Source organism: Miniopterus schreibersii, assembly GCF_964146895.1.
Source record: "Miniopterus schreibersii genome assembly, chromosome: 4".
In the NCBI taxonomy this organism is placed as follows: domain Eukaryota; kingdom Metazoa; phylum Chordata; class Mammalia; order Chiroptera; family Miniopteridae; genus Miniopterus; species Miniopterus schreibersii.
In genome coordinates, this window is record NC_138105.1 from 82602647 (window position 1) to 82666666 (window position 64020).

A 64020-nucleotide genomic window follows, 5' to 3' on the forward strand; every position below is an offset into this window, starting at 1 on the left:
TGCTTTCTCTTTCCTTTTAGTATTAATTTAGTCCCCAGTTCTCTCCCTTGAACTCTGGCCACAGAAGCGATATCTGGTACATTACCAGTTGATATAGGTGCTTTGGAGGGAGCTGGGTAGGACACTCAAATGGAAGCTCTTAAAGATTAGGACCAATTGGGTCTAACTTTTTACATCTTTAGCATCGAGTACATAGCTTGGCACATAGGAGGCATTCAGTAAGTATAAGTTGCCTGAATGAATGAATGAATGAATGAATGAACGAACGAATGAGGTACCTTGGATTCAGAATAGTGCCACAGCTTCAAGAAAAAACTGTGGATTGTTCTGCAGGCACCTGGGTCTTAGTGGGATTGTTATAATAGACTCCCAACTGGCCACCCTCCCTTCATGTTTTTCTTTTTTTAAACTGATTTCTAGAGAGAGGAAGAGAGAAAGAGAAACATCAATTGGCTGCCTCCTGCACACCCCTACTGGGGAGCAAGCCTGCACCCTGGCATGTGCCCTGACCAGGAATCAAACTGGCAACCTTTCAGCGCACGAGATGATGCCCAACCAACTGAACCACACCGGCCAGGGCCCTTCATGTTTTTCTGAAATGCATGGCTCCATGCACACCTTCCCTACCCAAGAAAGGCTCCCCTTGGGTTATGAGATAAAATCTGGACATATAAGGTCCTCTGTAATTGAACATGAACTCCTATTTCTAATCTGATCTGCCTTACTCCACAAACCCTGAGGTCCCCCTCCTACTACTGACCAATCCCAGAATACAACCCACCCAACTGAATGAAAACTAAGTGGAAAGTGTGTGTTGGGAAGTTAGAACAGTATCTCGTCCAGCAAGAGGGCTGTTAGCTATCCTCAATCCTGGTGTCTAGGACTTCTAGAATTCCTAGTTTCTCCCCTCATGGGGCCTCCCGACTTCTATTCCCTCGGATACCATGGCTCTTTCCTTTCCACTCCCAGCCTGTTTTCCCTTCAGTACGTATTTTTAAGGAAATTTCACATTTGCCTTTGGATGCCTCTGTGATCTGCAGCTGACTTCTTGAGAACAAAGCTCAGAAAACATCTTGGGATCCACCTCTCAGCTCCTACAGTGGAGACTGCTCAGGGCAGGTGGTGCCAGCGGGTGACTCCAAGCCAGGTAGGACCCTACCCTGCACTTCTTCTTTCCCCCCTGCACAGGCTACAGGACAAGCAGAACTGGGGCGTTTTATAGATAAGGAAACTGAGGCTCAGAGATGACATGCTCAGTCAGTTAATGGCAAAGGTCTGACTCCACAGCTCTTAACCATTTTATTAGTTTATCTTTTGGTAACAGTTAAATTAAGTTGGGCAAATACCGAAAAAAGCTCAGCTGACTCTCATGGGGTTTAGCTCACCATGGGGTGGAAGGCAGGAAGTGGAGAAGACACAAGGTAAGTTGTCTTACTTTCAGACTCATTTTGTCAGAGATGAAGAGAGGGCTCTTTAAAACTGTCGGGTACAACCCCTCCTTGTACAAATGAAGAAACTGAGGCCTAGAGCGGGCACAGGCGAGCCCAAGGTCACACGCTGAGGACAGGACAAGACCAGACCCAGCAGGTCTCCCAGCTACAAACAGTCCCTGCACAGCAACTGCAGTAAACACACAGTGAACTTCCAGGACAGGTCAGGACGGCCCGGACGCCGGGACGCGGAGCAGGCCCTCCAGCCCGCAGGCACCGTCACGCCACATCACTGGACGTTAGAGCCGGGTCTTGGAGTAGAAGCAGAGCTGGGGGAAGGGAGACAGAGAAACTGCAGTTGATTCTACCGCTTATCAGTGATCTTCACAAAGTGGAAACTTTCCACGGGCCTCCCCAGATCACGATCACATCTGGTGCCCTTGAAGAGTTGAAAAGAGGAAGTTTGGGTTTGGTTGTAATGGATGAAGAGCACACAGACAAACATCCAAGCGGCGGGGGGCGGGGGGGGCACACAACCCACAGCTGACTCTCCTTTGGGATCCCCGGGAGAGTATGAAGATAGAACTCACTCCTGGGCAGGCTCCAATGCGGATAATGTAGGCTGCAGGTTCTAGGTCAAATACACAGATCCTTGCTAGAAATGTGTTTATGTGTGTCTTTTTATTTAAAGAGAGAAATGTAAAGCCAATGATCTGAAAGAATATCCTAGAATGTCAATATTAGAAGAAAAGCCAAGATCTTTCAGCCCAACCTTCTCATTTTCTAGATGAGAAAACACAGACTGGGGAAGGGAAAGAGACGGGCCCAAGGTCTGAAGGCGAGCGTGTGGCCGATGCAAATCTGAACCCAGGTACCCGGACTTCTGGTTCAGTGCTCCAGCACAACCACCCGCAGGGAGGTGGGAGCTGAAGTGGTGGCAGGGCTGTCCATTGGCCAGAAGACAATCACTCCTCCCGCCGCGCCCCCTCCCAAGAACACTCAATTGTCGCGGCTGACACCACGCCCACCATTCAAACAACACACAGTACACATTTCATAGACAGAGGCTCAGTACATTTTTGGATTTGACAGCGGCCAAACCAGGGCAGGGGCTGCGGCAGGGACGGGGGTGGGGGTGGGGGTGGGGGGGTGGAGGTGGACAGACTCTGTGGCGATGGGTCTTCAGCTGCTCAGGTGTGAGGAGTGACCATGCTGGGCCTTCAGTGGCCCCTGGGAGTGGGAGCCTTTCCTAAACCCCAGTTGATGAAAAGAGCCCACCCCTGCCCCTTCCTTAGTCTCTGAAGCTGGAGAGATCAGGCTTGGTCACGGTGGCTGGTGTTGATGACCATCTCTTGGCCGAGGTGCCCGCCAGAGCCGGCGGCCCTAGTCCTCGCCACCACAGATAGCCAGCAGGGCCTTCATGAAGTCTCCGGACGTGTCGCCCTGGAGAGGAAGAGGGAGAGCTGAGTAAGTGAAAACAATCCTGATGGCCTCCATGCCCCCTCCTCCCAGCTGCCCACGTTCCTAGAATAGTGTGTGCATACACAAATACGTGTATGGATAGAACATCCCTTTCCTACACAAAAATGAACGTATGACAGTCACACTATTCTGAATCATACTTTTTTGAATTAAGAGAAGATCCCAAACCAGCACACAGAGCCTCCTCATGCTTTTTCATGGCTGTATCGTATTCTACCACAGGGATATACACCATTTATTTAACCAGTCCTGTGAGGAGGGCTTCCACTCTTGCTACTAAAAACAATGCTAGCATAAGCATTCCCATATGTGACTTTGGGAACAGGTATGGCTATGTCTGTAGAATAAATTCCTACACATAGAAATACCAAGTCCAAAACGTACACATCTTAAATTTTAAAATCTCCAAACTCCCCTTTAAAGATGTGCTACCAAGTTACCTCCCCACCAAGTATGCATGAAACTGCCTGTGAGATTTGCCACAGTCTTGTCAACCAAGTACAACATCAAACTAAGATCCTGGCCAGTCTCAAATATAAGAAAATGGGCTCCATAGTGAAAAAAGTCAGACACAAAAGGATCATATACTACATGATTCCATTTATATGAAATACCCAGAAAAGGCAAATCTACAGAGACAGGAAGTCACCTGATGGTTGCCCAGGGCTGGGGGTGGAAATAGGTAAACAGGAACAAGGATCCGTAGCTGGGTGATAGAAATGCTTTAAACTGGATTGTGGCAATAGTTGCACAACTCATATCTACTAACATTTTTAAAATTATACCCTCAAACACGTACATTTTATGGTATGTAAATTATACTTCAATAAAAAAATTTTAAAAAGCAAAAAGAACGGCTCTTGTTTTATTTGGAAATCTTTAATTATAAACCTTTGATCCATCTGGAATTTATTTTGGTATAAACAATGAGGCAGGTCTTTCATTTAGCAACATCCTGGCTGTCCTAAGAGGTATATCATTGAGAAAAAGGCTGTGGGAATAAAAAAGGACTTCGAATCTTCTGTTCAGGGATCTGCCTCTCAGCCCCTTCCCCACTGACCTCTAGCCCCACCCCTCACCTCAATGACTTGGTGGAGAGACTTGTCGTATTTCTCAATGAACTCCCGCCGGACATTGAGCAGGTCGATCTCGCTCCGGGACACCATGATCCTGGTGAGGGTCTTCTCATCCGTGCCGGCTCCCTGGTGGAGCCGGGTGTGAGGGAGACACAGGGCAGAAGAAACAAGGCCAAGTCAGACGACGACTAGCAGGTATCCATCCCTCCCTTTTCCGTCCAAAACTAGGTGGGATATTCTGCCTCTGTCTGCCACAGATAGTCCTGACCCAAACTCCCCCGGGCCTAGGACTGGCTGGACAGGCAAAAATGGCCTGTATGAGGTGGAAGAGTGGCCCCCCAAATTCATGTCCACCTGGAACCTTACAATGAGACCTAATTTGGAAACAGGGTCTTTGTACATATAATTAGTTGAGGTCCTACTGGATTAGGGTTGGCCCTAGATCCAACAACTGGTGTACTTATAAGAAGACGACGCGTGGACATGTATACAGAGAAGGCAGAGACTGTAGGGATTCATCCACCAGCCAAGAAACACCAGGATTCCTGGCAACCATCAGAAGCTAGAGAGAGACATGAGTGAGTTTCTCCCTCGGAGCCTCCAGGAGGAAGCAATCCTACCAATACCTTCACTTTGCACTTCTGGCCCTAGAACCATGACAGAATAAATTCTGTGGCCACTCAATGGGTGGTCATTTGTTACAGCAGCCCTGGAAAACTAACACAGGGCACAAGGAGCAGGCACAGGACAGGGAGCGTGTGGACAGCCAGGGCCCACCTCTGCCCCCAGGGAGCTCGATCAGCACCTTAGGAATCAGAGCTGGCACATGGTAAGTGCTCAATAAACGGTTGTCGTGTTTGGGGACTGCAGGCTATGAGGGGTCTCAGGCTCGCTCCCACCATGCAGCCTCCCCAGGCTGTCAGCAGCTGAGACTCCATTTGCTGGGCTGAGAGGGTGGCCAGCGTGGCCTGGGTTTTCAGGAAGCCAGGGCCAGGCCCAGAGCTGAGCACTTGCTACCTTTTGTGATCATTTGTCATACGAGGCACTGTGTCACCTGCTAGAATGTGAGCTCTGAGAGGGCAGAGACTGTGTCCCTCTCACTCAGCCCTGTGTCCCAGAGCAAGTTTCTGAACCTTGGCCTTGGGGCCGGATCATTCTTTGTTGTGGGGACCTTTCCTGTGCGCTGTAGGCTGTTAGCAGAATCCCTGCCCTCTACCCAGCAGGTGCAAGCAGCTGTCACGCCCCAAACTGTGACAACCAGAATGTGTCAGAACATTGCCAAGTGTTCCCTGGGGGGCAAGGTCACCCCTCCCCCCACCGGCTGAAGACTAACTACAATCCTAGAGCCAGGCACAGGGCAGATGCTGCTAAATACCAATGGGGGACACAGCTGTCACAGTCCTGATCTGGGGGATAGCAGAAGTGCTGGAAGGGAAAGGAACAAATGAGTAAGTTTTCTTACCTTCATGGACTTGTAAAGTTTGTCGGCAAAGAAGAGAGGCTTGTTCTTGACACTTTGAACTGGCAGGAAGAGAGGGATGCAGGGAACTTGGTCAGAGGAACTGTACCCAGACTCTGGGCGGGGCTTTCGTCTCCCACCTCCTCTCCCCATAACCTGGGCCTGCAGGTCACTGACAACCCCAGGGTCATACTCAGGGCCTGATAACACTCACTCCCCCTTCCTGATGTCGCCCCCTCGGCTCATTCCTGGGACTGGCTCTCATTGGGTTGCAACTCACTTCCTGCAGAGGTGCGGAGGTGGAGGTGCATGTAGCTAACCAAAGGTGAGCAGAGGACTCAAAGGGAAGGAACCCTCATGAACCCAGGCCCCAGGTCTCAAACATCTAAGTGCATTGGAATCAAAGGAGAACTTGTTTAAAACTCAGGTGTTGGGCTCCAGCCTAGGGGGGCTCAGATTCAAGGAGTCTTTAAAGTACCAGCTCTCAGAATTGTTCCTGGATGGCTGCATCAGTGAGCATCACCTGGGGCTGTGGCAGAAATGCAAAGTCTCCTTCCCTGCCCCCGGTGTGCTGACGCTGCAACTCTGAGGGTAGGTGGCCAACTCGCCCTACTTTGCCTGGGACAGTCCTGGTGCTAGCGCAAATCAGGATGGTTGGCAGCCCCTGGTCCCCACCCATCCCCACCCCAGAAAATGCTGGAGAACTTGAGATCCAGACGGAAAAGACATGGTCAAAGTCAAGAACTCTAACCAGGGACTGGGTAACAGAGGTGAGGGGATTGAGAAATACAGATTGGCAGTTACAGAACAGTCACAGGGACGTAGAGTACAGCGTGGGGGATACAGTCTATAATATCGTAATAACTATGTGTGGTGCCAGGTGGGCACTGGAAATACCGGGGGGAACGCTTTGTAAAGTATGTGATCGTCTAACCACTATGCTGTACACCTGAAACCAATACAAAATAATACTGAAAGTAAACTGCAATTGAATAATAAAATTTTTTTAAAAAGACTCAAATTATCAAGAAGAGAGGAACCAAAGAGGTCCAGGTGCTGGGAGGAAGAAAAGGGGTGTGTGTGTGTGTGTGCTGTGAGCACAAGTGTGCGTGCGTGTGTGTGCCCCAGTCCCACAGGACACTGCGCCCCCACCCAGCCCTGCTACCGCCCTCCTGGTTTCTTCCCCAGGGAGAGCCGTTTCCTCTTCCTGCCCTGCAGTCCCGAACGGGTCCCCAGGTTGGCAGGACCCCTGGAGCCCGGACGTGGCAGTGTTGACCTTCTAGTACTAGTCGTTTAGGAAGCTGCCACAGCCACTTGTTCAGGAAATCTGGCCATGTTCCCAGGGCCCCCAGTCCTTGCTCTTGACCTCTACCCCCTTCCTTTGGTCCCAGCATTACCAATGGCCACAAACGCGTCCTTGACATCCCCAGACATCTCCTTCTTGATGACGTGCTCCACGTCATAGTTGGTCATCTTGATGAACTCCTGGAAGACTGGCCCCAAGAGAAGCCCCAGAGGTGGGGGTGAGCTTCAGCTCAGAGAGAGAAGGGAGACCACCCAGCCATCTCCCCCCAAAGGCTGTGCCTGGGAAAGAGGAGAGGGGCGGCAGGTATGGGCTGTGCCCAGGTGCACATTGGTTGTGGGAGGCAAGTTCTGACCTCAGGCTGCCTTAGGCTCAGAGCCAAACTGCATCAAGTCAGGCACTGCCCCAGGGCCCTGGACAAGTCCTAGTCACGGCTCTGCCTCGAATTCACTGAATGACCTCGGAGGACCCCTTCCCCATTTCTAGGCCTCCCCTCCTCCTGTGTCAGGTTGGGACAGAGATTACTCTAAGTAATCATAATGACAACATGGCAGAAGTTAACATGTGCAGGGTGTTGTGGTAAGTGCTTCTCATGAATTACATTTCTTATATCCTCACAACAATCATGTGTGGTAGAACTAAATTCCCAGTTTATAGCTAAGGGAATTAAGACACAGATATTCACTAACTTGCCTAAGGCCCCAGGGCTGGTAAGTGGGACATCTGAATCACGACAGCCCAGCTCCTTGGTTTGTCCTTTTAGCCACTCTGCTAAAGCACTTTACATGTCTTACTGACAAGTGCCAGGTGAATGCATATTAAAATGTAAAAGTCTTAGTGAAAAGGACACTTCATGATCACCTCATGTCAGGGCTACTGCATACAGGTGTGCCCGGTGCATGTGGCAGCCTGTGGCTCAAAGACGGGTATGGGGTCCTTACGTCATCACCACCCCGCACTGCCTTGCTCCGGGCTGACATCACCAATGGATCAGGGCACAGAACCTCGGAATCCTTCTCAACACAGAATAACAGGCAGCCACTGCCAATCCATCGGGCTGGCTGCCTTGAGGCGGAAGTCACTTGCTTTCCCTTATCCCAGGCGTCCTGCCTGCCCCCTAAGGAGGTGGAGGGAGTGGGCGCAAGGCTGAATGGCACCAGGACTAGACCCCAGGGCTCCCAAGTCCCCATCAGCCATCATAGCTACTGCTGGGTAAGGAGTGGGTGGGCGGGCGACTGGCTCCTCTTGGCACAGAGAGCTGAGATTCGCAGCAGACCTGAGGGTCTTCCTGCTGACCTGAAAAGGGGAGGGGTGAGGCTCACCTCTCCGGAGGTGCGGATAGCTGCGCGTGCACAGGATCATCATGAAACGCGTCTCCAGGGAAGTTTTGTCTCCACTGCTGGACGTGTCTGCTATTTCCTGCGGAGCCCAGGTGGGGGCAGGATTTGGGAGGAAGACACAGGAAAGCCTTGGTTATGCCTCACTTTCATGTCTCTGCCTAGGCCAAGGGCAGTTAGCAGTTCGGCTAAGCCAGCCACCCAAGGACGCTGACATTAGCCCCTTTTTCCTTCCTCGACCTCCTCAACAGACACCAGTTCCCGGGAACCCTGGGGACTGACACACAGGGGCTGAGCCTCAGGGCCACAGCACTGCGACCCAGGGAAGGGACAAACAGGCACTCGGCATAGAGACGCAGGCAAGTGTGACTGTGCACACAGGCAAGGAAAAATGGCCGAGCCAGTGTTTCCCCGAGTGTCACAATGTCACACATACTTTAACACGCCACATCTACGTTTCCACAATGATCTTCTGGCCAGCTACTAGTTCTATTTACATTGATTTTTAACTTCCCTTTAAAACAACTGATTTCAGGTTATAAAAAAACGAGTCCAAAGAAAAATATTCACAGCTCATGGTACATGGCACAGAGCATGCGGGAAGTGAGTGGCTAAAGTTTGGGAAACACTTGCCTGGCCCATTTTTTTTTACCCAGCGGGGTTCTTAGAGGAGAGAGAGAAGCTGAGATGCAAACCCCAAATCACTGCCTGACTCTGCCCCGCTCAGCCCCGCCCAGAGCCACAGCCAGAATCAGGCTTCACTCAGAGAGGCCCGAAAACCCACGGGGAGACCACGACACTCACCAAGATCTCAGCAGCCACCTGAGAGCAGGGAGGAGAGAGAGGGGGAGGCAAGAGTCAGAGAGGGCCCGGAGAGGGTGGCTCTGGGGGCCCTGGGGTGCAGGGGGAGGGGGCGTGGTTCAGGGTGGCAGAGGTCCCAAGAAGCCCCAAGGGGACTCGGGAGCAGGGAGGAGAGAAAATACCTTTGGGCTGGAGCTCATAAAGGGGACAGGCCTGGGAGTTAATTATAAAAATGTCCACCACCCGAGGGGTAGGGGAGAACACAGGACAGGGCACTCTACCCGACGTCACCCGGCCAACCTAGGGTGACTCCAGACCTAGTGTGATCACCTCCAAAGCCACCGAGAAGTCAGAACGTGAGAAGTGCTGCATTCTCTACACCCTGCACCACATTCAGAGTCGGAAGGGCCTGGGGAGACCGGTCATTTATGCCCTCAAGTGACAGACAGGATAGGAGAGCTGAGGCCTGGAGGGGAGGGGACTTGCAGGGGGCACACAGCCAATCAGGTGGGAAATGCCAGCTGTCCAGTCATTTTACAGGGGTCAGCTTTATTTGCTGCCTTATGCCGAGCACAAAATTCTGGTGTTAGGACACGGTTTTGTAAGGCGAGTACTGTGACTCGGAGAGCCCGGGGACGAAATACAGCCAGCCCCGTGCACCCCAGGCTGAGTGCTGCCTTTGTCTATGTTCCCAAAGCTCTGCTGATCCTTTAAGCTATGGACCAAAAGCATCCTCTTCATAAATTTCCCAACAGCTTTACGCTTTTGAAAACTTTTCATTTTAGAAGCTGGGGATGTCCATCAAAATTTAAAACGCACATGCTGTTTGATGAAGCGATTGTGTGCCTAGGAATCTGCCTTACAGATAGACTGGCAAAGTCGGGGAGACATAGCCCAAGGGCGCTCATTATGCACCAGCCGTGGGAATAGAGAACACCCCACACCAGTCACAGATGCGGAAAATGAAATCCACGCAGCTCTTAGAAACAATGAGTGGTCTGCAGAGCTAAGGGTTTCCATTTAAATTAAGCAAAAAAGTAAAGTGTAGCCTAAGAGTGTGTAACTGTGGGTAAGTGTTCCTCTTCTCTAGATAAGAAGAGATGAACACACACTCGCTCCTACCTATTTAGCGGGAAGTCACACTAGAGGGATGGTCAAGATACTGCTGACAGTGGGTACCGTTGAGAAAGACCACAGAGGAGAGGGGAGCTTTTGCATTTTATTTCATTTTCCCTGAAATTTTATATTGACATTTTCTCAAGATACAAATATGTTGTTTGTATTTTTTATTTTAATGCCAAATCGGAATTATCAGGGTTACTAGGATTATGGGATGCTTCTGGGTTTTATTTATACTTTTCTACGTTAAAAACAACCTAGCTGAATCTTGAGGACATCATGCTAAGTGAAACGAGCGAGTCACAAAATGACAAATACTGTATGACAGCGATTATATGAGGAACCCAGGGCCATCGGATTCAGAGACAGGAAGTAGGATGGTGGTTGCCAGGGGCTGGGAGAGGGAAATGGGCAGCTGTTATTTAATGGGCACAGAGTTTCGGTTATACAAGATGAAGAGAGGTCAGCGGGTGGATGGGGGTAATGGTTGCACAAAAATGTGAATGTACTTAACGTCACCGAATTAAACACTTAAAAATGGTTAAGATGGTAAAGTTTACGTTATATGTATTTTTATTATGGGTTATGTACGTTTTACTACAATTTTTTAAAAAGTTATGCTAAAAAATGCCTAGTATTTTTTTAAAAAGAGGAATACGTTTAAAAAAGTTAAACAAGAAAGAATTAAGGTGTCAAACATTCTTCATTTATTTGGGTCAGAGATCTCCAGACACACTTTTCCGAAGCACCTTTAAAATAATATTTGTAATATGAAAAGTGCAGTGGGTTACTAAAATAATTTCCCAGAGAGTCAACACAAAAGCTTTTCCTTGTTAGCCTATTTCATGTGAAAGTTAATCTGGGATGTCCCTCCAACAGTTAAAGATAGTTATCCATTCCTAGATATATACCCAAAAGAAATGAAAACAAGCGTGCATACAAAGACTCGTACGCAAACGTTCATAGCAGGCAGTATTAGCGATAGCCCCAAAGTGGAAACAACTCAAATGTCTATTAGCTGATAAATGGATTTTTAAAAAGTTATATAGTCATACAGTGAAATATTATTTGGCAATGGAAAGGAATGAATATATATAATATGAACTTTAAAAATATATTGTGAAAGAAACCAGTCACAAAAGACCACATATTACATGGTTTCATTTGTATGAAATGCCCAGAACAGGCAACTCTATAGACAGAAAGTAGATAAGTGGTTGCCTAGAGCTGGGGGGCTGGGAGGAAATGCGGAGTAACTGTAATAGGTACAGGGTTTCTTTGGGGGATGATGAAATGTTCTAAAGTCAACTGTGGTGATGGTTGCACAAGGCTGTGAGGACACCAAAAACCACTGAAGTGTACATTTTAAAAGGGTCAATGTACGGTATATGAATTATATTTCAGTAAAGCTGTTATATTAAAAAATACAATCCGGGGATTGAATTATCTAAAACTAGCCACGATTCTTCATTTCACTCTGGTTCTACAATTAGATTATCTATATTATTTATTGCTCAGACTGGGACCCTGAGAGTGAAAGGGAAGCTACTGGCAATGACTGTGGGAACACAGGACATATGTCACCTTGTTCATAACAGACTCAGACTTCCAAGGGCGTCAGGATGTTCTAGGTGCCCAGGGTGAGAGTGTGGAGGGGAGGTGAAAACAAGCAGACAAGCACTGCCAAGTACTAATGTGCATTATCTAGAATTTTTAGGGGGAACTTGGCCCTGTACATCAAATGCCTTCAGCTTTTAGATGTATTTTCTGCCAGCGTTCCCATTTCACCTCTAGAAACTGAGTCTAAGGAAAAAGTTATGCACATGATAAAAGAGCTGGTTACTAGGAAGAGGGCTGGTTAAATAAAGTTTGGTAGATCCTTAAATGGAATAGCATATAGCCAATAAATGATGTTGACTTTTAACCTGGCCAGGAGTGGCTCAGCGGTTGAGAGTCCACCTAGGATCCAGGTGATCGGCATTCGATTCCCGGTCAGGGCACATGCACGGGTTGTGGGCTCGATTAATGACTCTCTCATCATTGATGTTTCTATCTCTCTCTCCCTCTCCTTTCCTCTCTCCGAAATCAATAAAGGTATATTTTTAAAAAATAAATAAATGTTGATTTTTAAAAATAATATGTAACAGTTTTAACAGAATACTAATTAAAATTTTTTAACTATTATACATCAGGAATGTGTATGTGTGTGTGTGTGTGTGTGTAAAAGACAACTAGAATGATATATTCCAAATTTTAATAATGGTTATTACTAACAGGTTCTGGATTTCTTTGGCTTGTCTCTATTTTCTAAAGTTTCTACAAAAGAATACATTATTACTTTTCTAGTTATAAGAAAATGAGCCCACACTAAGATCAGGGTCTAGCATCTGTGAATCTGGAAAGGCAGCGGAGTTAGGCAGGGCTCTGGCTCCTTTGGTTGTTTCCACCCAGGTTCTCTCTCACCCCTTCTCTTCCGCAAGGGCTGCCAGCAAGGCTCACCGCTGCCCCCTGTTGGTAGCAACTGGAAGCGTAGCCTCATAGGTAGGCACCAGGCTTCCAACAAGCATTGGAATGGAAGATGGATTTGGGGTGAGCTTTAAGGAGTAAGCCAGGTTCAAAGACCCTCAACAGCACAATGGGGCCACATTATTAAAAGAGTGAATGAAATTCATCCTCAGAAAGCTACTCTAGGGGGCTGGTTCCCAGACTAGTACCCAAAGCATACCCATAATACAGCTGGAATACCCATGAATGGAACCCTGCAGCTTCTGACGGCTGAATTCCAAACCAGGGCTAGACAACTGGAAAACTGGTTTGGAAGCTGCAAGGAAATAATTATTCTGGGTCCTGGAGGATATTAGATGGTATTAAGTATAGGCTTTGGAGTCAGGCAGGCCTGGGTTCAAATTATACATGGGTACTCAGAAATTATGCCGTTGGATATGGAAGGAGCTTCATTTTCCTCCGGTAAAAAAGGGGAGGGCATAAAAACGTATAAAACAGTTTTAGCATCATGCTTAGTACTAAGCATTCTAATAGTTTTATAATTGTCAGGTTACAGCTAAGGATCCTTCCAGCTCAGCTGCTGCTGTAACATTCCACACCTCTGTGGGTGGAACTGAGAATAGAGCTGGTGCGCTGACTCCTGATCCATCACAGCTCTTTTCAACCCACCAACTATAAAAGGGGGCTGGATCTGTGGGCTGTGGTATCTATGCCCAATCTCTGGACCTAGAGTTTTGTGGGGCCGGGGATGGGTCAAGCAAAAGAGAGAGAGACCTGGACCTGCACCAGGCCACAAGGTGCTTGGAGCAAGGCACGGGTGAGTGGGGACAATGCGGATAGCTTCAGCAGGGACTGCCTAGCCATAGGGATGCTTAGGGACAAAGGATTTGGGGTTGTCCAGCCTCCATGAGAAGTCATCTCCAGACCTCAAGCTCCCCAAGCCTCAGGAGCAAGGCAGAAGCAGAGAAGCCAAGAGACCCAAGAGAACCCCTACCCCCTTATTAAGTCAACAACAAATGTATATTGAGTTCTGATCACGTGCCACTTGAGACACGTCAGTGAGCAAAACAAAGACCCCAGCCCTTGATAAACTCACTTTCTAGGCTCTCCCAGGATATAACCTTCAACCTTGGTCCCATTTCATATATAATAATCTAGGAGCTAAGTACTCAGGCCTCCTTCCCAGCAAACTCCCAGACCTGCTCCCTCTTGGTTCATTTCACCTGGGCTACTGATTTGCTGTGTGACTTTCAGCAGTCATTCGCCCTCTCTGGGCCTGTTTCCCACTGTAACACAAGGAGTTTGACCTGAATAATCTGTATGTAATTCCCTTCCAGCTCTGAAGGTCTGGGGCTCTAAGGCTAACTCTTCATACAAGAAATACCAGTAAGACCAGTACCACACTCCTGAACATCGCTCTGAAAGCTCTGAGAGCCCTCAAAGTCTCACTTCTAAGGCTGGAGAGGTGCAAGGGGCCCAGCGTCTAAGTGTCTGCACATCAAACCAGCCCGGCCCCTGCCAGGAGCCTTTACACTCCCAGAGAGCCGGGGCCTAGCATGGCCTGATGTCAGCTGGAGCTGCTAGGGTCTCACCTGGGCATCTTCCCGGGCCTTGTCCCGATCTTCTCCTCCCTCCTCACGGTTCCCCTGCAGCAGGACCAGTGAGAAAGGTCAGTCCCCAAACATCCACCCTCACTGTCCCTCAGCAGCCCCAGGACCTTGATCAGCCACTCTGCCTCTCTGAACCCTTTTCTGCAGCTGGAACATGGGGACAATAATCCTGCCTTCGTAGGGTTGGCTTCGTGAGCATTAAATGTGAATGTCTGGAAGGCACTTGGCCAAAGGCCTGGCTCAGACACAGGAAACCTGCATCAAAGCCTGGCACCTGGCTGTGAGAATTCAAGAGATGGTGATAGCGGCTCCTGGGTAACAGCACAGGGAAAGGTCACCTACATGGCTTTGTCTTGTTAGCAGGGTGCCCAAAAAGCCAGGCTGAGGGCCATCATGGGAGGCTGCCCGGAGAAGTGGCACCAAACCAGCTTTGAAAAGTAAACAGCGGAGAAGGCACCGCACAGGTAGTAACTGCCTCATGGTGGGACTGAGTTGGCAAGTGGGGAAGACACCCTCTCTACATCAGGATTGGGCTCCTGTCCCCTCCCCCTAGGCAGCAACCCTGCCCCCCCCCCCCCGGGGCCCAGAGAGCCTAGCAGGCCCGGGACCATGAATTCACCCACCGTAGCCAGAGAAATCAGGATCCTTTTGAAGTGGCCAGATGTGTCTGAGCTCAGAGCATCCTCCAGGGACTTGTGATAGTCTGAGACAGAGAAAGGGGGTGTGGGCAGCCGGTTGGCGGGGGGACCCAGGGGCTCAGACCTGAGCCACAGCAGTGTTGATGGGGATAAAGAAGTTTGTAGTTGGTTCCTGGGGGCACCCAGCCATCTGTTGATCCTGACACTGATATGCCCCATCAGTCCTTCCCCTCCCTCTGCCCTGTCCTGGGTGAGGTGTCGCCTCTCCCACATAACAGCCTCCTTGTCTTCACTCTCCTGTCTGCCTTCCCTTCTGCGTGATAGCTGCTGGACCACAAGCACAGCTCTGACCACGTCACTCCCCTGCTCACAAACTCTACCACTTTAAAGCTGCTTACGAGAGAAAAAGTTTAAACACTTTGACCAGTATTCAAGGCTCTTCCAAATAATATAGGGTCACTGGTGAAAACATTAACTAGAATTTCAAGATGGTGATGGTGTGGCCTGCAGTCAAGCTCGGGCCTTCTGAATGCAGGGCCCGTGTGGCTGTACAGGCCTCCCACCCAGAGCTGCCCTTCCTCTCCAGCGGCGGCAATGCTCTCTCCCCTCACTCCCACACAAACTCTCTTCTACCTCCAGGCCTTTGGCTGGGACTCTCTGTCTGGGGCATCCTTTCCCCAGACACAGGGCTGGGGTCACCCAAGGCACTTCTCAAAGCCTCGTGGCCTGAGTGAAGGGAGATGAACAGAGCTGTGGGCAGAGCTGGAAGCTGGGGGACCTGGCTGTTCCCCCACTGGCCTCCCACTGTGCTGGGCCCCAGGCCTCCTTCCCAAAGACTCACCTTCCTTATAGGCCTCATTGATGGCCCGGATTTCAGCGTTGGTCCGAGTAGCTAGGATTTCGATGAGAGCCTTTTCATCTGTGCCAGCTCCCTAGAATGTCAAGGTGAAGAGCATCTGAACCACAGCCCTGACCCGCGAACAGAGGCGCACATGCTCAGAAACCAGCCAGGAGGTGAACACTCAGGCCACCAACCCTCCTAGACTCTCTCCTCAGACCCAGACTTGGTCCCCAGACCACAGACATCGGCCAATCAGGGCCGAGCATGCCAGCTTGTCAACATTTCTGGAACCTCCCATGAAAACTGCATATACTATGTGTACATATCTGAATATAAATATTTATACGTGAGTATATAAAAAGAACAGAGGAAACACATCACAGTATCCGTGACTGATTCGGGTAGGGGAGGGGTCACAGATGATTTCTATTTTCTTCTCTTTTGCTCTGTGTATATTTTCTCAGGCTTTCACAGTGAACACATAGGATTTTCACTCTCTGGTTGGGGAAGAGAGGTGTAAACCATCTGCTCCTAAGTGTGCTTGGTTAGGGAAGGTAAGATCTTGCGATTTAGTAGCAGGCTGTTAATTGCTCAGCCTTGTTGAACTATTTTGTTTGTTTCCCTCATTCCGCTTACCAGGAATTTTCCTAACTTCTTACTATCTTGCTTTAAAATCATAAGGGCTTTGGCTTCTGAGGGACTGAGAGGAGAGCAGAAATTCCCTGGCAAAACGAGTTGAGATTATTACCCTTTTAAAATTCCTAGACAAAAAAGCGAATGACTTAAAAACACAGAATTAGGAGAAGGGTGGGACTAGACCCTTGGTCTTGGGATGCTTTGAGGATCAGGCTGTCCTCATGCAGCTTTTAATAAAGAGGCTATTGAAGTTCTCAGTCAGCCTCAATCCGCTCCAGGACAGAGAACCCAGGGACAGGTTGACTCCTGGCAGTAACCTCCCAGGACAGAGACTTCCCTGGTTTTACAGTCATAGCCCCAGCAGCTTGCACAGCGAGTGGCACATTGTAGGTGTTTAACAGATACTTGAATCTACCAATCAGTTACTCCATCAATCTTGTCTGCCTCTCTCAAAGTGGGCACCTTTGAATAGCGGGATCTCCTCATACACAGACTTGGTCCAGAAGACCTAGTGGATCAGTTCATGTATCACTTATCACATCCAAATATACAGGGTATCTTTTTCCTTCAAGCACCAAACTTTCTTCTGACAAAATCACCCTGGTCAGGGAGATAGATAACAGAGGCCCAGTTGATGCCATTAGTGCCAGCCAAACCCCAGAACAGATGAAGGCAGAGGAATAAATAACAAAAAAGCCCAATTAGAGTCAGACAAATCCAAGATATTGGTAAAATAGTGAAGCTGACCAGAAGATGATCCCAAACTCCCCTATACACTCATTTTGGTGCATCAACATACTAAAGGACAGACCTGGAAAGCTACTGAATAGTCTGTTGAGACTCTCCCCTGAAAACTCCCCTAAAACTCCCACCTTTAGAAAACAGTTAAGAACCCTCAAGACAAAGGACCCAGTGCGCTCTCTGTCCCTCGAGCAAGCCCATGCCCCTCCCCCTTCCTGGGGTGTGTACTTCTGCTTGCTTTCTCCTAAACTCTAAGGGTTCCTGTGAGATTTGCAATCAGGGGAGCAGCGGCAGCTCGTCCCAGGCTAACCCTCTGAATCTGTCTCTAAGGACTCCCCTTTTGCATCTATAACTTATTTCCTGAGTCCACACAGCCCAGAATGGCTCACTTCTGTTCCTGTGACTTCCTTTCTTGAGTCCATGCAGCCCAGTCCAGGCTCACTCCTGTTGCTGTGATCTTGCCTCTTCTATCATAAGCCCTTCCTTTGTTCCACTGTCCCCAGCTTTAATAAATGTACTCTCAAATCATCTGGGCCCGTATTGTGAAATCTTTCCCACACAAAGTCAAGAATCCACTCATTCCAGTCCATCTGAGGACAGATCTGCCTCGGTCCTGGTCCCTTTCTGGTGACAATTTCATGCAGTAGTCAAGTCAAGCTCTAGAGAAAGACAGACTTGATCCAAATCCCAGTTCTGCTACTTCACAGCGCTGTGACTTTGACCAAGCAACTTAACCTCTGAGCCTGTTTTCTCATCTGTAAAATGGGGATAGAACAGAAGCCTTGCCTTGAGGGTTGATGAGACAAATCACTCAGCTAAAACACTCAGCCCAAGCTAGGTTACCTTATGCTCTTATGAAAGGAGAGTAGCCCCTGGTACAGCTGGAGCCTTGGGAAGCCAAGCAGCCCCAGCAACAGCTGGGCTGGGACATGATGCCCTTTCTTGCTAATTGCAGGGCCAGGTCTTCAGAGTTAACAGTGCCCTTCATACCTGTCACCTCATTTGCCCCTCCCCCATGTTTGGAGGACAGGAATGACTGCTCCCATTTCACACCTGAAAGCACACAGGCTTAGAAGTGTAAGTGGCCCAACAGCACACAGTAGTATGTGGCAGGGCCGGACTAGAAGACGGACTCCAACCGCTGCTGCTGTTCCTTCCACATCCATCCTGCTTCCTCTAGCTGCTCCATGAGATCCCTCTGACCCCTTTGGTTGCTGGGCATGTGACTCCACTTGAATCAACCACAGCAAAAGCTGAGACTTTGGCGGGAGTCCTGGGAGGAAGGAACTCTTCCCACTGGAAGTGCAAGCTGCTAGGATATACACAAGCCATCCTCCCACCACAGGGAGGAAGACTGGCTGAGAGTGAGGAGCGCAGAGGAGAGGTGAGCCAAGGTCGGGGAGAGACAAGAGTCCATCCATATAACGTTGTTTTTGTCCCTGGATTCAGTCATGTCTAAAACCAGACCCAGTCCTATACTTTCCAGTTATAGGAGCCAACATCCCCCTCTGTGTTCAAGCCAGTTTGAATGGGGCATGAGAGGGGCTCTACCAAGGAGTTACAGCCAACCCCTCTAGGCTTTGTGTCCGCCCAGCACCTGCACAGACCGGACCTCATCCATTTGGCACCCACACTGTACCTCCATGGCCTTCTTTAACTGCTTGGCATCATAATGGTCCGGTGGCAGCATTAGCCCCAGAATCAGCCTCGCCAGGTCTCCAGAGAGCTCAGACTTTAGGTCAGCCATCAAGTCCTGCAAAGGGCAGAGTCAAGGTCATGCCAACATCAGCACCTGCCCACATGTGACCCGGGTCAGGGAGGATATATGGAGTGAGGAAACAGGAACTCCACATGGGTGCAAGGGGTCATGGGAGCCTGTGTCTTTGGTGATGCTGGGTTAACTGTTTACAGGAACCCAAAAAGGGTGGGAATAAAGTCAACCAGGGGGAAGACCTGCTCGCCTTGGAGGCAGCAGACAGGGAAGGAAAGGGGGCAGTGCCATTTCAATCCTGGGAGAAACTAGCCAGCCACGACCAGGTGTCACTGAAGCACAATGATGACTGACACTCAGTCTTGGGGCCTTGAACCCTCTCTGTGCAGAGGTAACTGTGGGACGTCCAAAGCACTGCATGAAACAACTCATATCTTTGATTTCGCCCCAAGCCAGGCCTCCAGCAACTCTGAGCCATTTACACAAGTGTTGCTGATCACAAGGAACTGGGGGACTGGAGAGAACGTGTCTGCAGGCAGCCCAGACCCAGTGATAGAGATGCTCTCAGAACACGTGACCACATGGGGTCTCACTGTGCAGAGTGGCTGTGACAGGCCAAGCTCCCTCAGAGGAGCGTGGATACAGAGCGCGGGCCCAGGCTGAGTCCCTTACCCGGCCAAAGTGAGACTTGAAGGTCTGCCGAATCTGTTGCCGCTGGGTGTTGCTGCGGTGCGTGATGATGTCAATGATGGTGTCCTCATCAGTTCCTGAGTCACCAAAGCCACAGGTCTCAGAGGAAGGCCTGTGGCCCAGCTCCCCCCACTGATGGGCCCTGCCAGTCTTTGTCAGGGTGGAAGCCTGGCTAGGCAGCCATGTGCTCCCGAGGCCCTGCAGGAGCCCTGCCTCTGGCCCAAGCCCCTAACTTCCCCCGGATTCCTCCCTGGACTGCCTTCTGTCCCATCACTAGAGCAGCGAGCACTAGGTTGAGAGTCAGGGCCTCTGAGTTCTACTCCTCACTCTGGGTCTAGTTCTTTCTGGGACTCAATTTCCATACCTGCAACATGATCGAAGTCCTATTGGGGACCCTATGTCCTCTCTCTTCAGTTCCCTGAAAGCTGGACCCTGAGTCCCTCTAACCACAAAAGGTTGACTCTGAAAGGCATCAGGATACCACTTCCTGTGTCTCAGAGTAATGCCATCAACTCAGACCTGGCACAGGACTTTATCTTTCCAAAGCATCTTTTACACTTGTCATCTTAGAGTCCTAGATATGCTCAGCAGATACCATCATTCCCAAGAGACAAATGTACATGAGACCCTGAGAATAGAGGACTTAGCCCAAGGTCCCAGGCAGGTGCTTTTGGACAGAGGAGGGGAGAAAGGGCAATGGAAGCCCAACCCTAGATGTTCTCTCCCCAGTGGCCTTTCTGAGGATGGGCCATCCATCCACGCACAGGGTGGATCTCCCACTGGACAAATGGAGGCCTGGAAAGGTGAGGCCACCAGGGGTCATTCCCATCTGAGAATTAGGATTCTTGGATTACAGGGTCCATATTCCTTATTTTACACATGGGGAAATTGAGACTCGGAGGCTTGAAGGATTTGCCCAAAGTCACACAATGAGTTGGTGGCAAAGCCAGGGCAATAACCCAGGCCTTTTGATCTTTCATCTGTACTAGCATATTGCTCCTGAGGGGCTGGGACACCTTGGTCTCTGGGAAGGGATTTACCAAGTCCCTCACAACCCCCCTCCCTGCCCTCCTCTCTACACTCAGAGAGCCAGGAGCCTCCTTAGGAGGGTGGAGACTCAGGGACCCTAGTTTGAGCCCTCTGCTCTTGCCTCTGCCTGGCCTACCGCCAAACCCGAGAGGCCACCCTGCCCCTTTCATGTCCCCTTACCAAGTCCCTTCATGGCTTTCCTTAGCGCTTTGGCATCTGCATCAGGGTTGAAGTCATTGGCTGGACGCACGGTTCCATTCAGCTGCAAGAAGCAGAAATAGACTGAGCAGGTGCCTGGAGGCCCCTTGGGGGACCAGGCCAAGAGAGGAGCATGCGAGGGAGGGGAGGCTGTCGCCATGAGCCCCAAATCAAGCAGCTTGGGGGGAAAGAGGAGGGAGTGAAGGCATAGCAGACAGGCCCTTGCCCCAGAGCTGAGAGAGGGAGGGAGAGACAGACCTACGAAAAGTGTCCAGGCTCCTGTCCCAGAGTCAGCTCTGCCCTAGCTCCACTGGGGCCTCCCCAGTCCCCCAGAATCTTGTTCTGTCCCCAAGGCCCTCCTGCCTCTTAAAGAGCCACTCCCCCCGGAAAGACAACAGAAATGTTCTAGATTACCAGAACAGAGTCTCCCAAATTTTAGTCACTCCTGAACGACCTGCACTGTGTTTTCCATATTTGTACACACCCTATGCTATTTCTTAATATTTTTACTTAATAATTTTTGTTTTACTTAAATGTATTCATTTTGAAATACACTTAAGTGCTCCTCAAGGGCAAGGCTTTTTGTCCACTTCGTGCTTTGACATGTCCTTCAACAGAGCCTGACAGAGTAAGCACACAAAAAATATCTGTTAAATGGATGAACAAATGAAATAATTTCGTATCACTAAAATTAAGAGGAAATTGGTATCATGTTCCATAAACAGATAAGACTCACCCAAGAAAATAAATGTAATACAAACAAAAAAACCACGCTGTCAAATACGTATCACCACATTTAAGCAAGATGCCGTTCTTGCCAAAAGCAAAAACTCTGAACCTAAAGCTGGCCTGCTCCGCTGTGAAAAAGGAAAATCGGCCACTGTGGCCGAGATGTGGCACTGAACTGAGACTCTCTGACGTGATCAGAAATACTGAAGAAACTGAAAAGAAGTGGCTTTCTCATCACGTGAGGTTCAGTGTTATTTAGTGCCATGGAAGTGCCCTTCCCCCAAACTAAATTCATTTCTCATAAAACTTAAGATCGTATGTAACGTTCTTGCCTTATAATTTGGGAAACGCTGTCCTAGAACATCAGAGCTCAAGAGCCCTTCAAGGGCACCGAGACCACCACGTCTAACACCCTCATTTTAAAGATGGAGACAGACACTCAGACACAAGTGGGGACCTGCCTAAGGTGGCACCGCAAGTGGGTATCCAAGGTTCCAAATATCTGTGTGTGGACCAAGTGTTTCTAATTCTTGAAATGTTTTGCTCCAAGCACTTCTGTGAAAACTTTATTCTTGTCCTTTGTGGAATCTGGGTCTGAGGATAGTCGGGACAACCTTGAATCCTCCAGTGCACCGCTGGGTGCCCATCTGGTCTCAATTTTCATGTCTCCTAAGCCCAACTGTTGGACCCAGGATGGGACAGGCCCACCATGGAACCAGCCAGGTTAGTGGTTAGTAGGTCAGAACACTTCCCAGCGTGTTAGAAGTAAATGCAGGAAGCAGATGCCCACATCAGAGTGCCCATCCCCAATTAATCAGTCCAAGGAAGAAAAGAAGCTTCAGGAGTGAGAACCAACGCCTCAGGGTGGCCAGCAGGGGGCAGCTGGGGGCTAAACAGGACAGAGGGAAGGTGCGAGCGGAAGAGTGGAAGCTTGTGGTCAAGAGGTCAAGCAGGAGGTGGGGAGGGTCTGACCTCTACTCGGGCCACTGCACTAAGCTCCCACATCTGATAGGCCACCTGCGCTGCCTCCGGGAAGAACTGGCCAGCAGCACTGGAATGGAGGGGGTTGGGGAAAGGACAGGAGGGAATGTCATCATAGGCAACACTCCACACATACAACACAAAGCACACGCGCGCGCACGCACGCGCACACACACACACTCTCGCTTTAAGTAAATCTATTTACTTTCTCTCCAGTCTATGCCATGTCCTTTCACCAGACTCCACCCTTCATTTCTAAGAAACTTCTACTCTCTCTAGAGACCCCCTGCAACGCTGGCTCTGCCTTCCTGGCCCCAGGACCCAAGCAGGACAGCATTTCTCCAATCCTTCGATGCCCTTTCTTCCTTGTAATCTGAATGATTCTTATTGAAGTCTCCCCTCAGACAAGACCATGACCAGCTCACGGCCACATCATCTCCACAGCTCCTTCGGCAAAGCACCTGGGGCTGTCGGGTGCTCAGTAAACATCTGCTGAACTGATTCTGCCCCTATGGCACTTACCAAAAGGAAACAGGGGGCTCTTTGTGGCCCTTGCTTAACTGGACCCTCGTAAGCCCCAGGAGGGAAATCTCAGTACCAGTAGTTCCCTTCCTAGCACACAGGTCTGGTCAAGTCATGCTCCAATTCCATCCCTTCAGTGGTTCCTACCACCCCGAGGAGAGGCACCTGTGCCAGGAAGAAGCCCCCGGCCCTGCTCCCCTTGGGTCCTCATCTTTGTTCCCAGCACTCCACAAAAGTGCCACCTCAGTTATAAATATGAACCAGGCTGCCCTGGCTGGTGTGGCTCAGTGCAGAGTGCCCTGAAGGGTCGAGGGTTTGATTTCCGGTCAAGAACATGTACCTAGGTTGCAGGTTTGATCCTGGTCCTGGCTGGGGTGTATGCAGGAGGCAATGAGCCAATGTGTCTTTCTCACATCGATCTTTCTCTCTCTCTCTCTCTCTCTCTCTCTCTCTCTCCCTCCCTCCCTCCCTCTCTCCCTTCTACTCTCTCTAAAAATCATGGAAAAACTATCCTTGGGTGAGGATTTAAAAAAAACACACAAAAAACCATCTCAGAGCCTTTCCATCCCAAACACTCTGAAACCCTGTCTTCACTGCCCCCTCCTCTCGGCCTCCTTGGGTCTCAGCCTCATCACCTTCAGGAGCCTCCCCCAGCCTGGGTTACGCCCCTCTATGTGCTTCCACAGGCTTGTGTACCGTCCCCGACACTGCCCCGTGTGTACGCCTAGCCTGTGAGCCTTTCTAGGCCGCAGGCGTCATCGGGTGCTTCCCGTGAAGGCACTTAGTACAGATATGCTGAATACATGAGGAGGGAGAGCAGGCACCTGTATTTTTGCCATTTAACGAATGAGAAAACTGAGGAGCAGCTATGAAGTAGCGGGGCCTGGCCCCCCGTCTTCTTGATTCCTGGTCCTCGCCCCCAGACTGACGGTCCAAGTTCACAGGAGCAGACGTCTCCGTGTACGAGAGACGACATCAATGCTCACACACACGGACACTGGGGCTTGCACCCGCATGGAGCTCCTGGCTCTGAGGGATCCCCAAGTTCATCCAATCCATCCACTAGGGTGAGGGCAGGGAAGTCCCCCCTGCCACTCCCCAGGGCCACCCCCCTGGGCCAAGAAGCCACTTACTCATCGTCTCCCCCACACAGCTTCAGCAGAGCCTTCTTGTATTCGCCAGAGGTGTCGTTCTGGGGGGAGGAGAGAGAGAAAGGTCACCTCTCACGCAGCCCGGGGTGCTCTCAGACCAGGATAGGAGGTCCTGGAGAGCCCCAAATAGGGGAAGGCTAGACATTTATTCACAGACGCCCTGATTTCCCTCCTGTCTGGAGGTGGCAAACAGCGATATGCTGGTAACAACTGGCTCTCTGGGGGAAAAAGAAAAAAGCCCTGATCTGCAACACTTGCCAACTTCTGTGGTGTAAATATTTCCAATGGACGATTCCAAGCTATCAATATGATTTCATAGAATGTGAAATTAAGAAGAGAAGCTCACTTCTCTGCTGAGCCAGTGCGAGCCTACAACTCCCACCAGATAATCCCCAGGTAAGCCCTCCCAAGTGGAAACAGTCCGTGAAAATAGGGCTCCATGAACAAAAACACTGGGAAAAGCAAAAAAGAAACAAGCAAGTGTACATTTGATAGATGTGGCGCATTCTGTATCACGCTTGGATCTTGCTAATGGACTTAATAAAAGCAGAGAGAAGTTCCGAGATAAAGAAACTGGCTTGTCTCTGCTTATTCTAGTTTTTTCCAAACATCTCCCATGGGACCTTTTTGCATGCAATGCCTAAAAAATTCTGCTTTAAAAACACACGCTGGGGAACACAGCTTGAACTCAGAAAGCTTCAACCCACTCACCCCCCAAAAAGGAGGGAAAAGCCAACTCTGTACTGGTCTCTTGACCAAGTCTCATGAGCGGGACACTCCAGTCACCAACTGGCCCAGAGACAAAGGGCCTCAAATTAACTGTGATTTGTGTCCTTCAATGTCACCCCCTTCTTCCAGGAGACTGAACTGTCACCACCCTGGGGATGGAGTCCTCCTCCTGGATTCAGCCGTGTGCCCTTCAGGACCCAGCCCTGCCCTCCCTCTAAAGAGGCGCCTCACCTTCCTCACGTCTCACAAGCACCACCAGACACTTGCTTCTCTGTTGAATGGCCTTAACTTCCCTGACTGTACCACAAGGCAGGGGCTCCTGGAGTTCCCAAGAGACCCCAGCCTTCTGGAACAGTCATCCCCAAGCCCTCTGTCCCTCCCAGCCTTCTGGAACAGTCGTCCCCAAGCCCTCTGTCCCTCCGTGCCCATCAGCTCTGCTTACCTTGATCATGCTGTAAAGGGACTTCTCATACTTGGTCCGGAATATCTCCCGAATGTCGAGCATGTCCAGCTCACTACGGGAGACCATGATGCGGATCAGGGTGTTGTCTCGAGTCCCCAGGCCCTGGAAGACAAGTGGGTTTGGGGGACAGAGTTGAGAAGGGGCTAGAGCCCTGATGGCCCCCAGCTTATTTGAAAATTTTCCTAACAAAATGTTACAACAGAACAAAAGCAGCAGAACATGGCCATTCCCTGCGTGTCCCTCCTGCTTTTATCTCCAACCTCTCCCTTTGTATCATTCCCCTCCTTGATTTTCCTTATAATTTGACATAACTTTGTAACTCTAAGCAACAGATTGTCTAGATTTGCACATTTGGGATCTTTGGATCTATGCCACTATGCATTTGTTTTTCCTGCTACTCAGATGGACACTGGGTTGGTTCTAGTTTTTTCCCAACACAGGCAATACTGAGCTGACCATTATAAACACATGCACACAGGCCACACCTCTCCAGGGCCAAGCTGCCCGCCCCACCCCGGCACTAGAAGACATGGGGTTGGCTATGTCCACTGCCCTGTGGGATGGCCACGCAGGTGCCTTACGCCTATGGCCTCTGGCAACAAATGCCTACGTTTATTTATCCTGTGTGTTATGGAAACATCATGGGTTTCTGTGTGTCCCGTGTATAAAATACTGGGAAGCAGTGTTGTCAGATATTCAGAGTGAAATTGCTGGGTTGCAAGTGAGCATTGTGACTCTTACCCAACAAGGTGAAAGCACTTCCTACTTACCTACGTACTCTCTATATAAACATTCTGATTGGTTAATATTTTTCTAAAGTGTGGGCTCCCAACCCATCTGGCTGGCTGGATCCGGTGCAGGCTGTTGCTATACCCTCTGATCAGTCATGAGGTCAGGGCAGGTATCTGGGTGGGAAGGTGTGTGACCAGGTAGCATCCCAGGCTCTGGAGCTCACCTGGGACAAAGTGCCCTCGCTCTGACCTGTGGCCAATCCCTGAAGGCTCCCTCTGGCCAGTGGGCCACAGGGACTTTCCCAAGACTCCCAATAGTCCTGGTGGGGTGGGCAAAGACCCCCTCCCCCACCCTCGTTCACATCAAACCCATCACACACCTTCATGGCCTTGAAGAGCCTTTCAGCAAAATACTCAGCGGTGCTCCGGATACACTTTACTGAGAAGAGAGAAGAAGTCGTTATTCTGGCTGCTTCATGAGGATGGGGTGACCTGCCCCTTCTGCCTCCATTCCTTAGGGGGCCACCAAGTTCAAACCCAGGAAGAACCCAGGCTCCTGATAACCTGCAGCTCCAGAGCATCCCAGACCTTCCCACTTGTACCACAAACCCAGGGGATAAAGAAATCAGGAAATGGGCCTGTTGTAATGTGGGTCGTGCATTACAAAGACCCACTGCATCTTTCTAGTCCTTCTAGAGTTTTCACAGGGAAATGGGCAGGCAGGTGGTATCAGCTGGGTGGAGCTGGGAAAGGTGTTTCTTTAGATTCTGCTGCTCCAGAAAGGTACTGGCTGCTGAACCACTGAATCCTGTGGGCAGAGTGGGCCAGAACCTAACTGACTCTTGGAATGTCACCCATTCATCAAGTGAAGAAAACTGAGGCCAAGGATGAAAGACTTGCTCTAAGTCAACAGCAGATTTGGAAGAAGCCTCAGCTTTGAATCTTGACTCCGCATTGACTAGTCAGCTCCTGGCATCCTCCCACCCAGAGTAACCCCAATTCATTATAAAATGAGTGCTTGGCCAGTGGCGCAGTCTCTGTGAGACACGGTTTTCTCATCCGTGAAACGGAGATAAGTGCCTACTCCAGGGTGCTTTGTAAAGATTAAATCCTCAGCACAGCACCTGGCACACAGTATGTGCTCCCCAAACCTGCTCTCCCAGTCAGTATTTCCTGATCCCTGGCCCAATGCTCTTTTCTTTTCCCACCACACACACTGGAGTCAGTGCTCGGGGCTCGCCTCCCTGCCTCCCTGCCTCGGTCACTCTGCTCTGGCCAAACCTTTGGAATTTGCTGCCCATCTGGTTCTTGCCTTGCCATCTTCATACCACAGAATTTCCTTTTTCGGTTCTCAGCCCCTTGTTCCTGGGCTAGAATCCCAGACTCCCTCAGAGCCCCAGAAGACAACATCGGGACGTACCCACAGCCAACATCAGCTTCTCAAAGTCCCCAGACAGCTCTGCTCTGATGCTGGCTTCGATGGGCTTCCCCGTGGTCTTCAGATATTCATCAAACACTGAGGGAGACACAGGGTCAGGGATGTCAGGAATGTCCCCATGGCACTGAGAACAAACAGGGACATCAGAAGGGGAGGGTGAAGGGGCCCGGATGGGAGTGCCAACGTGAAAGCAGAGGTGGCGGGGAGGTCGTGCACACAACCAGCCACCGGGCATTCATGCTGCGTAGGCTGCAAGCGACTGTGCACCTCACGCTCCAACATGAAGACAGACTGTACTTAGATGGAAGCATCCTGTTAACTGTTAATGACTGTGGTGAAGGACCATACAAACTACAGTCTAATAAAATCGGGACTAGTGTTTGGGTTGCTGATGAAGTAGTTACCATGCTCTGTTAGTACGAAAGGAAAAGAACGGAATCCTTGGCACAACCCCAAGGGGGCAGCTGTAGTCTTTTGTGGAGCTTACCCAACCGAAGATGCTGCTTGCTGCGATTTCCCAAAATGTAAATGAACTGGGCTTCATCTGTTCCCCATTTCAGTTCCCCTGCCTCGTACAGGTCCTGAAGGGGAAGAGGAGGGACTAACTGAAAGAGGAAACCTCAGGAGACAGGGCTCACTGGCCAAGACACTCAGAGCTGATGTTGAACCCCTGAACATACCACTCTCTGGTAGCCTCAGGACCTTTGCATATGTACCTATAGCTTTCACACTTTCTTTCTGGGGAAAGTCCTACTCAAGCTTCAAGTGCCAGATGAGATGTCCCATTTGTACTCAATGGTGGGGAGAGGGACTGGGGAGGGGGAAGGAACGGGGTGGAACGGGTCATTGGGGAGAAAAAGGGACATCTGTAATATTTTAAACAAAAATAAAATTTAAAAAATAAAATAAATTAATTAATTAAAAACAAAAAAACAAAACAACCCAAAAAAACACACTTCCTGATGTCCCCAGGCAGAGTTCTGTTTCCCTCCCTCCCGTTCTCTTCTAGGCTCCTACAGCTGTTTCTTTATAGCTTTGATCCACTGTATATTACAATGATTTCTCTATACGCCTGTCCCTCCACTATGACATGGACCCCTCCAGGACAGGGACTATATCTTAGGATTCGCTCTGCCTGCCCCAGCAGAGTTACTGGCACTCAGTGGGGCTCAAAACAGCTGGCATGTATGGTATATCCAGGGAGAAGGTGTTTATATGATTAACATAATCCCAGTACCGTCTGATTTTGTTTTAGTGATTCCTCGATGCTTGGCAGAGTGCCTAGTACACAGTAGGTGTTCAATAAATATTAACTGAATAAATGAAAAAATGATGAAAGCTCCAAAATATACCTTACCAACTTTATATATGTTGTGTATCTTTGAAAGAAGACATAAATCCTTTCTTTTAACAAAGCACTTTATAAACTGATGGCTGTGAGTCAGTTATTTCTGGTATTCAATGCAAATTCCTTCGCCTCCAGCTCTTCCCCAGGTCCCCAACCTCCCCCTCTCAGGGCTCCCTGGCTGTACCTCGGCGCATCCAGGGCGTGTTACCTGGGCATCCTGTTGCACCAAGTCCTCGCTCACTACATCGTCTTCCTCCCTGGTTCCCTGGCAGAGAGACAAGGGACACATGGTTCAAATACCAGGCTGGGGGAAGGCCTGGGTGCCAGCAGCGGAAACAGGGAACACTGAGAAAACCCCAGTGGCCCAGAAGTGTCCAAGAGCGGTGACTTATAGCAGCCACTGAATCGAGACCACAACATCTATTTTGTGGGGACTCTTAGTCCCTCCCACTAGCTTTTCCCTTCGTCCTTGGAGCTGGGACCAGAAGGGGTGTCCTGAGAATAACCAAGGTCCTTCCAGGCGCCCCCATCCCAGAGGAAACCAGAGCAATGTACTGAGAACATCTCTGAGAACAGCGCTCCTGCCACAAGTCCTCCCATGGCCCAAGATGCCCCCAACAGTATCACAAAAGTCTGCACATGTGCATTCTAGTAGGGGCTCCCATACTTTAACCCCAAGAATTCACCAATCAGGATCTGAGACCTGGACTCTCAGATCTGGACCCTCAGATCTGAGCTCAAAAGCTGTAAAGGCATCAAATCCCAGTGGTATTCGTTGCCCCCCCACCAAGGCCCTCTGCCCCATCTGACAGAGGAGGACACTCGTAGGGACAGGGGACAGCCCGACTGGGTTGACTGGTTACATGGGCACAGGTCAAGCCTACGGTTATTTCCCTGGATTGTGCATTTCGGAATCTCAGCCCCCTTGGTTCTCTATGGGACTGAGCCTAAGCAGACAGAGTCGCAGGCTTATACTCCATGCCATGTCACCACCCGGCTGGCATCAGATTTGAGGAAGCAACGTCCTAAGATACAGGCTGGAACTCTCCTCTCCAGAACATGCCCTCTGAAAATGGGGGCAAAGGTCACACTCCTGAAGTTTCTGATAATTCGCCAGCTGCTTAGTATGGGATATGGATTGTTATGGTAATGGGAGGAAGGGAATGGTGTAAAATGGGGGGGGGGGGTGACAGAAACAAAGAGGTGGCCTAATTTCTATATAAAGCTTCCTAAAGGTTTGGTGCTTGAAGCTGGGCTCGTGATATCTCAATGTCTGTTCCCTCAGGGCCTGCAGTCACAGAGATGGCCGAGGGGCTGGACAGGTAAAGGTGAACTGGCAGATGAGACCTGCTCTCCAGCTCACTGCTGTCGTGTAAAACTCAGGCCTGCTGTTGCCAGAACTTTCAATTGTTCAAAAGAATCCAGACATCTGGTTTTCTGACGAAGTCTCCCTATTTGTAAATGTTAGCAGCTAGCTAAAAATGTTTTTTAAAAAACCCATCGTGTGAGAAAACAAAGGGAAAAAACCCCCACTTGGCAGCCTCTGTATGGCCTCTTTTTCCGTGCTCTTTGGTGGGCAGGGGGGAGCGGCAGGGCAGGCTGCGGGGGATGCGGTGCAGGCAGCCCCGGGAACGCCACGGCCCTGGCTGGAGAAGCCATGGCAGGAGGGAGGGCCGGAGGGGAGAGGAGGAGCGTGGGAAGAGAGGAAAGAGGTCACAGGAGATGATGCTCCTGACGGGAAGGGTGCATGCAGAGGGAAACGCAGGTCCTGCCTATGCAAACCAGGGTAACAACAGACATCTGGATGCTCAAATTCTACACCAGGTGAGCCAGAGGGAAACTATCTCAAGTTCAAGGATAAAATGGGCAGAGGGGGAGGGAGTGGCCACAGTATATGAGGCCTTATACCCAAGGAGCCACCAAGAAGCCCCTCACAGGCTACCCTGTCCGTAGTGACAGGGAGGTGCCCACAGCCCGCTGCCTGCATGCTAGCAGAGAGCTCAGGGGAGGGCCCCCAGGAGACCAACCTGGAGCAGGACCACAAGCATCTTCTGGAAGTGGCCAGAGGTATCGCCAATGATGTCAGCCTCCAGGTCTCGCTCGTAGGCTGCAAGGTTGGAATACAAGCTCTAGTCCCATCGCCAGGAGACCCCAGGGATCCAGGAGAAAGGTCCCTGCTTCCCCCAAATGATCAGATATTGGTTATAAATCCCAAAAACCCAGTCTCCATGACAACCCTGGCAAGCCCCAGGGTGTATTTTCACAGGTCCTGGTACTGACCCAGGAAACGATATGATGGAATGGGTCCATTTATCTGTCCCACACCTGTGCCATCCTCCTCCGGGCACCATCATCGCGCAGTGGACAGCGGCTACAACCTTCTGCCCATTCCCTTGGCTTCTGCTCTCACTTCCTCTCCAACCCACAGTAAAAAGGGTCACTGTCTTAAAGCCCATATCTGATCATGGGCTCCCCGCTTCCCACCGGACTTATAATAAAACATCACCCTTCACAGCACGACCACGTCATCACCGCGTTTCCCTGCCTATTATCTGTAACCCTCACCACCTCATCAGCCTGTAAGCTCCTGGAGACACAGACCACATGGTTTTGCTCATCACTGTATCTTGAGAACCTAGCACACTGCCCAGCACAGAACAGGTACTTACTGGATAGACAGACAGATGAGGAAAGAAGGAAAGAAGGTGGGTGAATAGGCTCTTAGGGTCTCCGCCATTGCAATCACCCCCATTATATATCTAAAAATCCTGAACGGCCCTCCCACCCGTCTCACCGTCTTTGTACGCTGCCACCAGCTGGTGGATCTGCTCATTGGTCCGGGAAGCCAAGATCTCAATGAGGCACTTCTCATCGGTGCCAATGCCCTGGGAGCAGAGAGGGGACACATGAGTCAAGGGTTGAGATAGGAGGTGACCGGCCATCGACTGGAATCCTGGAGTGGCCAGAGCTGTGAAATCCCCAGGATTTAGGGTGCTCCTACTACAGCTCATAAGCACCAACTGGGAAATACTCTCCGAGAATTAAAAGACATGGGTTCTAGTCCCACCTCTGCCCGCAGTTTGCTTTGTGACCTCTCATTAAGAAATTTTATCTTGCCCAGCCGGGCGTGGCTCAGCGGTTGAGCATCGACCTAGGATCCAGGTGGTCAGGGTTCGATTCCCGGTCAGGGCACATGCCTAGGTTGTGGGCTCGATCAATGAATCTCTCATCATTGATGTTTCTATCTCTCTCTCTCTCCCTTTCCTTTCCTCTCTCTGGAATCAATAAAGATATATTAAAAAAAAAAATTTTATCTTTCTGAGCCTCAGTTTTCTCTCTCATCTGTAAAATGGAAATGCTACTAGTTGTTCTTCCACCTCACAGGGAGATCGAGAAGGTAATGATCTCTCACATTGCTTTCTCAAGACAGGAAGCTGTTGGTGTGGGGGTCTAGGCCAAGGGCCACCCTTCACACTGACATGTCCCACATCTGTCCACTTGGAGGAGACGTGGTACCCCTTTGGGATAGGGTTCGGGTGAGTTGCCTCCTGAAACAGGGACATCCATGGGTGGGTAGAGGACTCACTGAATACTTGCTATAGAGGCCAGAATCTCCCCCTTAGCCATGCCCATACCCCCAACACACACACAGACTCATGCTTCTTACCGAGAGGGCGTCTTTAATTTCTTTGGCATCACAGTAGGCAAGTGGCCTCATTAGACCCACAATCAGTCGTTCAAACTTGCCCATCAACTCATACTTCAGGTCTGCAATGAGGTCCTGGTGGGGTATGGGGAGGCAATGGAGAAGGGAGGGGAAGAGCAGTTATAATGATAAGAATTACGTTTAATGAGCACGTACTCTGTACAGGCACTGGGCTAAGTAATCTCATTTAATCGTCACTCTTGGAGGTGTGTGTTATCATCAACCCGAAGGAGCAAGCTTAGAGACATCAGGTGACCTGACCAAAGTCAGGCAGCTAGCAAATGGTGTGCAGGGTTCAAGTCCACATGTCCTGCCTCCTTCCCATCGCTATTCATTTACTTGCTTACTGAGTCTCTCTCCCACTATCTGTGAGTCCAAGGCGTTGACACCTCTCTCCCAGGTCTTATTAACCTGCGGGACCCTAACAGCCAGCACAGGGCCCAGCACACAGCAGGTGCTCTAGGCAATCTGTGGCTGAATGGCCCTGACTGAAGAGAAAAAGAGACCAAAAGTGCCAGCACAGAGGCTGACCTGGAGCAAGATACTCAGGAAATACCCTGAAGGAACGCACAGGTGAATGAAATCCTTCCCGCAGCCCCACGCCCCTGCCCTCCGGTTGTGGTTACCTTGCCATAGAGGGACTTGTAGCTCTGACAGATCTCCTGTCTCTGCCTGTTGCTCCGGGAAGTGATCAGCTCCAGTATTGCCTCCTTGTCACTGCCTGGAAGAGGGGAGGGCACTGGTCACCCTATCCAAACCTGCCTCCTGGAAGCCCACTAGGCCTGCTCCCTGCAGTCCTCAGCCTTAGCCTTCTACTCTAGAGATGGTGGCATTACAGAGGAGGACCTATGGGGACCTGTCAAGCTGCTACTAAGAGGGATCTCAGCACATGCAGTATGTGAGCTCAGAGGGCCCATGATTCAGCTACTTCTCACACAAGAAAATCGAGGCCCAGGGGTGGGGGTGGGACAAGGACTCACCCAAGGTCTTACAAAGAGCCTGGCTTAGAAAAACTCGTGTGTCCTAACACCCAGGACAAGGTTCTTTCAACGAAGAAAATAAAACAGAACACTGAGAAACAAATTCAGGGCAGTAGTCACCCCAAGAGGAAAGGGTCATGGAGTTATTATCAGGAGGATCTGCCAAGGAGGTTCCAGCTACATGAGGAAGCAAGTGCTATTTCTCAAGTTGGGTGGCAGGTCTGTGGGTAAAGCTTCTATTACTCTTTAGACCTTTTTTCTTGGTCTGGAATGTTTCATTATAAAATTATGAAAAATAATAAAAAGAGCCCTGGCCAGTGTGACTCCGTTGGTTGGGCGTCATCCTGCGCACCAAAAAGTTGCTGGTTCAATCCCCAGTAAGGGCACACGCCCAGGTTGTGGGCTTGATCCCCGGTAGGGGGCGTGCAGGAGGCAGCCAATCGATGTTCTGCTTTCACATCGATGTTTCTCTCTTCCTCTCTCTCTAAAAGTCAATTAAACATCTTAAAATAATAACAATAATAATAATAAGAGGAGACGAAAGAATGAGTGCATCTTACCATCTCATCCCACCCTGAAAAGGGCTCTGGGATGTGCCCACATGTGGGGGATACCCTTAAGCCCCAACAAATCCTGCCTCCTTCCTGTGACCCCACACCCAGTGGCTGGGCACCCACCGAAGCCCTTCATGGCGTTATACAGAGCCTCAGCATCCTGGCTTGGGTCAAAGTCTGGGAAGTCATGAATGGAGCCACGGTACTTGGCACCCTGTGGAGAGAAAAGCTGAGGGTGAGCTGCTGACCCTGGTCCTGAAAGGGGCTCCCAGCCCCAACCCCAGGTCACATTCCCAAGCCTGGCCACAGGCTGAGACCCCTTCCCCTAAAATTGAGAGGTGTTCACAGAAAGCCTGGCTGAGGGTGGGGATGACTCTCCTGGTACCTCCTATCGCAACTTGCCCCCAAAGATGGTGCCATTTCCCTGTGGGAAGGTGGCTCAGCCAAGCCCACAGCCCTGCACCACTTTCCTAGGACCCAGGAGAGATTAAAAGTCAGGCCGAGTATACAGGTAGGAAATGATCCCTACAGGACCAACAAGAGCCCCTCATATTTTTATGGCACTCTCTGATTTACAAAGCCCTTCTGCCTCCACTGATTCTTTTAGCAACTTGGAGAAGCACTTAAGACAATCTCTATCACAGAATCGAAGGAACAGAGCCCAAGAAGGGAAGCCTCTTGCCAGGGTTGCTGGAAGCCAGCTCTCTGGCCTGGTCCCCTCTGCTCTCCAGCCCCAGAAACCTGCAGCTGCCAGCTCTTGGGAGTGGGGCATCTTGGCCTGGGGAGCCCAGAGCCACCCTCAGGATGAATCCCAGGACAAGGCACCGCCCCTCTGGGACCAGTAAACTGAGCTGTGAACTGGTATCTGAGGACAAGCTGGCTGGATCCTCAGGACAAAGGGGAGGAGAGGCAGAGCCAGAGGATCTTAGACATCGAACCTGAATGCACAATAGGCTGGTTCACAGAGAAGTCAGATGTGGGTCAGCTACGCAGCCCGAGAAGCATGGTGTCCAGGGGAGTGGCAGGGAGCTGAGAGAGCTGAGGATGCCCGGGCCCCAGGCACAGAGCACACAGCTCGAGGACAGGGCCCTTAACCTGGGCCAGGCCCAACACTGCAAGCTATAGACTCAGCGAGAGAGAAGACCCAACTCTGTCTTTCACGAGCTTCTGACCCAGTGGAGGAGAGAGACAAGCATGCGCATCGGCATAACGCTTGTAGGAAATACCGAAGACAGAAGCAGAGTAAAGTGGGGAGACAGCAGAGGTCGAGTCCAGCTGGAGGAGGGAACCCGGAAAGGCTTTGTGGGAGGGGTGGGGGGGCCCACTAAACTGTGCCTTAAAGGAGGGAGAAGTGGACCGGCCAAAACAAGCCTCTGATCAACTCCCCCGTCTCCCAGCGCCGCACTGCGGCCTCGGCCAGGCAGTCGGCGCTCTTTGGCTTATGCCTGCAGCTGCTGGCGTCTCCAAGGTATGCACGCGTGGGCGTGAGCACAGGGCTGCTATTTAAAGTTCTGACCAGAAAGGCACACGGTCTCTTCCCGCCATCAGTAAATCCCTTGCAACCTGATCACAGCCCTGGGCAGAGGAGGAAAGAGGGACACGGGCCAAATACGGGGGCCAGAAAAGAGATACTCCCTCTAGAAAGCTCTATGAGTGTCTATCCTGCTCACGGATGGACCCCGAGCACCTAGCACAGGGCTTGGCACACGAGGCACTCACTAAATATTTGTTTTCTAGATAAATGGGTGCATGAGTGGATGGTGACCGAACATGTTCCGGGCAAAGACTTCCTGGAGGTGAAATCTAAGCTTCGTGCTAAAGGGTGGGGAACAGCTGGCCCCACGGGAGTTGGAGGGAGGGAAAGGGCTTCAGAGGAAACAACGTGGCAAAGGCCTGGAGGCGAGAGCAAGCAGCATTCAGGGAAGCAAGCCCAGGGCTTCAATGCTCAGTGCAGACGCCCAAAGTCGCCAAGATCACGGGACTGTGAATTGCTAGGAAGGAGGAAGGAGGCGACAGAAGCGGGTCCCCAGGATGAAGAAGGGCAGAGGTCACAGCAGCAGCTGCCCTCTCCTGTCCCTGCCCCCCACTCCGCCTTCTCCCTCCTCACACACGGCGGTGGCTGAGGCGGTGTCTGGGGAAGGGGCTGCCGCTGAAAGATGAGGCAGTGCCATCCTGGGGGAAGGGAATTCTAATGACAGACACGAGGCTTGATCAAAACATTCCCTTAGAGAGAGGCTTAGAGTAGCAGCAGGGCCAGTCTCCTGCGTGGGTCTTTGCACTACTGGCCAGATGAGTTATCCCAGGACCCCGCAGGATCACAGCCACCAGGAGAGGGGGGCGCAGAGAGCCTCAGCACTGGTCACATGAGAGACAGAGACAGTCCTTCAAATCATCCAGGCTCAGGAGTCTGTCCCACCATCGGTCATCCTCACAAGTTGGCGAATTTTCTGTCTCCGAGTGACACCTGTGTAGCTGTCCCTGCTTCTCCTCTGGCAGGCAGGTTCTCGGCCTCAGGTGCCCATGATCGAGGGGAGGGGAGGGGAGGGGAGAGCAGAGGCGAAGGGACTTTCCGCCCTGAAATATTCAGCAGGTCCCGATGCCAGCTGGTGAGTAGCCTGAACCCCGGGGCTCTGAGGTCTTGGGCCCCATCCAGGCTGCTGCTCGAGCAGGAGTGCCGAGGTCTCTCGGGAGCAGAGGCGACATCACCCACATCACCCAGACAGAAGGCTGCCAGCCAGGATTCCACCCGAGAGCTGCCGTGATCAGACCTGACCCAGGCCTCATCTCTGCACCTCCTGGAATTCCAGGCACCAGCACCTGCCCCTCGCCCTGTCCTCGAAGCATTCTTATGGCCACCATCACATTCAACCCCACACATCCCTGTGCAACAGGCCACAGAGCCATGCCTCTGAGACCTCTCTAGGACACCTCACTATTTCTTCATGTCTCTGGGCCTCAAGTTCCCCTCTTCTGAATGGAAGAATAGCATCATTCTCCCAGTGGAAGTAACTGGGAGTGATGTGAACTGGAGAAAAGAGCAAGTGGCTTGTTCGGTGCGTGTGTGCGTGCCTGTTGTAAAGGGGGCGCACTAGGAGCGGAACTAAGATGCCAATAACTGGGAGTAGACACAAACTTGGAAGACTGTTGTCTTACTTCTCTAGTACTGTCTTCTGCAACCTCCTGCCCTCCCTAGCCCTTTACACCCCAAGCACGCCAAATCAGTTACTGCCCTGAACGCACTGCATTCTCTCCCTTCCAGCCGTCTGCTTCAGCACCCCTCTACCTAGACACCTCAGCCCCTTGCTCTTTCTGAGTGGCTCCTCCAGGCAGCTGTCCCCGTTCCCTCTACCTATGTGCCCCCAGAGCTCCTTTACTGCTCTACCAGAGCATCAACACCGTGCACGGGCAATTCTAACTCACCCCAGAGGACCAGGGACTCCTAAGGCTCTGCCACCCTGGGACTCTTGCCTGCAGGATCCTAACTGGCCCCTGGCCCATGGCAACAAAAAAAACACAGGTCAGCCAGGCAGACAGCATGGTCTGGGAGCACTAGACCAGGAGCCCAAAGATCTGAGCCCTAGGTCCTGGGCCCTCTGATCTCCCAGGGCCTGATGTGTCTACCTCAGTCACCTAGGACCTTGCAATTCGAATGCCTCTCAGGAAATACTCGGGGATGGCTACACATGGGAAATAGGGAACAGAAAAAGTTCTGCCTTGGATCTTTGCCCATAACCATGAATAGCCTCTCCTCCTGGTCAAAGAGGCCACTTGTACAAAGTATAGTCCTCAGAAATTGACAGGGCCCGGCCGGGCATGGCTCAGCGGTTGAGCGTCGACCTAGGATCCAGGTGACTGGGGTTCGATTCCCGGTCAGGGCACATGCCCGGGTTGCAGGCTGTAGCCGATCAATGACTCTCACATCATTGATGTCTCTATCTCTCTCTCCCTCTCCTTTCCTTTCTTTTTTTTTTTTTTTTTAAATATATCTTTATTGATTTCAGAGAGGAAAGAAGAAGGAGAGAGAGAGATAGAAACATCAACGATGAGAGAGTCATTGATCGAGCCCGCAACCCGGGCATGTGCCCTGACCGGGAATCGAACCCCAGTCGCCTGGATCCTAGGTCGACGCTCAACCGCTGAGCCATGCCCAGCTGGGCTCCCTCTCCTTTCCTTTCCCTGAAATCAATAAAGATATATTAAAAAAAAAAAAAAAGGAAACTGACAGGGAGGCCCCAGCTAGGACTCTTTTGCATGTACTGATCCTGTATCACATGGTACACTGTGCTCTTCAAACACCGTGAATAAAATTCCTTAAGGTTCTTGCTCAGTGGATGGCAAACCATGAAGACAGGGACGAAGTTTAGTTTTCACTGAGCTCAACCACCTCGCAATGGAAACTGAGGCCCAGAGAGGGTAAAGAATCCACCCAAGATCACACAGCTTCTGTATTATGTCTGTGGCCAGAAGCTCTAACTGAAGTGAGGGACAAAAGGGGCCAAGTCAGGTGTCCCTTAGTTTTATTCTCCCTTTTCAATCCCATTGTTGCAGTGACCATGTCTCTTTCTCTAAAGCCAGCAAACAGGGATCTCTCTCAGGCAAAACCTGGCACAGAAAGACACCTAGCTTGTACCGAAGACAGAAACCAATCTTAGCTGCAAAAAACTCTGACATATCTCAAATTCGATTGCCCAGCAAAGTGGTCACACAGCATGAAAGACTGGGGTCTCCTAAGCCAGGATAACTTAATTCCAAATGCATGTGACAGGGACACTTCCACCTCCAGAGCACAGAGGACCCTCAGATGCTTTTGCCTGTCCAATATCCATTCCCCTGCCCGGGGGAAACACTCTTGGGCCATAAAGTTCAGGTGGGACCGACTCCACTTTCTGGACCCAAGTTACCCAGGCCCAGCCTATGATAATCAAACCTTGGACTTTCATTGGAATCATGAGGAATAAATTGTGTTATCTCCTCCAGGCTTCTCAGGAAGCAGAAAGAAAGCCTGGAGCTGCTGGTGACTAGTGCCAAATCAGGGAAGGACCTGCCCAAGACTGAAGCCACTCAAAGAAATCTCAGTTCGGAGGCAGAATCCTGACACTAGCATTTGGGACCCTGGATCCAGCCAGACCTGAAGGTCTGGGCTTCTCAGTCATGTGCACAAATATACATCCTTTCTGCTTCAGGATGTGTTGTGTTGCCATGAATCACATGCCTGAAACAGCTGTGATGTGTAACAGGAACAAGCAATGCCTGACAACCTCTCCTGCTGCTTTCAAGCTGAAGGAAGCAGGGATCTGTGCAACCCAGGCCCGGGGAAGGCAGGGCACAGCCCTCAGGAGGGGAGAGGCTCCTTACCTGTCCTGGTTTGGCCATGGTCTCAGATTCTGCAGCAGAAAACACTGTGGAGAAGAAAGAGACCCCATGAGACTCCCTTGCACTCTGCTCCCCTCCATTCTTTCCCCCAAATTTGCTCACCCTTCCTTCCTCCCAAGGGAGAGTATGTTCCCCCTGCTCTTTTCCAGCTGCCTCCAGCCCTTCAGGTTAAATGACACCCAAAAACCTGGCTCGGGGCCAGATGCATTTTTCAGAGGACAATGGATAGACTTGCCGGCGTCCAGACACTCACACCACGATGGGAAAGGAACCTGGAACCCAGAGGGAGAGAGGTCATGACCACTGACCAGTGACTCCTCCAGGCTGGGCAGGGCACTTTCCTAGATATGGTCCCACTTAACCCTCACAGCAATCCTTCTCAGCATCAGATTCCTCTTCTTAAGGAGGAGAAAATGGGGGGGGTTAAATATTTTGCCCAAGGTCACACAGCTTAAAACTGAATTTAACAAAGCCAGGTATCTGCACCATGCGTGCTCTCTTTCCAAGTCAACAAGAACTGTTCTAGAACCCAGGGCTTAGCGGTCTGCACATGAGAACACTTAGGGGGCTCCTGGTTGCCTGCTGCAAAGATCTGTAGGGCTAAGGTTCCTGTATAAGTCAAGAAACACTTCCTTAGCATCTACTCTGATAAGGTACTGCTCTAGGACTGAGTTTAAAACCCTGCTCTTCTGGAGTTTACTCTGTAATGAAAAAGAATGCAAGGGCATATGATAAAAACTAGGGGGAGAAGATGAAGCTTGGTCAGGAAAGAGTGACAGTGGTGGGGGGGTCTTATGGACCAGGTGGATACCTGGGTGCAGTGCGGTGAAGGAGCCCAGGGTGGCTGATGTGGCAGCAGGGAATGGGGGTGGGGACACTCATAGGATGTGGGGTCAGTGGACCAGTGCCTGAGGCCACTGTGAAGACTTTGGAATGTTTTCTACTGAAACAGAAAGTCATGAGGGGGAGGTGACTGAACAAACAGGACACACGAATTCACTGAAGGAGATGTCAGGACACAGGTTCTACACTAAAAAAATAAGGAACCAAGATAATAGTCAGTAATATTGTAGTAACTGTGTATGGTGCCAGCTGGGTACTGGAAATATCAGGGGACACTTTGTAAAGTATATGATTGTCTAACCTCTATGCTGTACCCCTGAAACTAATACAAAATAATACTGAACGTCAACTAAGTGAAAAATAAAGTTAAGAAACAAAGGTATCTTATCTAAAAAGATATGAAAAAGGGGATGTAACTGGTTTGGAAAGGGGAACAAAAGGGGGAGGGGGTCAGGCTAATGAATACCTCCAGCAGGACGGCAAAGATGGAAGTGAAGCAATCTTCTCAGAATGAGAGGAGAAAGGAGGACCAGTACTTTCCATTTTATGGAAATTAGGTCTTTTTAAAGCATGTCTATGGGTTGCTTTTTAAAAGTAAAAATAACAACTCTATCAGACATATTCAGTAAGACTTACGAGGAGCTGAGCTAGGAGAGAGGGTAGACACCAAGGAGACATTTCAGCTCAGTGCTTCTCAGTTCTGCTCATCAACTCCCCCCACCCCCCACCCCCCAAAAAAACACCCTGACCTCAGTCCATAGTTCTGCTCTCACTGAGGGGTCACTGGAGACAGTGTGACACAGTAGGGGAACATGGTTTTGGAGTCAGACAGACTTGAATTCAAATTCATTTTGTCACTTATTAGCTATGTGGCCTTGGTTATATACTCATCTCCGAATTCAAGGTTATTTCAAGAACAAAACTGGGGCTTGCCCTTTCCTGCCTTGTAGGGTTGCTGGAGGATCAGACACAGCTTTGGTCAAGAGCTAAGCACACGAAGCCAGGCTGGGATCTGTGCTCAGTAAACGGTGGCGTTCGCTGTGTTAGTGGGAAGCTCTGAGGACAGGCTTTTGTCACGTTTGCCCAGGGGTCCCCACTGCCTGGTTAGGAGTCCCCAAACTGCAGTCAGCAGACAGACATGAGACTGGGTAGGTTGTGAAGAGCAAAGGACAGCAATCTGTCTACAAAACGACCGGCTGTTTCCATGACAACTAGGGGCCCCTTGGTACAAAAGTGCAGCTCTCACCAGGAAATGGAAACTCCCTCCCCACCCCCAGGCAGGGAAGGGGGGCCCACATCTACTCCAGGGCCTGGCCAGGAGCCAGCTCTGGGATTCCCTGGGGCTGGGGAAAGAGTGGGTGAGGAAGCCCCAAGGCCACCAGGGAACCGGTGACTTACTAGGGCCCAGGAGGTCAGCTGAGGCGGGGAGGGAGGGCTGAGGCCTATCAACCTGCACCTCAGCCTCGAAACATTTTCTTTTGGCCTTCTAGATGGAAACTTCAGCTGCTGGCTGCAGCCCAGGCCCATCTGGATGAGAGCCCCTTTCCAAGGGGAGCCGGCTCAGAGGAGGGGCCTCTAAGTCTTTGGGAAAAAACTCTCAGCTCTGAGCGGTTTATATGTGCCTCTTGTGAGCGCACATCTTGTGCGTACGTGGAAAGCAAGCTTCTTCCAGAATGAAATGTTTAGATTGCAGTTCAGGGTGGCCACTCTCCAACAGCCCCTCCTCCAAGGGCTCAGGGATGCTCTGGAGCTATTCACAGAGGCGCTGTCTACACTGGTTTACCCAGGCTTTACAAGGGGCTCTGAGTCTTCCCTGAGCATACTTCCCAACTGGGTGAATACATTGTTTTATATCCAATGCTTCAGAAACCCAGAGGGCCCCTTAATGATCCACTACTCTGAGCCCCTCACTTTCTAGACTGATTAAAGGCGTCTCAGGGAGACAAGTGACTTGCCAAGACCCAGACCATAGCCAACATCTCTGCCTCCCAGCTCTAAGTCATAACAAGCACCCACAGAGCCTTGAGCCCTGGCTGTAATGCAACATTAGGAGGAGGCCACAGGGAGAGACCTAGGTTCTTGTTTCCAATCTGTCTGTAACCTCAGCCAAGCCAGGTTCCCTCTCTGGACCTTAGTTTCTTCATTTATAAAATGGGGAAATTATCACTCCCTCTTTGGGAAAATCCAGGGTGGATGTTAGAGGCTTTTAAAGATTTCAAACAGGAATCTTCATAGCAAAATGTCAGAATATCAGTCCTACGATGATTCTCCCCCAGGCCACAGGATTCCTCTCTAGCCCCCCACCCCCACCCCAATATGCAAGTTTCATCATCTTGGTTGAAACAGTTACTCAAAACTGGCAGGTATGGCCACTCTAGACCTGAGCCTCTCTCCTCCTAGGAACCCTAACTCTCTTCTGATCTGGCTGCCCACAAGGGCTAATCATGGCTGATCATTCCAGAAATCCATTCAAGGGCAGAGTAGCCTGGTGGCTTTGTCCTGCTGTGGCCACCCCCTGCCTTAGTCCTTTAGCCTGCAAGCAATCATGTTTCCTTCTTTCCTCTTTGGGAGCTCAGGATGGACTCTAGGAAGAAAGATCTGGGGTGGAGAATACACCAGAGCTTGCAGGACCTGTGGCTTGCTGCTGCCCAACCACAGAGCTGGGGAAACTGCTGAACAGGAGAAGGTCAAGTCCAAGTCATGCAAAAGGCATGAGCTTTGAGGTCTGATGTAGCTGTGAGTCACAGCTCTGCTCCCCACACCAATCTGCAATTTAAGTAAGTTACCTAAACGGAATCTCAATATCCACATCTGCAAAATGCATTTAAATAATATCTCCACGTACTGAGAAATAAATGAAATGATGAATGAACAGCTCTTAGCATGGTGCCTGCACATAGCAAAAACAGAATAAATGGCGGCTTTTATTATAACAAGCCCAAACGTATACAAGGGAGGCAGCGTGGCATCCTAAGAAAGGATGCAGAAGATGGCGGCTGACTGAGTGGAAGCTACACTGACACTCTCCCAGGACCAAACTGGAATTACAACTGAAATATAGAAAAACCACCTTGAATAATCAACTGCAACTGAGGAGGAGCTTGAGAGCACCCTCATAACCAAGGAGGAAAAGTGGAGACCACATAGAGACTGGAAGTGTGGAGGCGTGAGAGGGCTGGCTGGGCTCCCACAGGCAGCAGCTGAAGGTCCCAAGGGGTATCTCAGCTGTGGGGGGTTCCCACTGAGAATTCCATGCTGGGCTCCCCAGTCCAGAGCACCAGAACTGAGAAAGGTGCCCACACAAGATCAGGCTGTGAAAAGCAGTATTTGCCAGGGAGAGATGGCTAGAAATGTAGGCACCCTCTTAAAGGGCCAACGCACAAAGTTCTGTGTGCAACCACTGACCTTGGGCTCTGGTGAAGGGAAGGCAGAGTGCACTAGAGCAGTATGCGGAGAATCTAGGAAAGCTGGCTGGGGGAATAGATCTCAGGGGGCACCCATCTGGACCCCAGTGCTGTCATTCCCTCATACTGCAGAGGACATCTTTCTCAGGCAGACATTTACCTTCTAAGCACCTTTTGCCTGAAAGGGGAAGCAACTGTGCCACCTGCTAGAAAACCTCTGGCCGCACCCTATGGAGTTTCTACAGCCTGAGACTCATTAAGAGACTGAATAAGAGTCTCTGGGTGCTTTGAGTCTTTGCCTGATTTGCTTCTGGACCCAAGGCTTAGAAAAGCAGACCTTGGTGCACATCTTGGTGCTGTCCAAACACATCTAGCCCCAGCAGAGGAAACCAGAAGCTATGAAATGTGGAAAACTTTAAACAGGGTACTCAAGGCCAGTCACAAACAGTGTCTGACATTGGCCTGCACCAGAGACCATCCAAAAGACTGGGAGTCCTAGAAGATTTACCTAGTACACAGAAACAAATCTAAACAGGAAGCCAAAATGGGGAGACAAAAAAACAAGCCCCAGATGAAAGAACAAAAGAATTCTCCAGAAGAGCTAAATGAAATGGAGGTAAGCAATCTATCAGATATAGAGTTCAGAATGCTGATAAGAATGCTCAACAGCATGAAAAAAGCTATAGAAATCACTCAATCAGAGACCCAAAAAGGAAAAACAATAAAAAAACAGGACAGTCTAAAGGAGCTGTGGGACAACATGAAATGTAACAATATTCACATCATAGAGATGTCAGAAGAGGTAGAAAGTAAGCAAGGGTTAGAGAATCTGTTTGAGGAAATAATGGCAGAAAACTCCCCTAACCTGGTCAAGGAAAAAGTTACACAAGTTCAAGAGGCACTGAGAGTCCCAAGCAAGAAGAACTCGAAGAGACCATGCCCAAACACATCATAATTAAAATGCCAAAAAATTCAAGACAAAGAGAGAATCTTAAAGGCAGCAAGAGAAAAACAAGCTGTTAGCTACAAAGAAGCTCCCATAAGGCTGTCAGCTGATTTCTCATCAGAAACTCTACAGGCCAGAAGGGAATGGCATGAAGTATTCAAAGTAATGCAAAACAAGGATGTGAAACCAACAACACTCTGTCCAGTAATGCTACCATTTAGAACAGACGGTGAAATAAAGAGCTTTTCAGACAAAAAAAGGCTAAAGGACTTTATCACCACAAACCAGCACCGCAAGACATGTTAAAGGGAATAAGAAGTTGAAATAGAGAATGAAAAACATAGGCATAAAGAAGTAAATAGCAATATATAAGTACCTATCAATAATAAGAGTAAGTATAAGTGGATTAAATGTCCCAGTAAGAAAACATAGGGTAGCTAAATGGATAAGAAAACAAGACCCAAATGTATGCTGTCTACAAGAGGCCCACCTCAGAACAAAAGACTCACACAGACTGGGAAAAACAAAAAACAAAAAACTTCTGGAGGACTTTAAAGGAGAGATCAACAGCAATACAGTGATAGTAGGGGACTTGAGCACCCCACTGACTTTACTGGATAGATCTTCCAGACAAAAAATCAACAAGGAAACAGTGACTCTAAATGACACACTAGATCAGGTGGATTTAAATGACATTTACAGAACATTTGACTTCAAAGCCACAGAATATGCATTCTCCTCAAGTGCACATGGGACATTCTCAAAGATAGATCACGTGTTAGGACACAAAACAAGTCTCTACAAACTCAAAAAGATTGAAATCATATCAAGCATCTTCTCCGACATTTACACAACAGAATACTATGCAGCTGTATAAACGAAGGATCCCTTACCCTTTGAGGCAGCATGGTGGGACCTGGAGAGTATTATGCTAAGTGAAACAAGCCAGTCAGAGAAAGACAAGTATCACACGATTTTACTCATATGTGGAATCTAATGAACAAAAAAAACTGATGAACAAAATTGATCCAGGGATAGAGAAGCATGGAACAGACTGAGGAATCTCAGAGAGAAGGTGGGAGTGGGTGGGGAGATATTAACATAAGATTTATATGCATAACCTATGGACACAGACAATAGTGGGGTGAAGGCCTGGGGGGAGGGGTATAGGGTGAAACGGATCAATCTGGGGGAAAAGGGGACAGGTTTTGCAGTCATGGTGCAAGTTCAAATCCTAACACTGCAAATTCCTAGTTCACGACCTTGGGTGAGTTATATCATTTCTCTGACTTGGTTTCTCCATCTCTGAAATCACAATCTCATAAGGTTTTGGTAAAAATTCAATGAAGTAAGGCAGATAAAATACTCAGCATGAACATGTACAGGTGAAATGTTTAATAAGTGGTGGCTTCTGTTACCACAGTCATTATTAGAGCAGTGTTCTCCATCTTTTAAAAAATATATATCTTTATTGATTTCAGAGAGAGGAAGGGAAAGGGAGAGAGAGAGCTGAAACATCAATGATGAGTGAGTCGTCATTGATCAGCTGCCTCCTGCATGTCCCCAACTGGGGATCGAGCCCGCAACCAGGGCATGTGCCCTGACTGAGAATCGAACCAAGATCTCCTGGATCCTAGGCTGACGCTCAACCACTGAGCCACGCCCAACTGGGCTGGTCTCCATTTTTGATGTTTGTTATACACATATAAAGGTAAAGAAACATATCAGGGCTTCAGGCTGATAGAGGTTCACAATCAAGAGTGTGGACTCGCCTGGCTGGCATTGCTCAGTGGTTGAGTGTTGACCCATGAACCAGGAGATCACAGTTGGATTCCCAGTTGGGGCACATGCCCGGGTTGCAGGCTCAGTCCCCAGTGGAGGGCGTGCAGGAAGCAGCCAATCAATGACTCTCTCATCATTGATATTTCTCTCTCTCTCTCCCTTCCTCTCTCTGAAATCAATAAAAATTTTAAAAAAGAGTGTGGACTCAATGCAGTGAAGCAGAGGGAGGAAGAGAGAAAGGGGATGTCAGGCAGAACAGAAACACCGGCATAAGAAAAAGCATTTCTTTTTTTCTTTTTTCTTTTTTTTAATCCTCACCTGAAGATATTTTTTCCATTGATTTTTAGACATGAAGCACAGAAACATCTATGTGAGAGAGACACATTGATTGGTTGTCTCCCCCATGTGCCCAACTGGGGCCAGGGATCAAACCTGCAACCCAGGCACGTGCCCTTGACTTGGAATCAAACCCTGGCCCCTTCAGTGCGTGGGCTGCGCTCTAACCACTGAACCACACCAGCCAGGGCAGAAAAAGCATTTCTGTTCTCAAAGGGTGGCCTGTGGGCTTTCGAGGAACAAAGTGCCCTTTTAGGAAGGGAGGGCATGTTGAGTGTAAGGGGGTGAAACCAGGTGTGTAGGGAGGGCAATTTGAGAAAAATCAAGAAATAACCTGGAAGATCATGCAAAAAAATAATCACCCAAACTTCTGTGCCCCAGGAGTGCCTGAGGGACTCAAACTTGAGCTGTGTCACTGCCATCAATTCAGGCCCCCTGCCAGCTCAGCATTCAAGGCCCTTGACATCCTTCCTGATTTATATGCCCTCTCTCTCTCTTCTTCACCCAACACCACGCCCTCCTGCATATCCTCAAACTAGGAATCTGTCTAACAGCATTTTCTATCTAGCCTTCTAGCATCAACACCAGTGCTTTTTAATTCTAGCTTCATTAATACCAACTAGGGGGGTTTTCAAATTAACCAAAACATACGTTAGGTCAACCCCCAGAGTTTCTGATTCAGTGGTTCTGGGGTGAAGCCTGGGCTTTGGTAATTTTTAATAGTTTTCCTAAATGATTCCGCCAACTCTTCCAGGAAGCCAGGAGGGATTTCTCCAGCATTCTGAAACCACCTACACTTGGCTAGCTGGGGTCAACCACTGTGGATGTATCATTTCTCCTTTAGATGGAGAGGGCTTGCCTCCAAGGTACTGTGGGGGGAAATCTGTACTTCAAATTCTTCAGGTTTTCTGATTTCAGCCTTTGTTTTTGAGCTATTTTACAGCTCAGTAATTTGTGGTTAACTGATAGTAACGCAAAATAATTCTTAGAGACATGCTGTCCTATCTTATAAAGGTCCGATTTCTCTCCTCCGAGGGAAAAAGCAGTTTGCCCCCATTTGTACATTCCTTTCGATATACAGGTGTCTACTGATTCTCTTTGGAGTTGGTTATAACATCTACCTGGTCCGGTCATTAATTAATGAGTACAATAAAATGTTTAGCACGTGGTCATTTCTATATCTGTGTGAGTCATGATTCTACTCTTTCCTGAAAATTACTGTATTTGCATATTTGCCATATACCATGGTGTGTGGCTCATAAAGATTGCTGGATAAATTGCACTGACTAGCTTTAATGCTGTCTTTAGTGACCCCCTTGAAAAATCACAGTGTAGCTCTGGCTGGTGTGGCTCAGTTGGCTGGGTGCCAACCTGTGCCCTGAAAGGTTGCCGGTTTGATTCCCAGTCAGGGTACATGCCCGGTTGTGGGCTCGATCCCTGGTAGGGGGTGTGCAGGAGGCAGCAATCAATGTTTCACTCTCACATCTCTCTCTCTCTCTCTGTCTCCCTTCCTCTCGCTCTCTAAAATCAATAAATACATTTAAAAAATAGTCAGCCTAAAATAATTAATATCCCCCCAAATATGCCCTTTTGGCAAAACTCTGCTCCCCCTGAACAGAATAAAAGGAACCATCCAGCCTAGTGGTTTTAGTAGTCATTATATAGTCAAGAGGGGAAATAACCTGAGGGGTTGAGTAACTTGCCCAATTCACAAAGAAAAGCAGTAATTAATAATTAATTACTAATTAAGAAAATTAGTAATTAGCCCGGCCAGGCGTGGCTCAGCGGCTGAGCAAGGAACTAGGATCCAGGCAATCCGGGTTCGATTCCCGGTCAGGGCACATGCCTGGGTTGTGGGCTCGATCAATGAATCTCTCATCATTGATGTTTCTCTCTCTCTCTCTCTCTCTCTCTCTCTCTCTCTCTCTCTCCTTTCCTCTCTCTGAAATCAATAAAGATATATTTTAAAAAATAAAATAAAATTTCTGTTAAAAAAAGAAAAAGAAAATTAGTAATTAAGTATTTATTGAGCACCTCTTGAGTGTCCATTGATAGGAGTTGGGGTAGAATAAAAAAATGAGACGGACAAGTCTACCCCACCCCACCACGAAGATGACAATTTAGTGCAGTAATCTGCATTTTTTGGATCCTATATACCACCAGTAACAAAGGAAAATAATTGTGCGTTTGTCATGATAAACAAAAATACACTTCTAAAGCACGAGATCAAAAGCACATATAATAAGAAGTCGAAAAGTTTCTTCCTGTATCTTTCTGAGTAAAGAAAATCATCTTTAGTGCCTCCCAGCATGTGTGCACTCCAATTCAGAGGCCCCTATCCTATAAAATCTAGATCCTTCCCTTTCCTCTTTCCTGAAGGCGCCAGTAAATGCCATTCCTGGCCCCGAGCATGGACACATACCCAGCACATGCACTCAGGTTTCTTAGAGAGCAGTCATTCCCTCTCCTGACCCAGAATCATTGATCCTAGGGCTGGACAAGGCCCCAGGAGATCACTGGGCTGCCCTAGGTTGGAACTGGAATGAGCCAGTTTGAATCCCAGAGTGACTTGAGTGTAGTGTCTCACAGTTCAGAGGCTGGAGCCCGAAGGCCTGCGATTAAAGCTTGACCAGTACGCAGGAGCCTGGGGCAAGTTCTTATCCTCATGTGTAAGACAAGAGATAAAAACAGTGTCTACTATAGAGTTGTGGTGAGGGTGAAAAGAATTAAAATGGGTGGGCATCTGTAATAGTGTTAACAATTAAAAAAAGGTAAAAAAAAAAGACATGGCTAGTGCTTAGAAGCAGCCCTGGCACACAGGGCACATTATGTGAGTGTATTGTTTCTTCCCTAAACTTTCGAAGGCTAAGTTTCCACATCTGCAAAATGGGCATGATTACAGAACCTCACACATCAAGGCTCAGCCAGGGCCGGGCAAGTTGGAAGGGTTCAATAAATAACAGAAGTTGCTATTTTATTATTATTTAAGGAGCACTGGGACACCTGTTTCACAGATGAAGAACCAGAGGCTCAGGTCACTTTCACATCTGCCATTTTATAATCTCATGAGGGTAGATATCAAACTCATTCTCATTTTACAAGCGGGGGCTCTGAAGCTCAAAGAACCCAAGGACAGTAATTTCTGCTCAGCCAGTCTCTGTGGGGGTTTTTCAACCCCAGGAAAAAAGAAAATAGAATGTAGCTGATTCCAAGCCAAGAAGTTTATAAGCAAAAAGGCATCTCCACCAGACAGGCACAGACTTCTACTCCTCTACTAGGGGGAGGGGGTGCAGGGAAGAGACATGCATACTTAGAAATCTGGGTAAAGACCACATCCTGTGCTTTGTCCCCACCCAGGAAGTATCTTGGAGAGGCTGGGTGGGGTGAGGCTGGGGACACCACTGGGCCTCCCCAGAAAATCCTAGAATAGAAGAAGAGCCATGCGGCCCCAACCCACTTTACCAGCTAGGTGCCCTGGGCACATCTCTTATCCCACTAGAGAGGAAGGAACTAAGGACCAGGAGGTAGGACTTGTGTGCCCAGGGTACTCAGCTGGTTAGTGGCTGAGGCTGGGGCCAGTGACCAGGGCTCGCTCTGGATGCTGCAGTGCAGAGAGGTTCCAGACCCTGGCAGCTACCCATCACTGCAGAGCTCCCCCACCCCATCCCAGGAATCAGTCCCAAGAGGTCAGGTCTCTGACTTTTCCCAAGGGCAGCCCCATCCTCTGCACCCTCGCAAACACATTTTGCCCCAGCAACAGCTGTGGCGCTTCCCCAGAAACCACAACTATTTTCTGTATCCCAGCAGCCGCCTTGGGAAGAGGGGTGGAAGGCAAAGGAAGATGGATGAGTGACTGTCACAGCTGCAGAGGGAGAACGGAGGCCTCTGCCTCCCTCCCCAGCCCCACCCAACTCCCAGAATTCTAAATCTTAGAACAGCTGAATCCTAGAATACCAGCGCCGGAAGTGGCAGCCAGTTCAGAAGACTTTGCTACAGATGGGTAACTAAGGCCCAGAGAGGGAAGGGGCTTGCCCAAGGACCCCCAGCACCTAGAACTATAACCCAGCTTTCCACTGACCCCCAGGCCAGTGCCCTCAGCATGGCACAGAGCCTGATGGCCAGAAGGGCAGGGTCCGTGGGAGCTGAAGCAGGGCAGGTCATTCACCCCGAAGGGGAAAGAACTATGAGGTCAGGATATCCCGTCTAGGTGAGTGGGGCCAGCAATTTAAGGTGTGCTTAGGGCAGGGAAAGAGGAGAAAGTGAGGGAAAGGGGGGACTCAGGGACACCAGAGTTCTTTCACAAACCCGGGAGCCATATATCCAAATTTGGACTAGTCCTGAACACCTAGTAGAGTCCAGAGAGGAAGGGGAGGGAGGAAGCAAAGGCTGCATTCATGCTCTTCAACACCCCCTGCCCCTGCCCCTTGCAGGGCCTACAAGGGTAGGCTGGGCTTCCTAAGCCTGTGATCAAGACGTCCCAAACCTGCGGATCATTCGCTGTAGCTGACAAATAAGACAATTTTCGCAGCCACCGTTTCCTCGGAGAGGCTGGCTCTATCAATTGTACTTGGAGATGGAAACTGAGGCTGAGAGAGAGGGGAACCGACTCAAGGTCACACTGCAAGTTGCTGGTGGAGCTGGAATTCGATTCAAGGAATTTCACTCCCGTGCTGGTGTTCTAGGGGTTACCTGAAGCCCCTCAGTTTGGGGAAGGCCTAAACTGGGCTTGGGGAGAGCAGCAAGAAGGGTGGGACCTTTGCTCCCTCCCGGAGCTCAGCTGGAGGCCTCCTTTGGAGCCAAGCAGGGTCCCTGGGGCCTCGAGGGGTGGACAGCCGGCCCTTCGTCGGTGCGCACGCAGACGGCTCTCCCGCCACCAATACACTGAAGCCACTTCACGGGCGGCTGGAGGGTCCGACTCCTCCAGTTCACTGTCCTCGATCTCAGCCACACCCTTCCTACGGGCCGGGTCCCTAGATCCCAGTCCCCTGCCCCCGGGCCCCCACCCTGCCCAGCCCCGCGCCGCGCCCTCAGCGGGGCCCGCAGCCGCCGCGCCCGCAGCCCAGGTGCCCGGGCCCCTGGACCACACCCTCCGCGGGGCAGCCGGCCCCTTCCTTCCCTCCCCTCCCCCAGCCGGGCGCCGTCCGCCGCCGCGTCTCGCCGCAGCCCTAGATCTGCTCCCCCGCGCTCCCCCGGACACGCCCAGCCCACGACCCTCTCCGCTGACCGCGCCCTTGGTTCCAGTTCCCTGCGCGCCCCCCGCTCCCGGGCGCCCCCTCCCCACGTCCCGGCGGGGAGCATGGGTCCGGGATGACTGGGCGTTTATTAATCGGCCCCGCGTCCTCGCGCACCCGGCCGGGGGTCCCCGACAGCGGTCCCCGCTCCGGCCTCGGCGCACTCACCGCTCGGCGGAGGCTCGGGTCGGACACCGGCGGAGTGGCGGAGTCGCGGGCGGACGCGGAGCTCGCCGGGAAGGAGCCCGTTAGCGCAGCGGAGCGGCGCGGCGCGGGCGGGGGGACGGCCCGCTCCCGACGACACGTGGCGCGCGGGGCCCAATCGGGCTCGCCCGCCGCCCCTCCTCCAGTCCCCCACCCTCCCTGCGCCCAGGTTCCGTGCCTCGATAGCCCGTCAGGCCCCCGACGTCGCCCCCTTTCCAGGAGACAAGAGCCCAGGAAAGCCAGCGTCCCACAGCTAGTGAGTTGTGGAGTCAGGTTGGACCCTGAGCCGGGTGACTCAGTGGTGCGCTGTGCAGAGAAAAGGGAGACAAAAAGACCCGCAGTTATGGTCCAGGGCTGTGGGGAAAGAAAGCGGTATTTTTTTTGAAACGATAAGCTGGGAATCCAGAGAAGACTGAGAAGGATGGTTCCCCAGGGGATTTGTAAAGACCTCCTGGAGGAGGTGATGTTCCAAGGACGGTCAGTGGTACCTCCCATCCCCTGCCCCCTTAGAAATTCTGCTTTGGGGGAAAGAGAGAAGGATGGCAATTCTGGGCTGTCGCTCGGCTGCAGAGTCGCCCTGGGCAAGACATTTGACGCCTCTGATTATCAATTTGCTCATCTGAAATGCAAGGATAACCAAAGTTTTTGCAGGGATTGCCCCCAGTCCGTCACTATGTCAGAGACCTCTAAGCCTCCTACAAGGAGACCTGGTTGGAAAGTCCTTTCATCTCTTCATTTCCTAACGAACATCGGACACCACTGTATACCAGGTACTGAGCTGGGAACCCCCCAAAAAAGCAAATGGGAAGTGGAACCCTGCCCCGCCCTCATGCAGCTTCCACTTTCATGGAAGATAGCTGGTTAGGTCATTGTTATAATAAAGCTTAGCCAGCTATAATCTGGAAGCCATAAAGTGCTGGGATGGTCCACAGCCGATGGACCCAGCCTAACCTAGGCTCCCAAATGAGGGTGATGTTACACTGTGACCAGAAAGGTGAGTGGAATCTAGTTAAGAAACTAAGAAGAAATGAATTACCTTAAGATTAGGAGGGACCAAATCGTGGTGGTGAGGGCAGAGGCTGGTGGGCCCTTGGGAGATTTTGCCTTTTCCTGAGGCATCTGGGGAGCTGTTGCAGAGGGTTGAGCAGAGGAGGGACATCACATTTTTGTCTCTCTCTCTCTCTTTGTAAAATCCGCAGAACATAAATGTTTTACAGTGAATAATTTGGTGGCACTCAGTACATTCATATTGTGCAACTGCCACCTCTACCTAGTTCCAAAACATATTCATCACCCTAAAAGGAAACCCCATACCGTTTAAGCAGCCACTCCCCATTCTCCCTCCCCTCGGCCCCTGGCAGCCACCAATCTGCTTTCTGTCTCTATGGATTTACCTCTTCTGAATACACCCTATAAATAGGATCAAAGGATATGTGGCCCTTGTGTCTGCCTTCTGGCACTTAGCATGATTGTATTAGTCAGGGTTCTCCAGAGAAAGAGAACCAACGGGATATTATAGATATAGGTATAGGAGGAGATTTATTATAGGAATTGGCTCCCGCAGTTATGGAGGCTGGGAAGTCCCACAATCTGCCATCTACCCGCCGGAGAACCAGGAAAGCCACTGGTGTGGTTCAGTCCGAGCCTGAACCGGAGAAGAACCTGGAGCTCTGAGGATAGGAAAAGATGGCTATCTCAGCTCGGTGAGGAGGAGAAGGGAGAGGGAGAGCGGGGAGGGGGAGCGGGGGAAGGAGAGAGAGGGAGAAATGTCCTTACTTCACCTTTTGCTCCACTCAGGCCCTCGACGGATTGGGCGATAAGGGCCGGTGCCCTTACCCAGTCTACTGAACCAGATGCTAATTTCTTGGCTAGCCTAATGCTAACCCTCACAGACACACCCAGAAATAATGACTTACTAGCTCCCTGAGCACCCCTCAGCCCCCAGTTATTATATGAAATGAACCATCACAGTGTTTTCGAGGTTCGCGTGTGTTGCGGCCCCTGCCGGTACTCTCTCTGTTCTTTGTATGGCCGAATAGTATTCCGCGGGCTGGATGTATCTATCGCCTTTGCTTCTCCGTCCATCAGCTTGTGGACAGGGCTGCTGTAAATGTGCGTGTACAGATATTTGATTGAGTACATGTTTTCAGTTCCTTTGTGTGTTTACTGAAGAGTGGAATGGCTAGTTCTCATAGTAATTCTATAGTTAACTTTTTGAGGACCCGCTGAACTGTTTTCCACAACAGCTGTACCATTTTCCTTTCTTTATTTATTGTGGTTCCTCTGGTCCTGGAGCGTTCCCTCAGCTCCCAAAGAGTTCTCATGGTTCCCCAACCTTCTCTATGTGATCTCTCTCTCTTTCTCTCTCTTTTGTTTGTTGTGAAGAAGCCGTCCAGTTGGCCCCCAGTTGTCTCTCGGGGAGGATTGCTCTAGATATAGGTGCACATTCCATGTGTTCTTGGGAAGGGGCGAGCTCAGCGTCCACCTACACCTGCGCCGCCAGCTGGGACCAACCTCTGGCTGCACCATTTCATGTTCCCACCAACAGCAGACAACGGTTCTCCACATTCTTGCCCACACTTGATAGTTTTAGTTTTTTCTTTTTAATTTTTTAAATTTATTTTTAATTTTTTAATCTTTATTGTTGAAAGTATTAAAGATGTCCCCATTGGTCCCTTCCACCCCGCATCCACTCCACCCCCAGGCCTTCCCCATACCAATGTCTGTGTCCATGGGTTATGCTTATAAACATATAAGTTCTCTGATTAATCTCTCCGCACCCACTCCCCCATCCCCACCTTCCCTCTGAGATCCCTCAGTCTGTTTCATGCTTCTATATCTCTGGATCTATTTTATTCATCAGTTTATTTTGTTTATTATATTCCACATATAAGTGAAATCATGTTGTACTTGTCTTTCTCTGACTGGCTTATTTCACTAAGCATAATACTCTCCAGGTCCCTCCATGCTGTCCCAAAGGATAAGAGATCCTTCTTTTTCACAGCTGCATAGTATTCCATGGTGTAAATGTCCCACAGCTTTTTTATCCACTCAGCTACTGATGGGCACTTGGGCTGTTTCCAGATCTTAGCTATTGTAAACTGTGCTGCTATGAACTTGGGGGTGCATAAGTTCTTTCCGATTGCTGTTTCAGGTTTCTTAGGATATATTCCTAGAAGTGAGATCACTGGGTCAAATGGCAGTTCCATTTTTAATCTTTTGAGGAAACTCCATGCTACTTTCCACAGTGTCTGCACCAGTCTGCATTCCACCAGCAGTGCAGTAGGTTCCCCTTTCTCCACATCCTCGCCAGCACCTGTCATTTGTTGATTTGTTGATGGCAACCATTCTGATAGGTGTGAAGTGATACCTCACTGTGGTTTTAAAATGCATCTCTCTGATGATTAGTAACGTTGAGCATTTTTTCATATGTCTCTTGGCCATCTGTATGTCCTCTTTGGAGAAGTGTCTATTTAGGTCCTTTGCCCATTTTTTAATTGGATTGTTTGTCTTCCTCTTGTTAAGTTGTATGAGTTCCTTATATATCTTGGATATTAACCCTTTATCAGATGTGTCATTAGCAAATATGTTCTCCCATACAGTGGGCTCCCTTTTTGTTTTGTTGATGGTTTCTTTTGCTGCGCAGAAGCTTTCTATTTTGATGCAGTCCCAGTTGTTTATTTTCTCCTTTGTTTCTCTTGCCCTAGGAGATGTACCGGCAAACATATTTCTACAAGAGATGTCCGAGATTTTGCTGCCCTCATTTTCATCTAGGACTTTTATGGTTTCACGTCTTACATTTAAGTCTTTTATCCATTTTGAGTTTATTTTTGTGTATGGTGTAAGTTGGTGGTCTAGTTTCATTTTTTTGCATGTATCTGTCCAATTTTCCAACACCATTTATTGACGAGACTGTCTTTACTCCATTGTATGCTCTTGCCTCCTTTGTCAAATATTAATTGAGCGTAATGATGTGGGTTGATTTCTGGGTTCTCTGTTCTGTTCCACTGATCTATATGCCTGTTCCTGTGCCAGCACCAGGCTGTTTTGATGACAGTGGTTTTGTAGTATAATTTGAAATCTGGTATTGTGATCCCTCCAATTTTGTTCTTCTTTGTCAGGATTGCCGTGGCTATTCAGGGTGTTTTTTTGGTTCCATATAAATTTTCAAAGTGTTTGTTCCAGATCTGTGAAATATGCTGTTGGTATTTTAATAGGGATTGCATTGAATTTATAGATTGCTTTGGGTAGTATGGACATTTTAATGATGTTAATTCTTCCAATCCATGAACGCGGTATATTCTTCCACTTGTTTATATGATCCTCTGTCTCTTTTTGCAACATCCTGTAGTTTTCCGAGTACAGTACAAGTTTTTTACCTTCTTGGTTAAGTTTATTCCTAAATATCTAAATTTTTTTGTTGCAATGGTAAATGGGATTTTTTTTTTTTTTTTAGTTTCTCCCTCTGAGAGTACATTATTGGTATATAAAAATGCCATCCATTTCTAGGTGTTAATTTTGTATCCTGCTACCTTGCCGAATTCATTTATTAAATCTGATAGTCTTTTGGTGGAGTCTTTAGGATTTTCTATGTACAATATCATGTCATCTGCAAATAAGGACAGTTTTACTTCCTCTTTTCCAATTCGGATGCCTTTTATGTTTTCTTCTTGTCTGATCGCTGTGGCTAGGACTTCCAGTACTATGTTGACTAAGAGTGGTGAAAGTGGACACCCCGTCTTGTTCCTGTTCTTGGGGGAAATGGTTTTAGTTTCTGCCCATTGAGAATGATGTTGGCTGTGGATTTGTCATATATGGCCTTTATTATGTTGAGGTATGATCCCTCTATTCCCACTTTGCTGAGAGTTTTTATCAAAAATGGGTGTTGGATGATGGTTTTAGTTTTTAATGCCATCCTAATTGGTGTGAAATGGTATCACATTGTGATTTTAATTTGCATTTCTCCAGTGACTAATGATGTTGGACATCTTTTCAGCTCCTTGTTGGCCCTTTGTATATCTCCTTTGGAGAACTGTCTATTTGAGTCTTGGCTGATTTTTAAATTAGATTGTTTGTCTTTTTGTTGTTGAGTCATAAGAGTTCTTTATATATTCCGGAGATGACATATGTCCTAAAGGGTTACTCAGACCTCTGTGCTAAGAGTACTGAATACCATTGAGGGGCGAGCATAGAGTAGTAGATCCATTAGGAGGCTTCTGCAGTAACCCAGGAAACAGGTGCTGGTGGCTTGGTATTAGGGGAAAGCCCCAAATGTCTAAATTCAGGATCCATTTTGAAGAACTGACACCTTCAGTTCTTCAATTTGTAGCCTCATTCAAACTCATAAGAGCTTTAATAGGAGAAACTTACATACATGGGCAAGGCAGCTGCTCCCAGCGGTGGCCGGCTGGGAAAAAACCCTCACTCCTCCCAGGTTAGGATCTCTTTTTCATAGGGGGTTAATAGTAAAACCATATGGTGGGTAGTCACGTAGCTCACCGGAAAGAGCAATGCATTCCTAAGTTAACAGATAACATCAGGCAGTTATCACACTCTATACATTCATTATACTCCTTCCTGGGGGGATGAGGTTTATATTTGGGAGGCATTCTGGCTTTCTGGGTAGTCAGCCAAGCTTGAGGCTACAGACAGTTAAGAGTCCACCATTTCCCAGACGCCTTTGCTGCTGGAGCTACATTGCATCTCAGCGAGCTCCCCTACACTCGGCCAGAGAGGCAGAAATGGAGGTGGTGAGAACTGGGTAGGGGCTGGATATATTTCAAGGTGGAGTTAACATGATTTCCTGAAGGATTGGATGTGAGGTGAAAAAAAGGAGTCAAGAATGCAAGAATGACTTCAGGGATCTTGGCCTAAGCCAGTGGAAGGATGGATTTCCCATGAACTGAGATGAGCAGAGCTGCAGGAGTGATTTTGGGGGTGAAAGTGGGGAAAAGATCAGGAGTGCAAATCTGAACCCGTTTGTGTAAGATTTCTATCGCACATCCAAGAGGAGACGTCACAGAGGCAGTTGGATAGACAAATCTGGAGGTCAGATGAGGTCAAGGCCGGAGATGTGAATTTGGAAGTCACAGGCACAAAAATACTGCTCAGGGCCTGAGAAAGAGATGAGGTCACCAAAGGATAAAGGAACCAAGGAACAAGCTACGCGGAGTCAGGCGGAAGAAGAGGGTCCAATGAAGACGACAGGGGGATAACTTGCTGTGACACGGAAGGAACCCTAGCAGGGCGTTGTCCTGGAAACGAGGTGAAAAAACTGCTTCAAGGAGGAGGCAGTGATCAGTTGTGCCAAATGCTGCTCTTAGGTCCAGTAGGACAGGACCCAAGAATCCACCACGGATTTAGCAACATGAAGGTCAACGTTTCTCGCGCTCTGAAGAGCAGACGCGTTGGAGTGTTGGGGGTAAGGGCCAGACAGGAATGGGCTCAGGATAAAAGTGCCGACGACTTATTCCAGGAGTTTTGCTGAAAGGGCCGGCAAAGACATGGGGCAGTGTCTGGCAGGGGCACTATCCGAATTCTTAATTTACAGTGAAGTTAAGTGACGTTCAGAGAAATTATGGCCTTTGCCCAAAGACAGCCCACGTGTCTGAGGCAGGACCGGAAGCCAGGTGGCCTTGACTTCAGAGCCCAGAGCCCTATTCCTGAGCTGCAGAAAAAGGCCAATGTGCTGTTCACTGTCTTTGAGTTGACTATCTCATTTCTGGGAACCAGTCCTAAGAAAATAACTTGAAATACAGGAAAGGTTTGAGGCCCAACACTGTATTTGTTTTTAATCCTTGCCTAAGGATATATTGTTGTTGTTGTTTAAATTAATTTGAGAGAGAGAGAGAGAGAAATGGAGAAATATCAATGAGAGAGAAACACTGATTGGTTGCCTCCTGTGCACGCCCTGACCGGTGATTGAACCTGCAACCCAGGTATGTGCTCTGACTGGGAATCAAACCCAAAACCTTTTTGGTGTACAGGACGACACTCCAACCAACTGAGCCACCTGGCCAGGGCAAACACTGTATTTGTTAACCCAAAAATAAATAAATAAATAAAAATGCAACAACCTAAACAAGGGCTATGGACTAGCAAATAAGCCTCTGTTATGCCGACTCAGTGGCTGGAAGAAGGCAAGTGTGGGACAGAAACACACTAAGATGGCTTCATCTTTTTGGCCCGGTCCCAAGCCCCTTCCTCCACAGAGCGACCCTTCCAAAAGTGTTTGTAAGAGAGACAGTGTGAGGTGGCCTAGAACAATGGACTGGGATCCCACACGTTCTCAGATCTCTTTTCTGGGCTTTAGTTTCCCTGATTTAAGAGAAGTCAGGATCTGCAGGCTGCCCTCTGGGAAGCTGGAATAGTCCAATACCGCCACCTGCTGGCAGGTCCCAGTTCTGCCGGCCTCCATCAGGAGAGGGTGCCCAGTATTGGGCATTCTAGAGCTGGGTCTCACTTTAAGTTCTCTCTAGCAGTGATTTTCAACTGGTGTACCGCAAGAGTTTTTTTAAAACACGCACTACCTGACTATTTAGTCAGGGACACTGACCTCTTTTCCCTTAGAGTGTCAAATTAAAAATATGACAATGGCCAACACAATAGCTGTCTGGTATGAATGAATTAAAATTATACCTATTTTTGTGTGTGTATCAGATCAGAAAAAAAATGTGTTTTTTGGTGTGCTGCAGAATTTCAGTAATTAGTTTAACTGTGCCATGAGATGAGAAAGGTTGGGAATCGCTGCTCTGGAGGAAGGAGCCCCAGGCAGTACTGTTCACAGGATCACCAGGAACCTCCCCTTAAGGCCAGCCTTAGTGCCTGTCATTCCTCTGTAAGACTTGAGGATTTCTTTCCCCTATAGGAGAGGACCTAGGAGTTTCTAACCACTTGATGTGAAGCAGGTTATTTCCTGCTGCGGGGTCTCAGCAATGTGAGGACAGTTTTGGGCAGGCAGGTCGCTTAGAGGTTGGAGAGACAGAGAAGCAGTGTACAACTAAGAGACAGGTTTAAAAGTCACGCAACTGACATCTGTAATACTTTCAACAACAAAGATAAATTTAAAAATCACAGAACCACTTTTATCATGACTTTTGTTGTTTGTTTTTTACTGTAAAAATAATAGATATCCATTATAGGTAAGCACAAGATAAAAAAATGTAAAGTCATAATCTGACAATTTAAAGATAGCCTACATTAACACCACGTTAACCCATCTTTCTTTTATTATATAACAATAACAATAATAAGAGCAACATTTATGGAGTACTTATGTGCCACACACTTATACTTTTCTTTGCAAAACATTGAAACTTTTGCAAATATTAATTTATCTTTTATAAACCTTAATTTATTGTGAACATCTTTTTATGTAATTAAATATTCTTCTTTAAAACATTTAAAATAACTGTCAAATTTCATTGTATGGTTAGTAGCATATTTTATCTAATTGCCTATTGTTGGACATTTAGGTTGTCTCTGATATTTTCAACATGGCTTTACAATTGTTTCCTAAAACTTGAATTCCACATAAAAGATTAATGAATGTTTTTTGAGGCTTCTGATAACAATTCCTAAATTGCTCTCTGTTGAGAGGAAATCTCCCTCACAAGGTAGAAGAGAAACCATTGAACCTTAGCATTATTACATCTGTTTCATAGGTCACAAAACATATTTGCATCCATTACTCCTGGACAGTGGAGGTGGACAGAGCAGGCACTGTAATCCCATCTGAAATACATGGGCTGACTGGCTGGTGGGCCCTCCCTGGGACCCCGGGAGGCCCCATGACTTAACCTGCATAGCATAGCTATTTCGTGCCTGGGCTCAGACTGGAACTCACGTTTCCTGACTCTGTGCTGTCTCTTGGATCCCATAAACAAACACTTCTTTTAGGTTTAACAGCACGTTTAGGTCTTCAGAATGCTTTGCTCCTTGGACGTGAGAGTGTACTATGGACTTTCCAGACAGCTCATCACCCCACAGCAAAGTCAAGCCAAGAGATTACCTTGACCCCTAAGGGGAAAGTTCTAGGAAGGCTGGGGTGACTGTGAAAAGGGTAGGCCTGTAAGCTGCGGTAATTAGAAAAACAACCGAGTAGCACAGTGCTTTAGAGCACGGTCTTTAAAAAGCAAATAAGGGGGCGGGGAAAGCCCTAGGGTCTGTTTCCACCATGTCTCGCTGAATATAACTATTAACTAGTTTTTCCCCTGAGAGTCTGTTTCCTTGGTCACATCACATGGGTAGTATAAAAGTATCTGCCTCACAAGTTTGTTGTTGGAATTCACTGATAAAGTGATACAAATCACTTAGCAGCAATTAGCACAGTGATGCGACAATAAATGTAAGCATTGCTATTATTATTAAGTGAATGGATGGAGTCCTGCGCTACTAGTAATAAGAGGTGAGAGCTAATTCTGGCTGGCTTACATACCCTTGCAGTTTCGTTTTGTTCTTTCTAGACACTGGTGGAGAGAAGGGACAGGAACAGATGATCTCTTAAGAATCCCTTTGTTCTTCTATGAGAAGACACTGAGTCTCTAACAGGCTCAGTTTCCATTGACTGTTGAAGAGTCGGTAAGGGCTTGTTTCAAGATTCTATGAGACTGAGAGTCTATAATTCTGAGTTTCGTTTTCTGGGACTCCAAGATCCCATGACTCACTCGAAATTCTCTCGAAAGATTTCATTTGCAGGAATGAAAGCTCTTCTAAGCCCCGCAGAAGCTTGCCTGACTAGCTCTTACTATTCTTGTGGGTTTCTCCTTAAATAGCACTTCTTCAGAAATTCCTTCCTAATTCTTCCTGCAGTGCTCTGTATCCACCCCTTCCCATGTCTCTGCTGGAATCCTGCTCTTTCCCATCCGAACACGGCCCTAATTGGTAAACAGATATGTGTGTGATTTGGTTAATGCCTGTCTTCGTATCTCCATTGCTTGGTAAAGTAGACTCTCAATAAATATTTGATGAATGATAAATAAGTGAATGCATGAATTCTACAAGTCAAAGATTCCATGAGTGTTTATTCCCAGTCTACTATTCCAGACGCTCCCCACCCCCGACCACCCGAGGATCTCACACCCAGGAAGGGAGTGACCTGTGACCTTTCCAATTCCATGAGATTGCCTGGCCCGTCTGTGCTCCCCCCCTTCTGCTCCCCACCCCTCCATTTTTTGCTTCTTTGAGAGTCCTTGGATTAGAGAGAAGGCTGGGCTGTATCTCTGCTGTTGAAACCAGCCTGGATACCAGTTCGTTCGTTCATTCATTCATTCATTCATTCATTCATTCATTCATTCATTCAGTAAATGCTTGGCTAATGCCCACAAAGTTCCAGGCACTGTGCTAAGGGACTGGGACAAAGGGTGAGCAAAGCAGACCTGGTCCCAGCTTATAAAGCAGACCTGGTCCCAGCTCACACCCTAGAGGGCCAGATATGGACATTCATGACATAATCACAAATATAAACCTTGAGAGTGCTGTGGGATGGAGAACAGGGTGATCTGAGAGCTTACAACAGTACAAGATCTAGACCCACCAAGAGGCATTCCCCAGGGCCTTGAACTGGTCCCCTGTGCCTATTATCTGGGATACTTGGATGCGCTTCTTGTGAAACCTCTCCCTGAGGAACAATCAGCAGGAACTTGGGTTCAAAGTGGTGACAGGCCGTGCTCCCACTACCCTTGAGAGTACTTCACCCATCAGGCTGGAAGCTAAACCATCACCTCTCAGAACACTTCCCCTCCTTACAGGACTCAGTCACTGAAAAGGGAATGTTAAAGTCCTGAGAGGCCAGAGCTCTAGCTGCCCAACAGCCTCCTTGAACAGATGGGGAAACTGAGGCTCAAAGAGATGAAGCTGCTTAAGGTCACACAATTAAGTGGTAAAGTGAGAATAGAACCCCAAGCTCCCCATTCTCTCTTCCCACCCACCCCCACTATCTCCCTCCTGCCAAGAATGACCACTGAGTATAAGTATACAGAGGGAATCCTGGTTCAATCTGAAGCCAGGAGGGGTTCCACCAGCTACAAGCAAAAGATAGAATGCAGACAAAGCTCTGCAGGACAGGAAACGGTTTATGGCTACATGTGGAGGGATTTGCGCTGCGGTGTTTCCTTAGGTCACAAACATACATGAGTGAAAAGACATCTGGTGCCATGTCTGTATTTAATACCATACTTTCACTTAACAAACATCGTCTTCAAGGAAACGCAGCTTCGTGAGCCTGAAAATGCTAGTTCTTGCTCATGGCAGCTTTGTTTCCAACAGCAAAAAACCGGAGACAACCACCTAAATGGAAACAACCTGAAAGTCCTTTGGTAAGTGAATAGATAAACTGTGGTAGAGGCCAGCCATAGAATACTATGTAGCACTTTCAAAAGTATAAAGGTAGGCATCCATAAGGGACCAGGCACATTACTGAGTTAAAAAAAAAAAAAAAAGCAAATTTAAGAAAAATATGTACAGTGTCAAACCATATGAAGCTTCATCTGCAATTTTTTTTTAGAATAAATTTTATTTATAGATTATTAAGTAAAATTATTTTTTAGAAATACCATCCTTTAGTGCAAGGGTTAACAAACTTTTCTGCTGAGGCCCACACGGTAAGTATTTTAGGCTCTGTGGGCCACATGTCACTGTCACAACTGCTCCCTTCTGCTATCATGGTGCAGAAGCAGCCCAGGCAGTGCACATGATTGTGAGTGTGACCATTTTCCAACGTGACTTTATTTATGGACACTGAGATTTGAATTTCCTATAATTTTCATGTGTCACCAATTTGTTTTTAACCATTTAAAAATGTTAAAACCATCCTTAGCTCACAGGCTATGCAAAGCCAGTGGCCAGCAGATGTGGCCCAGGCCTTGCTTTCAGTCCAGTTCAAACTCCACCTCCCTTCTGGCCACACTCACCTATTTTGTCCTCAGATATTCCTGTCTTCCTCCTCCATGACCCTCCCGTGATCT

The 64020-nt window shown here is 49.0% G+C and overlaps 1 protein-coding gene across 2 annotated transcripts; it reads right to left on the reverse strand.

The window, feature by feature from the left end:
• Window positions 1–1280: 1280 nt before the first annotated feature.
• On the reverse strand, window positions 1281–52143 carry ANXA6 (annexin A6). Of its 2 annotated transcripts, XM_081135670.1 has the most exons (26): window positions 52022–52135; window positions 39294–39337; window positions 34062–34152; window positions 33031–33125; window positions 32366–32479; window positions 31493–31583; window positions 30726–30805; window positions 28907–28963; window positions 27838–27931; window positions 27333–27428; window positions 26293–26351; window positions 25161–25283; window positions 23972–24030; window positions 22308–22386; window positions 20589–20670; window positions 19362–19456; window positions 18618–18731; window positions 15602–15692; window positions 14746–14825; window positions 14105–14158; window positions 8892–8909; window positions 8073–8169; window positions 6845–6940; window positions 5451–5509; window positions 3992–4114; window positions 1281–2873 (listed from the first exon to the last, which is right to left on the reverse strand). In XM_081135670.1, the coding sequence occupies exons 2-26, from the start codon at window positions 39309–39311 to the stop codon at window positions 2814–2816; spliced, it is 2025 nt and encodes a 674-aa protein (XP_080991796.1). In that variant the 5' UTR covers window positions 39312–39337; window positions 52022–52135; the 3' UTR covers window positions 1281–2813. The 2 variants fall into 2 exon arrangements, with proteins under 2 accessions (XP_080991796.1, XP_080991795.1); XM_081135669.1 differs by lacking the exon at window positions 8892–8909 and having other exon boundaries at window positions 52022–52143.
• Between the last annotated feature and the right edge of the window lie 11877 nt (window positions 52144–64020).

What these genes read in the sequence shown, in the direction of transcription:
- ANXA6 (XM_081135670.1), bottom strand. An exon ending in GAAAGCCATGAAGGGACTTG is followed by an intron (nt 19,457 to 20,588) that starts GTAAGGGGACAT and finishes TTGGTGACTCAG; the next exon opens with GAACTGATGAGGACACCATC. An exon ending in CTCTCCACCAAGTCATTGAG is followed by an intron (nt 2,874 to 3,991) that starts GTGAGGGGTGGG and finishes CTTCCTCTCCAG; the next exon opens with GGCGACACGTCCGGAGACTT.